At 44.5% G+C, this 72089-nt stretch overlaps 1 protein-coding gene and 1 non-coding gene across 2 annotated transcripts; one reads left to right on the top strand and one right to left on the bottom strand.

The window, feature by feature from the left end:
- Nucleotides 1-19242: 19242 nt before the first annotated feature.
- Nucleotides 19243-57871, bottom strand: b3gnt2b (UDP-GlcNAc:betaGal beta-1,3-N-acetylglucosaminyltransferase 2b). Its single transcript, XM_041884881.2, has 6 exons — nucleotides 57537-57871; nucleotides 37229-37366; nucleotides 31725-31871; nucleotides 28994-29545; nucleotides 24650-25359; nucleotides 19243-19579 (listed from the first exon to the last, which is right to left on the bottom strand). The coding sequence occupies exons 3-5, from the start codon at nucleotides 31836-31838 to the stop codon at nucleotides 24793-24795; spliced, it is 1233 nt and encodes a 410-aa protein (XP_041740815.1). The 5' UTR covers nucleotides 31839-31871; nucleotides 37229-37366; nucleotides 57537-57871; the 3' UTR covers nucleotides 19243-19579; nucleotides 24650-24792.
- Nucleotides 57872-71470: 13599 nt separating this feature from the next.
- On the top strand, nucleotides 71471-71548 carry trnai-uau. The gene has a single exon. It is a non-coding gene; the product is annotated as a tRNA-Ile (tRNA).
- The last annotated feature ends 541 nt before the right edge of the window (nucleotides 71549-72089 follow it).

Here is a 72089-nt window from a genome sequence, read left to right as displayed (position 1 = left end):
TTATCAGGGGGAAAGAAAGAAAGAAAGAAAGAAAGAAAGAAAGAAAGAAAGAAAGAAAGAAAGAAAGAAAGAAAGAAAGAAAGAAAGAAAGAAAGAAAGAAAGAAAGAAAGAAAGAAAGAAAGAAAGAAAGAAAGAAAGAAAGAAAGAAGGTAGGAGAAGGATGATGGGAGGAGAAGGATGAGGGGAGGCAAAGGATGATGGGAGGAGAAGGACGAGGGGAGGAGAAGGATGAGGGGAGGAGAAGGGTGATGGGAGGAGAAGGATGAGTGGAGGAGAAGGATGATGGGAGGAGAAGGATGATAGGAGGAGAAGGATGATGGGAGGAGAAGGATGATGGGAGGAGAAGGATGAGAAGGATGATGGGAGGAGAAGGATGAGTGGAGGAGAAGGATGATGGGAGCAGAAGGATGATGGGAGGAGAGGGATGATGGGAGGAGAAGGATGATGGGAGAAGAAGGATGATGGGAGGAGAAGGATGATAGGAGGAGAAGGATGATGGGAGGAGAAGGATGATGGGAGGAGAAGGATGATAGGAGGAGAAGGATGAGGGGATGAGAAGGATGATGGGAGGAGAAGGATGAGGGGAGGAGAAGGATGAGTGGAGGAGAAGGATGATGGGAGGGGCAGGATGATGGGAGGAGAAGGATGATGGGAGGAGAAGGATGATGGGAGGAGAAGGATGATGGGAGGAGAAGGATGATGGGAGGAGAAGGATGAGTGGAGGAGAAGGATGATGGGAGCAGAAGGATGATGGGAGGAGAGGGATGATGGGAGGAGAAGGATGATGGGAGAAGAAGGATGATGGGAGGAGAAGGATGAGAAGGATGATGGGAGGAGAAGGATGAGAAGGATGATGGGAGGAGAAGGATGAGAAGGATGATGGGAGGAGAAGGATGGTGGGAGGAGAAGGATGATGGTAGGAGAAGGATGATGGTAGGAGAAGGATGATGGGAGGAGAAGGATGATGGTAGGAGAAGGATGATGGGAGGAGAAGGATGATGAGGGGAAGGATGAGGGGAGGAGAAGGATGATGGTAGGAGAAGGATGATGGTAGGAGAAGGATGATGTGAGGAGTAAGAAACAGAGGAACCAACAAGACAGTAAAGAAAAGGGGTAACACAAGAGAGAAAGAGAATAAAAGAGAATAGAAAGAGATGGGGGAAGCCATGTCTAACATTCCCCTTAGTGGATCTCGCCAGTGGACGCTTGCTCTCTCATTCCTTTCAGGTGTAATAACATGGACTGATTCAGTGGGGGGTGGCGAGGGGATTACTGCGCTTCACAGAATGGATGTTTCAACACCCATCCCCCCTTGTGGCAGATCTCCACACCCAGGGGACGTTACCTGTAGTAACCTAGCAAAAACACCACTTTGCCATACAGTAAATATTGGTTTTTATTTTGGTGTTTTTTAATCTATTCAATATATTGGAATGGCTAGGGTTAGTATTAAATGTGAGCAGGAGTCAGCCCTGCTTTGAGTGTCTATAGGACTTTAGAACTCTTTAAAAGCTAAAAACCTTTTGTTGACAAGACAGAAGCTCTATTCTAGCCTACTGGAATCTGTACTAACGCTCCACTCAGTCTTATCTGTAGAACTCTCAGTATGAAATTATTTCAAATATTATTTGAACCCAGGTATGAAGAGCACACCGGTCACTAGCCAGAGGGAACAAGAAGCATCAAGAGCATTCTCTCCCCACTCTCTTTGTGTGTGTGTGTGTATGGTTATGTGTGTGTGTGTGTGTGTGTGTGTGTGTGTGTGGTTATGTGTGTGTGTGTGTGTGGTTATGTGTGTGTGTGTGGTTATGTGTGTGTGTGTGTGTGTGTGTGTCTGTGTGGTTATGTGTGTGTGTGTGTGTGGTTATGTGTGTGTGTGTGGTTATGTGTGTGTGTGTGTGTGTGTGTGTGTGTGTGTGTGTGTGTGTGTGTGTGTGTGTGTGTGTGTGTGTGGTTATGTGTGTGTGTGTGTGTGTGGTTATGTGTGTGTGTGTGGTTATGTGTGTGTGTGTGTGTGTGTGTGTGTGTGTGTGTGGTTATGTGTGTGTGTGTGTGTGTGGTTATGTGTGTGTGTGTGTGGTTATGTGTGTGTGTGTGGTTATGTGTGTGTGTGTGTGTGTGTGTGTGTGTGTGTGTGTGTGTGTGTGTGTGTGTGTGTGTGTGTGTGTGTGTGTGTGGTTATGTGTGTGTGTGTGGTTATGTGTGTGTGTGTGTGGTTATGTGTGTGTGTGTGTGTGTGGTTATGTGTGTGTGTGTGGTTATGTGTGTGTGTGTGTGTGTGTGTGTGGTTATGTGTGTGTGTGTGTGTGTGTGTGTGTGTGGTTATGTGTGTGTGTGTGTGTGTGTGTGTGTGTGTGTGTGTGTGTGTGTGTGTGTGTGTGTGTGTGTGTGTGTGTGTGGTTATGTGTGTGTGTGTGTGTGTGTGTGTGTGTGTGTGTGTGTGTGTGTGTGTGTGTGTGTGTGTGTGTGTGTGTGTAGGTGTGTGTGTGTGTCTGTGTCTGTGTCTGTGCTGTGTGGAGAATTCATAGCCAGGGGCATTGTCTTACGTCAGATAGTGCAATGACTCCGCCTGCACTGATCTGTCTCGTATCTCACAAAGAGTAATGGGATAGATCAAGTAGTCCGGCTACTATGTGCTGCATAACATTCTAAAATATTACCTTGGTGACATCGTCATCGTCTGCTGAACCTCATTTCTGCCTCAAAACTGTCTGAATTAATCTAAAGCTAAAACAATACACCTGTCAATAATGTTGATGTGATTTTTTGATAACAGTCCCTCCTGATTTTGGGGCTGAATGTCTACAACTTCAGGGTAATTTAAGCTTTTTATGTCAGTAAAGGCAGAGCTAGCTAACTAACGACAGTGCCTTCAGTATTCAGTATTCACACCCCTTGACTTTTTCCACATTTTGTTGTGTTACAGCCTGAATTTAAGATGGATTAAATTGAGATTTGTTTTGTCACTTGCCTACACACACTATACCCCATAAATGGGATTATGCTTTTAGAAATGTTTACAAATTAATAAGAAATGAAAATCTGAAATGTCTTGAGTCAATAAGAATTCAACCACTTTGTTATGGCAAGCCTAAATAAGTTCAGGAGTAAAAATGTGCTCAACAAGTCACATAATAAGTTGCATAGACTCTTTTTTTTGTGTGTACTTTTGACCCCTTTTTCTCCCCAATTTCGTGATATCCAATTGGTTGTTACAGTCCCTGTCCCATCGCAGCAACTCCCGTACGGACTCGGAAGAGGCGAAGGTCGAGAGCCATGCATCCTCCGAAACACGACCCCGCCAAGCCGCACTGCTTCTAGACACACTGCTCCCTGAACCCGGAAGCCAGCCGCACCGATGTCATAGGAAACACCGTACAGCTGGTGACCGTAGTCAGCGTGCACTGCACCCCGCCCGCCACAAGGAGTCGCTAGAGCGCAATGGGACAAGGACATCCCGGCCGGCCAAACCCTACCCTAACCCGGACGACGCTGAGCCAATTGTGCGCTGCCTCATGGGTCTCCCGGTCACAGCCGGCTGCGACACACCCTGGGATCGAACCAGGGTCTGTAGTGACGCCTTAGACCGCTGCGCCACTCGGGAGGCTTTAACATTATTTTTTTTATGACTATCTCATCTCTGTACCCCACACATACAATTATCTGCAAGGTCCCTCAGACGAGCAGTGAATTTCAAACACAAAATAAAAAAAGCAGACATTGAATATATCCCTTTGAGCATGGTGAAGTTATTAATTACACTTTGGATGGTGTATCAATACACCCAGTCACTACAATGACACAGGCTTCCTTCCTAACAGTTGCCGGAGTGGAAGGAAACCGCTCAGGGATTTCACCATGAGGCCAATGGTGACTTTAAAACAGTTACAGAGTTTAATGGCTATGATTGGAGAAAACTGAGGATGAATCAACAACATTGTAGTTACTCCACAATACTAACCTAAATGACAGAGTGAAAAGAAGGAAGCCTGTACAGAATACAAATATTCCCGAAACACGCATCCTGTTTGCAACAAGGCACTAAAGTAATGCTGCAAAAAAACGTGGCAAAGCAATTAACTTTTTGTAAAAAAAAGTGTTATGTTTGGGGCAAATCCAATACAACACATTACTGAGTACCACTCTCCATATTTTCAAGCATAGTGGTGGCTGCATCATGTTATGGGTATGCTTGTAATTGGACGGAGGAGCAAAACCTGGTTCAGTCTGCTTTCCAACAGACACCGGGAGATTAATTCACCTTTCAACAGGACAATAACCTAAAACACAAAGCCAAATCTACACTGGAGTTGCTTACCAAGAAGACAGTGAATGTTCCTGAGTGGCTGAGTTACAGTTTGGACTTAAATCGACTTTAAAGTCTATGGCAAGACCCGAAAAATGGTTGTCTAGCAACGATCAACAACCAATTCGGCAGAGCTTGAAGAATGTTGAAAAAAATGAATGGGCAAATATTGCACAATCCAGGTGTGGAAAGCTGTTAGAGACTTACCCAGAAAGACTCACAGCTATAATCACTAACAAAGGTGCTTCTACAAAATATTGACTGAGGGGTGTGAATATTTTTGTAAATAGGATATTTCTGTATTTCATTTTCAACAATTGGCAAAAGTTTCTAAAAACATGTTTTCAATTAGTCATTATGGTGTATAGTGTGTAGATGGGTGAGAAAATATATTTTTGTAATCGATTTTGAATTCAGGCTATCACAACAAAATGTGTAGGAAGTCAAGGGAGTGTGAATACTTTCTGAAGGCACTGTATGTCAGTAAGTTAGCGAAGCAGCTAATCAAGTCAATGCACAGGTGAACGACGTCCTTGCACAGAATGTGTGCAGGACATAGCCACTACGTTTTACTATTAAATCACCGTCACAACGTTTTTAATGATTTAGCCTATTTCATGGAGAGTCATACGAGAGCAGTGATATCAAAATTAGGAACTATGTTTTCATTGTTGAATGGTGGATGCTCGGGAATATTACAATTTTGAATATGAGTTCCATGTCCTACAAGACAGGTTGGTTTAGTTTGGAAAAGTTTGGAAAATGAACCAGGGGTGATGTTGTTAACCGACATTACCGACGATATTATAACCGCGATCGATAATAGACAGTACTGTGCAGCCGTCTTCATCGACCTGGCCAAGGCTTTCGACTCTGTCAACCACCGCATTCTTATTGGCAGACTAAATAGCCTTGGTTTCTCAAATGACTGCCTAGCCTGGTTCACCAACTACTTCTCAGATAGAGTTCAATGTGTCAAATCGGAGGGCCTGTTGTCTGGACCTATGGCAGTCTCTATGGGGGTGCCACAGGGTTCAATTCTTGGGCCGACTCTTTTCTCCGTATATATCAATGATGTCACTCTTGCTGCTGGTGACTCTCAGATCCACCTCTACGCAGACGACACCATTTTGTATACATCTGGCCCTTCATTGGACACTGTGTTAACAAACCTCCAAAGAGTCAGAGACACGTGAGACACTCCATCACCCTCCAGGGGAGCTGAGAGAGAGTCAGAGACACGTGAGACACTCCATCACCCTCCAGGGGAGCTGAGAGAGAGTCAGAGACACGTGAGACACTCCATCACCCTCCAGGGGAGCTGAGAGAGAGTCAGAGACACGTGAGACACTCCATCACCCTCCAGGGGAGCTGAGAGAGAGTCAGAGACACGTGAGACACTCCATCACCCTCCAGGGGAGCTGAGAGAGAGGGAGAGAAGGATGGAGGGAAGGATGGAGGAGAGAGAAGGAAGGAGGATAGGGAGGGAGGAGGGACACCCGGCGGAAGAGAGAGGATGAATAGGTAGGAAGAGAGGGAGGAGACAGAGAGAGAGAGAGAGAGAGAGAGAGAGAGAGAGAGAGAGAGAGAGAGAGAGAGAGAGAGGAGCGCCTGCAGAAAGAAGCAGAGGGCCAGCTCATTAGCTAGCGTAGCTCTTCTCAACATCCTGCATTTCTATATTATTTTATTCCTCTGTGGATAACAAAAACCTGAGCTATAGCTCACCTGGGTCTTTCTCTCTCTCTCTCTATTGTCCTCTATCTCTGTGTCTCTCTTATCTTTTCTCTCACCATATCCTCAACTCATACCCAACACCTTAGCATACACATTGGTTCCCAGGTTTGTTAAACCTCTCTCTCGCTCTCTTTGTCTCTCTCTCTCTCTCTCTCTCTTGCTTTCTCTCCTCTCGAAGGAGACACTTTCAGCTTTATACACAGCTCCTTAGCGGTCACTGTAGCGTCCGGGTTCTTTAAAGCTGTGAGAGATCATCTATCATACCATTCTATTATACCTGTAGGACCCATACAGTTACCTATTTAAAGTGGAAAAACTGCTTCCAAAATGGCACCCTATTCCCTATGTAGTGCACTACTTTTGACCAGAGAAAGTTGTGCACTAAATTGGGAATTGGGTGCAATTTGGGACACAACCACTGTGTCCTAGTTTGCTATATCCTTTTCATGTTTGCAGTAACTTTGGACTTGACAGCGATGCTCCGGTCAAAGTACAATGTGCTGGAGAAATCAGTGACAATATTCAGTGTTTCTTTTGAAGTGCACAAAACTGAACTATCCCCTTTAGAAATGATGTCTTTGGGCTTTCGCTGGTTAATCATACCTAATACCTATTATCAGGAGCTCGTTAAGAGGCTGGTTTGGCTCATTGTGATTGCTCGTTAAGAGACGTGTTAGGCTCATTCTGAGTGCTCGTTAAGAGAACTCGTTATCACCGGCGGCTTGATGTGTCAGTGTGTTATCTCCTGATAAGCGATGCCACACACACACACACACACACACACACACACAGACAAACTTGCACAGTTAGACTGCAAGCTCATGAGGCACAAGACATTCACCAAATACACATGGGTCCTATTCCAATACTTTACATGCTGGTTATAGACTCTGTAGAGATATGGTATGTGGCTCAGTGGTTACATGCTGGTTATATACTCTGTAGAGATATGGTATGTGGTTCAGTGGTTACATGCTGGTTATAGACTCTGTAGAGATATGGTATGTGGTTCAGTGGTTACATGCTGGTTATAGCCTCTGTAGAGATATGGTATGTGGCTCAGTGGTTACATGCTGGTTATAGACTCTGTAGAGATATGGTATGTGGCTCAGTGGTTACATGCTGGTTATAGACTCTGTAGAGATATGGTATGTGGCTCAGTGGTTACATGCTGGTTATAGACTCTGTAGAGATATGGTATGTGGCTCAGTGGTTACATGCTGGTTATAGACTCTGTAGAGATATGGTATGTGGTTCAGTGGTTACATGCTGGTTATAGACTCTGTAGAGATATGGTATGTGGTTCAGTGGTTACATGCTGGTTATAGACTCTGTAGAGATATGGTATGTGGCTCAGTGGTTACATGCTGGTTATAGACTCTGTAGAGATATGGTATGTGGTTCAGTGGTTACATGCTGGTTATAGACTCTGTAGAGATATGGTATGTGGCTCAGTGGTTACATGCTGGTTATAGACTCTGTAGAGATATGGTATGTGGCTCAGTGGTTACATGCTGGTTATAGACTCTGTAGAGATATGGTATGTGGCTCAGTGGTTACATGCTGGTTATAGACTCTGTAGAGATATGGTATGTGGCTCAGTGGTTACATGCTGGTTATAGACCCTGTAGAGATATGGTATGTGGCTCAGTGGTTACATGCTGGTTATATACTCTGTAGAGATATGGTATGTGGCTCAGTGGTTACATGCTGGTTATATACTCTGTAGAGATATGGTATGTGGCTCAGTGGTTACATGCTGGTTATAGACTCTGTAGAGATATGGTATGTGGCTCAGTGGTTACATGCTGGTTATAGACTCTGTAGAGATATGGTATGTGGCTCAGTGGTTACATGCTGGTTATAGACTCTGTAGAGATATGGTATGTGGCTCAGTGGTTACATGCTGGTTATAGACTCTGTAGAGATATGGTATGTGGCTCAGTGGTTACATGCTGGTTATAGACTCTGTAGAGATATGGTATGTGGTTCAGTGGTTACATGCTGGTTATAGACTCTGTAGAGATATGGTATGTGGCTCAGTGGTTACATGCTGGTTATAGACTCTGTAGAGATATGGTATGTGGTTCAGTGGTTACATGCTGGTTATAGACTCTGTAGAGATATGGTATGTGGCTCAGTGGTTACATGCTGGTTATAGACTCTGTAGAGATATGGTATGTGGCTCAGTGGTTACATGCTGGTTATAGACTCTGTAGAGATATGGTATGTGGCTCAGTGGTTACATGCTGGTTATAGACTCTGTAGAGATATGGTATGTGGCTCAGTGGTTACATGCTGGTTATAGACCCTGTAGAGATATGGTATGTGGCTCAGTGGTTACATGCTGGTTATATACTCTGTAGAGATATGGTATGTGGCTCAGTGGTTACATGCTGGTTATAGACTCTGTAGAGATATGGTATGTGGCTCAGTGGTTACATGCTGGTTATAGACTCTGTAGAGATATGGTATGTGGCTCAGTGGTTACATGCTGGTTATAGACTCTGTAGAGATATGGTATGTGGCTCAGTGGTTACATGCTGGTTATAGACTCTGTAGAGATATGGTATGTGGTTCAGTGGTTACATGCTGGTTATAGACTCTGTAGAGATATGGTATGTGGTTCAGTGGTTACATGCTGGTTATAGACTCTGTAGAGATATGGTATGTGGCTCAGTGGTTACATGCTGGTTATAGACTCTGTAGAGATATGGTATGTGGTTCAGTGGTTACATGCTGGTTATAGACTCTGTAGAGATATGGTATGTGGCTCAGTGGTTACATGCTGGTTATAGACTCTGTAGAGATATGGTATGTGGCTCAGTGGTTACATGCTGGTTATAGACTCTGTAGAGATATGGTATGTGGCTCAGTGGTTACATGCTGGTTATAGACTCTGTAGAGATATGGTATGTGGCTCAGTGGTTACATGCTGGTTATAGACCCTGTAGAGATATGGTATGTGGCTCAGTGGTTACATGCTGGTTATATACTCTGTAGAGATATGGTATTTGGCTCAGTGGTTACATGCTGGTTATAGACTCTGTAGAGATATGGTATGTGGCTCAGTGGTTACATGCTGGTTATAGACTCTGTAGAGATATGGTATGTGGCTCAGTGGTTACATGCTGGTTATAGACTCTGTAGAGATATGGTATGTGGCTCAGTGGTTACATGCTGGTTATAGACTCTGTAGAGATATGGTATGTGGCTCAGTGGTTACATGCTGGTTATAGACTCTGTAGAGATATGGTATGTGGCTCAGTGGTTACATGCTGGTTATAGACTCTGTAGAGATATGGTATGTGGTTCAGTGGTTACATGCTGGTTATATACTCTGTAGAGATATGGTATGTGGCTCAGTGGTTACATGCTGGTTATAGACTGTAGAGATATGGTATGTGGCTCAGTGGTTACATGCTTGTTATAGACTCTGTAGAGATATGGTATGTGGTTCAGTGGTTACATGCTGGTTATAGACTCTGTAGAGATATGGTATGTGGTTCAGTGGTTACATGCTGGTTATAGACTCTGTAGAGATATGGTATGTGGCTCAGTGGTTACATGCTGGTTATAGACTCTGTAGAGATATGGTATGTGGTTCAGTGGTTACATGCTGGTTATAGACTCTGTAGAGATATGGTATGTGGCTCAGTGGTTACATGCTGGTTATAGACTCTGTAGAGATATGGTATGTGGCTCAGTGGTTACATGCTTGTTATAGACTCTGTAGAGATATGGTATGTGGTTCAGTGGTTACATGCTGGTTATAGACTCTGTAGAGATATGGTATGTGGCTCAGTGGTTACATGCTGGTTATAGACTCTGTAGAGATATGGTATGTGGCTCAGTGGTTACATGCTGGTTATAGACTCTGTAGAGATATGGTATGTGGCTCAGTGGTTACATGCTGGTTATAGACTCTGTAGAGATATGGTATGTGGCTCAGTGGTTACATGCTGGTTATAGACTCTGTAGAGATATGGTATGTGGTTCAGTGGTTACATGCTGGTTATAGACTCTGTAGAGATATGGTATGTGGCTCAGTGGTTACATGCTGGTTATAGACTCTGTAGAGATATGGTATGTGGTTCAGTGGTTACATGCTGGTTATAGACTCTGTAGAGATATGGTATGTGGCTCAGTGGTTACATGCTGGTTATAGACTCTGTAGAGATATGGTATGTGGCTCAGTGGTTACATGCTGGTTATAGACTCTGTAGAGATATGGTATGTGGCTCAGTGGTTACATGCTGGTTATAGACTCTGTAGAGATATGGTATGTGGCTCAGTGGTTACATGCTGGTTATAGACCCTGTAGAGATATGGTATGTGGCTCAGTGGTTACATGCTGGTTATATACTCTGTAGAGATATGGTATGTGGCTCAGTGGTTACATGCTGGTTATAGACTCTGTAGAGATATGGTATGTGGCTCAGTGGTTACATGCTGGTTATAGACTCTGTAGAGATATGGTATGTGGCTCAGTGGTTACATGCTGGTTATAGACTCTGTAGAGATATGGTATGTGGCTCAGTGGTTACATGCTGGTTATAGACTCTGTAGAGATATGGTATGTGGTTCAGTGGTTACATGCTGGTTATAGACTCTGTAGAGATATGGTATGTGGCTCAGTGGTTACATGCTGGTTATAGACTCTGTAGAGCTATGGTATGTGGTTCAGTGGTTACATGCTGGTTATAGACTCTGTAGAGATATGGTATGATGCTCAGTGGTTACATGCTGGTTATAGACTCTGTAGAGATATGGTATGTGGCTCAGTGGTTACATGCTGGTTATAGACTCTGTAGAGATATGGTATGTGGCTCAGTGGTTAGAGCATGATGCTAGCAACACCAGGTCATGACATGGTTCAATTCCAGCATTAATCAGAAACGGTATACATATTTAACATGTTGACTCAGTCACAGTGTAATTTCAGTTGTTTTGGATAAAAGCATCTAAGTGGCATATATGATCATATTTTCATTATATTATTATGGTATATTATTATGGTAAATAGTTTTTCCTGGTCAGGTCCGTGGTCCTTTTAGGAAAGTCTCCTGTTCCTATTATACATGTCACATCTCAACCCGTCTCACTCTGTGGCTCCATAGATTATATAGAACATTCTTCGGCCATTCCTTATGAGTAGGGCCTTGTGTTTTTAACAGTCATGTCACATGACCTGGATCACATCTGAGGAGGTGGTGGGGGACACCTTTTTCCTTGCTGTCAAAAGCACTTATTTTGTTCAGAATCAATTCACTTCTGCAGTCTCAGTGTTAGCTCTCTTTACCCCTTTGAACTTTGAACTTTACTCAACTTAACTGACCCTCAACTTAGCTGAACTGATCATTTATCAAGGAAGGTATTGGCCTAACTACATCAGCGGCTGGCATTACAGGATACAGTGTGATGTCAGATACCTTGTTAATGTCTTTCCATTACAGGATACAGTGTGATGTCAGATACCTTGTTAATGTCTTTTCATTACAGGATACAGTGTGATGTCAGATATCTTGTTAATGTCTTTCCATTACAGGATACAGTGTGATGTCAGATATCTTGTTAATGTCTTTTCATTACAGGATACAGTGTGATGTCAGATATCTTGTTAATGTCTTTTCATTACAGGATACAGTGTGATGTCAGATATCTTGTTAATGTCTTTCCATTACAGGATACAGTGTGATGTCAGATATCTTGTTAATGTCTTTCCATTACAGGATACAGTGTGATGTCAGATATCTTGTTAATGTCTTTCCATTACAGGATACAGTGTGATGTCAGATATCTTGTTAATGTCTTTCCATTACAGGATACAGTGTGATGTCAGATATCTTGTTAATGTCTTTCCATTACAGGATACAGTGTGATGTCAGATATCTTGTTAATGTCTTTCCATTACAGGATACAGTGTGATGTCAGATATCTTGTTAATGTCTTTCCATTACAGGATACAGTGTGATGTCAGATATCTTGTTAATGTCTTTCCATTACAGGATACAGTGTGATGTCAGATATCTTGTTAATGTCTTTCCATTACAGGATACAGTGTGATGTCAGATATCTTGTTAATGTCTTTCCATTACAGGATACAGTGTGATGTCAGATACCTTGTTAATGTCTTTCCATTACAGGATACAGTGTGATGTCAGATACCTTGTTAATGTCTTTCCATTACAGGATACAGTGTGATGTCAGATATCTTGTTAATGTCTTTTCATTACAGGATACAGTGTGATGTCAGATACCTTGTTAATGTCTTTCCATTACAGGATCCAGTGTGATGTCAGATACCTTGTCGTTCTACTAGACGTAATTTGTTGCAGCTTGTTTTAGGTCAAGGCAGAGGGCTGAGAGGCTTGCTGTATAGGTGGCTCTTGTCAGACAGGGAGAGGTACTTGGATGAGGAGGAGGAATGGCTACTGCTGCTCTCTAGTCCCTGGGAGATTACATTCCCTCTGTGGATGGATGAGCTACTCCCTTTCCTCTCAGGACTCGGAGTGGTGCGTGTGTGTGTCACAGTGTGTGTGAAGGAGAGAGAGAGAGAGAGAGAGAGAAGATAGGGACATAAACTGTGTGTGTGTGGGTATGAGAGAGGAAGAACTCTTCACAGACTCCTTTTTATCTAAAGTCTACTATAAGTTACTCATGGCATTTCTCTGCCAGCCTGCATGACATCACACTAATGATGTCATCAGGATGGCTCAGCTCCGCAACAAGGTAAACTGCTTTATGCAACCCAGTAGATTAATGGCCCTGTCACTCAAAAGTTCAGTCCCAAATGGTAACCTATTCCCTATCTAGTGCACTACTTTTGACCTGGTCATTGGGTGCCATTTGGGACAGAACCAAAACACAGCAGGAAGTGGAAACATCTTTAGAGGGTGTAAGGAATGTCTTGACATGGTTGTTTGTCCTTTCTACCAGCTCTGTAGTTATCCTACACTTAGGAAAAAGGATTCCAAAAGGGTTATTTGCCTGTCCCCATACGGGAACCCTTTTTGGTTCCAGGTAGAACCCTTTTTGGTTTTAAGTAGAACCCTCTGTGGAAATGGTTCTACATGGAACCCAAAAGGGTTCTACCCGGAAACAAAAAGGGTTCTTCTATGGGGACAGCCGAAGACCCCTTTTAGGTTCTAAGAGTGTTTCATGGACCTTTTATTCTAAGAGTGTATCATGGAAGGAAGAACAAGAGCGAGAGAGGAGAGAGTGCAAGAGAGAGAGAGAGAAGGAGAGAGATAGAAAGTCCCAATGAAGCATCAGGATCAGCATCTCATTTCCTGTGTATATAACTTGACCTCCTTTCATAGCCACACACACACACACACAAATAGAATAGTTTAAAGGGGAGGAACAGAGAGAGTGCAAAGAAATAGAGGAAGAGGGAGAAGGAGAGAAAGAGAGAAAGAGAGGGACAGAGACCCTCCGCCAAAACTACATTCCAAGCCTTCGCCAAGTTAAATATGAAAGTAAAAAAATAATAAGACAAGGCTGTTGGAAAGGACAGTGGAATCACTCTGTGATCCCTCCCATTCTCTACAAGTACAGGGGCCAGCAGGCAGGTTGGTATCCTAGACAGTTGTGAGAATAGTGTGTGTGTGATGTGTGTGTGTGTGTGTTTGTGTGTGTGTGTGTACACAGGCTGTAGGCCTAGTAGTGAAAACAAAGACATGGTTATGGCGCGTTGGATTGAGTTCCAGCCACATCAACTTCCAAGAAAAGAAGGAGAAAATGATGCTCTGAGAGGATCTAAGAAGCCTGGATCAACGAGAACAACGCAGCTTCTAATGTTCTTCTTGTATTTGTGTTTCTCCCCATCTCTGTCTTTCTCTCAGACATACGTTGTCCATGTCTAGAATGTTCCTTATTCATTTCTTATCTCATCCTCTAGCTGTTTAGACATTCCAGGGGGAGAGAGAGAGAGAGAGAGAGAGAGAGAGAGAGAGAGAGAGAGAGAGAGAGAGAGAGAGAGAGAGAGTGAGAGAGAGAGAGAGAGGCTCTGGGGCTCGTTCATCTGAACCAGGGTGAATTAGCGGTGTCCTCAGAGACTCTGTGGTCATGGCAACCACCTCCCTCCTCACAAAAATGATGTGATGAGGGTGAGGTTGACGACGCGGTGTGTGTGTGTTTAAGAGTGTATTTTCTTGAACTACGGTGTGTTAGGAAGGTGTATGAAGGACTTAGATGTGTCTGTGTGTGTAGTAGCAGGGGGGGGGTTGAGTGTGAGCTGAGGTGGTCGTGCCACAACAATCCTCCTTGACTTCTGACATCGGGAGATACGTTTCTAGCCTCCAGCCTCCCCAAGGGAGCAATGTGCTGTGTGTGTGTGTGTGTGTATATATATATATATATATATGTGAGTAATTGCCAGGAAAGGTAACTGTAGCTCTACTCTCAGAGGAAATCACCCTCTTGTTATGTGGTAATGTTATAAGCTGACATCATGGTGCTATCAAAGTGAGATGAACTAATGGAGCAGGATGAGATTGGTATTGCTGTGGATGTTAGGGAAATATCAAAACCACCGGTTTTGGGGACATCTGAGAAATCCTTTGGTTGGTGTGTTTGTTCCTCTGTAGTCTGTTGATGTGAATAACATCCACTTTCATATAACTTCTGCCCCCTGGTGGTGGGAACAGTCCAGTGTAAACAGTTTGGAACCAATTTCTTATTTATATTATAATTGTTTTAATATAAACACATGTAAAGTGTTGGTCCCATGTTTCATGAGCTGAAATAAAAGATACCAGACAAGTTCCACATTCACAAAATGCTTATTTCACTAAAATGTTGTGCACATCCCTGTTACCTTCTCCGCTATGCAATCCGGTTTCCGAGCTGGTCACGGGTGCACCTCAGCCACGCTCAAGGTCCTAAACGATATTATAACCGCGATTGATAATAGACAGTACTGTGCAGCCGTCTTCATCGACCTGGCCAAGGCTTTCGACTCTGTCAACCACCGCATTCTTATTGGCAGACTAAATAGCCTTGGTTTCTCAAATGACTGCCTAGCCTGGTTCACCAACTACTTCTCAGATAGAGTTCAATGTGTCAAATCGGAGGGCCTGTTGTCTGGACCTATGGCAGTCTCTATGGGGGTGCCACAGGGTTCAATTCTTGGGCCGACACTTTTCTCCGTGTATATCAATGATGTCGCTCTTGCTGCTGGTGACTCTCAGATCCACCTCTACGCAGACGACACCATTTTGTATACATCTGGCCCTTCATTGGACACTGTGTTAACAAACCTCCAAACGAGCTTCAATGCCATACAACAATCCTTCAGTAGCCTCCAACTGCTCTTAAACACTAGTAAAACTAAATGCATGCTTTTCAATCGAACGCTGCTGGCACCCGCCCACCCGACTAGAATCACCACTCTCGACGGGTCTGACCTAGAGTATGTGGACAACTACAAATACCTAGGTGTCTGGTTAGACTGTAAACTCAACTTCCAGACTCACATAAAGAATCTCCAATCCAAAGTTAAATCTAGAATCGGCTTCCTATTTCGCAATAAAGCCTCCTTCACTCATGCTGCCAAACATGCCCTCGTAAAACTGACTATCCTACCGATCCTTGACTTCGGCGATGTAATTTACAAAATAGCCTCCAACACTCTACTCAGCAAATTGGATGTAGTCTATCACAGTGCCATCCGTTTTGTCTCCAAAGCCCCATACACTACCCACCACTGTGACCTGTACGCTCTTGTTGGCTGGTCCTCACTACATGTTCGTCGTCAAACCCACTGGCTCCAGGCCATCTATAAATCACTGCTAGGCAAATCCCCGCCTTATCTTAGCTCATTGGTCACCATAGCAGCACCCACCCGTAGTCTGCGCTCCAGCAGGTATATCTCACTGGTCATTCCCAAAGCCAACACCTCCTTTGGCCGCCATTCCTTCCAGTTCTCTGCTGCCAATGACTGGAACGAATTGCAAAAATCTCTGAAGCTGGAGACTCTTATCTCCCTCAATAACTTTAAGCATCAGTTGTCAGAGCACCTTACCGATCACTGCACCTGTACACAGCCCATCCGAAATTAGCCCACCCAACTACCTCATCCCTATATTGTTATTTATTTTGCTCTTTTGCACCCCAGTATCTCTATTTGCACATAATCTCTTGCACATCTAGCATTCCAGTGTTAATACTATTGTAATTATTCTGCACTATAGCCTATTTATTGCCTTACCTCCATAACTTGCTACATTTGCACACACTGTATATATATTTTCTGTTGTATTTCTGACTTTTTTTTTTTTTTTACCCCATATGTAACTGTGTTGTTTTTATTGCACTACTTTGCTTTATCTTGGCCAGGTCGCAGTTGTAAATGAGAACCTGTTCTCAACTGGCTTACCTGGTTAAATAAAGGTGAAATAAAAAAAAAAAAAAAAAGAGCATTTCTCTTTTGGCAAGATAATCCATCCACCTGACAGGTGTGGCATATCAAGAAGCTGTTTAAACAGCATGATCATTACACAGGTGCACCTTGTGCTGGGGGACAATAAAAGGCCACTAAAATGGGAAGTTTTGTCAAAACACAATGCCAGAGATGTCTCAAGTTATGAGGGAGTGTGCAATTGGCATGCAGACTGCAGGAATATCCACCAGAGCTGTTGCCAGAGAATTTGATGTTCATTTCTCTACCACAAGCTGCCTCCAACATCATTTGAGAGAATTTGGCAAATGTCCAACCATCCTCACCACCGCAGACCCCGTGTATGGCATTTTGTGGGTCAGCGGTTTGCTGATGTCAACGTTGTGAATAGAGTGCCCCATGGTGGCAGTGGGTTATTGTATGGGCAGGCATAAGCTACGGACAACTAACACAATAGCATTTTATTGATGGCAATTTGAATGCACAGAGATACCGTGACAAGATCCTGAGCCCCATTGTCGTGCCATTCATCCGCCGCCATCACCTCATGTTTCAGCATGATAATGCACGGCCCCATGTCGCAAGGCTCTGTACACAATTCCTGGAAGCTACAAAAGTCCCTGTTCTTCCATGGCCTGCATACTCACCAGACATGTCATTCATTGAGCATGTTTGGGATACTCTGGATCGACAGAGTGTTCCAGTTCCCACCAATATACAGCAACTTCGCACAGCCATTGAAGAGGAGTGGGACAACATTCCACAGGCCACAATCAACAGCCTGATCAATTCTACAGTGGGGTAAAAAAATATTTAGTCAGCCACAAATTGTGCAAGTTCTCCCACTTAAAAAGTTGAGAGAGGCCTGTAATTTTCATCATAGGTACACGTCAGCTATGACAGACAAAATGAGGGGGAAAAAAAATAATCAAGAAAATCACATTGTAGGATTTTTTATGAATTTATTTGCAAATTATGGTGGAAAATAAATATTTGGTCAATAACAAAAGTTTCTCAATACTTTGTTATATACCCTTTGTTGGCAATGACACAGGTCAAAGGTTTTCTGTAATTCTTCACAAGGTTTTCACACACTGTTGCTGGTATTTTGGCCCATTCCTCCATGCAGATCTCCTCTAGAGCAGTGATGTTTTGGGGCTGTCGCTGGGCAACACAGACTTTCAACTCCCTCCAAAGATTTTCTATGGGGTTGAGATCTGGAGACTGGCTAGGCCACTCCAGGACCTTGAAATGCTTCTTACGAAGCCACTCCTTCGTTGTCCGGGCGGTGTGTTTGGGATCATTGTCATGCTGAAAGACCCAGCCACGTTTCATCTTCAATGCCCTTGCTGACGGAAGGAGGTTTTCACTCAAAATCTCACGATACATGGCCCCATTAATTCTTTCCTTTCCCCCTGTGTGGTTCTGGGATTTTTGCTCACCGTTCTTGTGATCATTTTGACCCCACGGGGTGAGATCTTGCGTGGAGCCCCAGATCGAGGGAGATTATCAGTGGTCTTGTATGTCTTCCATTTCCTAATAATTGCTCCCACAGTTGATTTCTTCAAACCAAGCTGCTTACCTATTGCAGATTCAGTCTTCCCAGCCTGGTGCAGGTCTACAATTTTGTTTCTGGTGTCCTTTGACAGCTCTTTGGTCTTGGCCATAGTGGAGTTTGGAGTGTGACTGTTTGAGGTTGTGGACAGGTGTCTTTTATACTGATAACAAGTTCAAACAGGTGCCATTAATACAGTTAACGAGTGGAGGACAGAGGAGCCTCTTAAAGAAGAAGTTACAGGTCTGTGAGAGCCAGAAATCTTGCTTGTTTGTAGGTGACCAAATACTTATTTTCCACCATAATTTGCAAATAAATTCATTAAAAATCCTACAATGTGATTTTCTGGAGAAAAAAAATCTCAATTTGTCTGTCATAGTTGACGTGTACCTATGATGAAAATTACAGGCCTCTCTCATCTTTTTAAGTGGGAGAACTTGCACAATTGGTGGCCGACTAAATTATTTTTTACTCCACTGTATGCAAAAGGAGATGTGTCGCACTGCATGAGGCAAATGGTGGTCACACCAGATACTGACTGGTTTTCGGATCCACGCCCCTACCTTCTTTTTTAAGGTTCCCAGTCATGTGAAATCCATAGATTAGGGCCTAATTAATATTTAAATTGACTGATTTCCTTATATGAACTAACTTTTGAAAATTGTTCCATGTTGCGTTCATTTTTGTTCAGTATGTGTGTGTGTGTATATATATATATATATATATTTTTTTTAAAGGGCTCTCTTTGGAACTAAAACTCCAAATACACTACCACGTCTTTCCAACAGAGGTCACTCCAAATCCACTACCATCTCTTTCCAAGAAGTCACACTAAATACACTACCACGTCCTTCCAACAGAGGTCGGAAGACCAACAACCACTGAACCTCATTTAAAAGTAAATCTATAATTTTAACCACTTTTGCAGTAAAATATTTTTACATCACCATCCATTTAATAAAATGAGACGGATGTGAGAAAAATAAAAAACATAAAAATTAAAAAAAACACTTGAGTTTTGTTCTACCTCGGGAAGGGGCATCGCCACTAGCCCAAAAGTCGTTTTCAAATATCACTCAGCTGATTCTTATCTTCTTCAATAGTTGAATATAGAATTAGAATAACCAGAAGTAGTTTAAAAAAACATACAAACACAGAAAATCTGGGCTATTATAAGTTTGCACAAATCTTCTAAAAACGGGGATAGCATTTCTTCTATAATAAAACAATTTTCCAACAGCATCTACAAAAACAGCAAAGTATTATTTATTGAAAAAAATCAAAAGTCATAGCAAAAGAACCACACACGGCATGGTTCTGAAAATAGCAGGTGAAACAAATCAAAGGAACCATATAATATTGACACAATTGGTAACAAGAAACAAAGGCACGTATTGGTTTATAATATATAGATATCTCTATTGTGCAGAATGCGTCCAAATCAAGTCTTATAGTGTGGCAAAAACCTGGTCACTTTCCCCATATTCCCAGGTTTTCCATGAATCCTGGTTGGAGGATGCTTTATTTCTTGCTTGTTCCTTCCTCAGTCTGGGAATCTTCCAACCTGGATTTCTGGAAAACCTGGGAATTTGGGAAAAGTTACTCGAATTTTGCGACACCAAGACATACACAATTCCAACAGATTACAGGAATGTTATGTTATGGTCGAGAGAGGACATAACCACAGATAAACATTAATGTGATTACAAAATCATCAATGGTTCATAACCAAGGGAAACATAAGGGTTTGGACCATGGAAATAGACACTGCTCTAGATATGTATATTGAACAAAAACATAAACGCAACATGTAAAGTATTGGTCCCATGTTTCATGAGCTGAAATAAAAGATCACAGAAATGTTCCATAACGCACAAAAAGCTTATTTCTCTCAAATTTCGTGAACAGATTTCTTTACATCCCTGTTAGTGAGTATTTATCTTTTGCCAAGATAATCCATCCACCTGACAGGTGAGGAATATCAAGAAGCTGATTAAACAGCATGATCATTACACAGGTGCACCTTGTGCTGGGGACAATAAAAGGCCACTAAAATGTGTGGTTTTGTTACACAACGCCACAGATGTCTCAAGTTATGAGGGAACGTGCAATTGGCATGCTGACTGCAGGAATGTCCATCAGAGCTGTTGCCCGAGAATTTAATGTTCATTTCTCTACCATAAGCCGCCTCTAACGTCATTTTTTGTGTGTGTCGCAATAGAGGAATATTTTACATTCAAAACAGAAATTAGGAGAATGAATTAATGTTTGACTTTCATCAAGTCCATGGAGAAACAGGACAAGTGATCAAATAGAGAGAGGCGAGAGGAGTGAGAGAGGCGAGAGGAGTGAGAGAGGGGAGAGGAGTGAGAGAGGCGAGAGGAGTGAGAGAGGGGAGAGGAGTGAGAGAGGCGAGAGGAGTGAGAGAGGCGAGACGCGAGGAGAAACAGAAGGTGGTGTAGAAAAAGAAGCGATATTAGATATAACAGAAGCGATATTAACATTAAGTCACCAAGTGCCTGAATTCAAGCCTCAGTCAGATAAATAACAATGTGATATACTGAAAGGCTTGTCTGCAATGCAGTAGCTGGAGACCATAGTGGCATAGCGGACTTTAAAATCAGGATTGTAAATAAAATACATTATGTATACATTTACAAATGTAAACATTCTCCACCCTACAGGCCATGTTATATTTTGGTTTGATACAGCATGCGCGGACGACATCCTGTTACCGTTTTTGGTTTGACCTTTGATGAGATACAGTAAGTCCCAATGAACGCCAGGGAAACAGGAAGTCACATGACGTAAGAAGTGAGAGCTGCTTGCGAATGTGTTTTTCCTAGGAGATTTTGGGGCAAGATACTATTTACTGCAGTCACAAAGTCAAAATTGTCTACATCGTAAAAATTCATGAAAACAAAAGTGTTATTTTTGGTCTTAATTTAAGGTTAGGAGTGTGGTTAAGGTTAGGTTTAAAAACACATTTTAAGAAGATAAATTGAAGAAGTGGGCAGGGTTTATGACTTTATGGCTGGGTTAACTAGAATCTCTCCCCAAAATCTCCTAGGAAATACTAATTTGCGAGCTTCTCGGCTTACACTTCTGGGTCCTGTTCATTAGGGTACACTATGGAAAATAGCTTTGAAAACTTTTGTAACGTAAAACGAAAATTAACGTTTGTTATTGGACCAGTACAGTTCCGATGGGAACACTCAGCAGCATTAGGCTGTACCAGGTCTTCAACCCTGTTATATATATATTTTCTTCAAATGCTTCTAGACCTTTCCTTCCCTTCCCTCCTTCCTCTGTTGATAATTGTTCTGATTTGACATGGTCTGTTGACAGATGTGATGGAGGGAAAACAACCACATCATGAAAGATCAGAGATAATCACCAAGAAAGGACTGAAGGTGATTGTATTTCAACAGGGTCTCTGTCTTCAGGGTGAATAGAGGAATACGGCCCTGTACTCTGACCCAGGCAAACAGGGGAGTCCTTTCATTGGTTCCTTCTCACCGGCAGAAAATGCGAGGTTGCAATGTATTGGGGAAAGATGCAAGCTGTGTACGTGAAGGGCCGAAACGATTCAGTGTTTTCAACAAAACAGCACCAACTCTTTTATTCAACACCTGTCCAGCAGGAGACTGACTTCCGCCCTCTTTGTAGCAGAGGCCACCGCAGCGCACATTGTTGTGGAATGTTCAGATATATTTTATGTAGAACAAACATGCCTCTCTAACCTGTAGGATCAGGAATCCTACAGCTCTATTAATGACATTTCTGTCTGCAACGTTCCGCAACGTTTGGTTTTGCAACTGAATGAGGCCCAGATGTGTATGTATATTAAAAACATTATTAAGATGGAGCCAATGACCTGTCTTCCTGGCACAACGCCCCTTTACGTACAGCCCTGCTTCCGGGCACAACGGCCCTCTACGTACAGCATATAGATATATTAATTGATGCAAGCCATTCCTGACCTGGGCACAGTGTAAATATGTAACGTATTCACCATCCATTTCTTTCAACAGTAAAATACACACCCAATAAGAAATTGTGCAGACAGTTGATTAAACCATTACAGTTGATAAATAAAACACCTTATAAACATACAACCATTTAGGCTAGATCGTCCTAGATGCAGATTACTGCTAGGACATAAAATATTAGTTACATCAACATTTGAATTACAAATGAGGGAAATTCTCTGACGTAAATTGAAGGAAATCTTCCACACCAGTCTTCCCCACATCTTTAAGGCAGCGGTGGAATAGAATATACTGGATTTGACCTTTGACATGGCTTTTGACCTTCTGACAAGAAGAGTAATTATTGTGGATAAATAAACAGTATTTCGCTCTGATCTATTTGCAAACAGGCAGTAACACCGTTGCAAAACAAAAGCTTAAAAACACGAATGACCCACTAGCCAATGGCCTCGGTCATGGTTCAAGCTTCATCTTTGTTATAGTTTGTGGGGGGGCATTGTGTTCGATATAAAAATAACATTGGTCTTTGTGAAAATATGCTACAACCAGCCATTTCAGCTTGACAGTTTCTTTGTTAATGAGGATGGCTGGCTTATAAGGAGGACCTGAAGCAAAGCTGAACAGGGTCATTCCACAAACGTTTCTTTCGCATCCCTTTGATATTTAAATAACAATAGTGCACCAATACTGAATTTTAAACTTTAAAAATGTTTACATAGCTTGCATTACTCAACTCATATGTATATACTGTATTCTATACTATTCTACTGTATCTTAGTCTATGCTGCTCTGACATTGTTCGTCCATATATTTATTTATATATTCTTACTTCCATTGCTTCACTTAGATTTGTCTGTATATGTTGAAAAATTGTTAGATATTACTTGTTAGATATTACTGCACTGTCGGAGCAAGAAACACAAGCATTTCGCTACACCCGCAATAACATCTGCTAAACAAGTGTATGTGACCAATAAAATGTGATTTGATTTGATTTAAAAGCCTTGTATATTAAAATAAGTGCCCTTTAATATAGAACACAAAATCTGATTTTTTTATATGAATAAAGACTTGCTAAAGTGCCATAAATTCAATATTTTGGCATTTCCCTCTGACTTCTAGGAAGATTTTAACCCACTATTGGTAGTAGAAACAATAAAGCAACTCCCCACCTGTTTTGGTAAAAAGCTGAGGGATGGGGCTGAAGAAATATAACCACGCTCAAATTCATAGACAGGGCTATGGATGCAAGGACTGATGGGGTATGACAGTTGAACTAACCTCATGAGGTATTTATCAGTTATATTCTTCAATAATCAAAAATGGATGTAGCAACTGCTGACTGCCCCTTTAACCCCAAAATGCCTCCAAGTTTCACCACCATTGGAAAGCCCTAGTTATTTTGTTGCTTTGACAAAGTCATTTCTAGAGATTAATACATTTCATGTGATTAGTGATTTATTTTAAGGTTAAAACAATTATAAATAAATAAACTGCCCCTAATTTTAAGGTCAACCCTGTTACGTGAACTGAACTCTTGTTGGTGAAACTATTCTTTCTTACATATTTTTTTCAAAAGGAACGTTGAACATCTAATAGTCAAATCAGTGTAAAAGCAGGTGAGCTGGTTCTACTCTTTCTGGTCATTTACTGGTGTTTTGTGGTGGAAAACTGAGTGGGTCGAGCATAACACGTCCACCATGCTACCCATAGTTATATATCTATATACATCTTTTTTTTAAGGCTGAATTCAATTGCCCCTCCCTGTTGCACACAACAAGCTTCCATTCTTCCTGTCACAAGGAGATTTTTGGCTGATTTAAGATGAACACGTCAACCCTGTTACGGTCAACCCTGTTACTGTATTTGGCACTTAATAGGCACTTACTATAGTCATTGTTTTACAGCATTTTAAAGGCTCTTTGTGCCACCAGACACAGTATTATCATAAAGGTCCATCAGTCAGACCTCTGCAGATGGGAAAACGTGTTTGTTTTTTCAAGTTGAACATGTGCTCTTTTTTTTTGTTTGTTTTTACCAAGTTACATTACCCAAAAGGGTCTCATTTCGTGGAACGACCAAACAGCTTTTTGGACATTTCTATCTAGCATGGCCCAGACCAGCTGAGCACTCACCCATTAACCTGGTCCCAGATCAGTTTGTGCCGTCTTGCCAACTCCTATGGTCGTTGGTACGGAAAACAACCAACAGATCTGGGATCAGGCTGCTCATACAACCTCCGTCTCCAACTCCTCATAATACAGCATGTCAGACACACTGTGTTAAATCATAAAGGTCCATCAATCAGACTTTATCAAAACACTATCTTGGCCATTTTGAAAGCGCAGAGACACGTTGGTCCGCCATTGTACCGCCATCACAATCACTCCCTCTTTATCTTGGGATTCAAAACTTGAAATGTTTATCAACAATCCCACTTTGAAGGTGGTTAACTAACATCAACGACCATGATAATAACAACATTAAAGCTGCCAATGTCCAACTGACCCTCCAAGAGTAATAATCCTGCCCCCCCCAAAAAAAAGTCTCAAAATGGTGGCCGACCTTTAGAATGTAACAACCCTACCAAGTGTCACAAAACAGTGGCCACTGACCTCTGACAGAGTTACTATAACAACCAACATAACAAAATAGCCACCTGTCGTGGTGTCTGGTCCAGGCAGTTACCGACAGTTCAAGTCACCTGTCTTCACTGGTTACCGACAGCTAAATCAAAATGGCCGCCGACCTGTTGTCCTCGGTTTCTGAAAGCTGAAGTCAAAATGGACACCGGCTGGGTAGTTACTGACAGGTCAAGTCGGGGTCATTGAGCCAGGCCCAGATCTGGATCATCTCCTGTGGTGTCCGGCTATGTACCAGCATCAGACCCTTATAGGCACACGGGTTACTCCTGTACTTCTCCTCAATGTCAAACGTCTTAAAGCCTTTATGTTTTTCTGGCCCCAGTCCCAGTTTCCTCAGACACATCCCTGTGTAAACGTCATCGATGGGATAGAGCGGTACGTGCTGCGAGGCCCCATGCAGCCGCCTGGCCAGGTCCCCGGAGTACAGATACCCCCCTCCGCCTGCATACGGCGGGTACGTGCCGACGAACAAACTCTCTGGGATGAAGTACTTGACCTTTTTGTCCCTGTGTGGCCCCGCGTTGGTGATCACATCCCCTACGAACAGGTCCCTTGCCCGGGGCCCAGAGAGGCCCTTGAGGAAGCCCAGGATCCTCAACGTATTGACAAAGACGTCATCGTCCCCTTTAAAGATGAACTGAGCACCGGGGCAGCTTGTGGTCATCCAGTCCAGGAAGAGCACCTCCTTGACGGTCAGGTTGAAGAACGAGTCCCGGTAGTCCCACTGGAGGTAGAGTTAGAACAATCAATTAAAGGGATATTTTACTCAAAAACGCTTTAGTATTTTGTTCATTATTCCACTGTTTATCCAATCCCATTTTTTTTATGTCAGCATACTTAAAAATAGTTTGAGTATCCCTGTGTCACTCCCCAATATTGCAACATTTGACAAGACGTATTACAGATTAGAACCAACATTGTGGACCACTCAGTGAGCGTTAAAAGACATAACAGACAGTCGTAATACATTGCCACACAAATCAGTCAGTATATATTAATAATCCCTAGAGTCAATTGATGCACCGGTGCGTCAATCTAAGTAACATAACCCCCATCAAAATGAGTCAGTTTAAGCTACAGATGCGTTTATTATTTTTTTTTACACGTGCTGCCACTCAATCTACCCTTCTGCATCTAGGGTGGAAGGTGTCCGAGCTACAGCGCTGTTAGTCAGACCATGAGACCACTATGGAAAGATGACTCTCACCAACACGATGGTGTTCTCCGTTTTGCTCTACAACCCCCACAAGTGTCACAGGACTCGTCTGAAGGTAACCAACAACATTATTTTATTTTTTATGAATGGAAGTATGGAGGTAGTTTTGTGCTTACTTAAAGAAAGGGGGGTTAAATAGTGTCTTTTATTTTTATAAAAACATTTCCTGATCTTTCTTATAGCTCCTACATATAGGACAGACACTTCAAAACATTATTCCTTATCATTTATTTGTTGACCGTCTTTTCTGAATGTGTTATTCAACGCATTTCTACGGGAGTTGGTATTTACGGACAAATTCAATATTTTATCAAATCATTAAAAAATATCTATTTTAAATAAATAGTGCTGTATTTGAACATTTTACACCCAAGGTAGGCTACCTTTATCCTTTAAGAGCTAGAATAGATTTTGCACACTATGTTGTGATTCTCACCAAATATGCTGTCTTCTCACACTATTCAAACCCCACAATCAATAAACAGCTTATGAAGCTCTCTTAGCCTATAGATCACATATTGCAAACAAATAATCTGAACTAAACACTTCACACATTTTGGAATTTCTGTGCGTCCTTGACAATCGTTAATCAATATCCAAAATCTGCACACATTTTTTTCCGTGAACCTGCACATCATCCTCTCTCTTTTGTGGCACCAATGTGAGGGGTTATGTCAGGGGAAACGGTGTTGCAGTAGTCTAGTGTGTGGTGCGGGAATAATGACAAGTGAACCTGGGGAGCTTCGCGTTCACATTGCCCTAAAAAAGGGAACCGGACCACAGAATTAAAGCGACCCAAACTCAGACCACCTCTCGAGATGGTCTCAGGTTCAGTTCGCTTCGGGGGTTCTTTTGGAGGGGTCGGAGTTCCTTTGGCGTATTCACACCACACCCACAAACAAAATAAGCAGAAACTGGCTGAAAGGGACCTAGCATGAAAACACCCCTAGACTCTAGAGATCTGATTGGAGGATTCCGGAATCAGGAGGGGATAAGCAGGAAATCCGGAAATCCTCCAACCAGGATCTCTGGAAAATCTGTGGAAAAGTTAACGTTAACAGAATTATTTTAATCCTAATTAGGCGCTTATAAGGAATAAGGAAACGTCTATGTTGCCATAGGCATTTACATGATTGTTACCTGAAGGAAGAAACATTTACATTGGCAGAGGCAGTTACTTACTATGACTGTGATATGTGGTTCTCTTACCTAGCTAACTTAAGATGAATGCTACATTACATCTGGAGAAGAGGGGCTCCTAAATCAGTGGTTTTTCTCCAGCGGGACCCCCAGACGTTCTCCAACCTCTCCTCGGGGACCCCCAGACGTTCTCCAACATCTCCTCAGGGACCCCCAGACGTTCTCCAACCTCTCCTCGGGGACCCCCAGACATTTCACCATGTAGTTGTAGCCCTGAACTAACTCACCTGATTCACCTATTCAAGGGCTTGATGATTAGTTGACAAGGTGAATGAGGTGTGCTAGTTGTGGAATAGTTAAATACATGGAATGTCTGGGGGTCCCAGAGGGGAGGTTTGAAAACCCATACCCTAAATGTTAACATGTATATTATTGTTACCTGGAGGATGTTAACATGTACAGTACCAGTCAAAAGTTTGGACACACCTACTCATTCAAGAGATTTTCTTTATTTTTACTATTTTCTACATTGTAGAATAATAGTGAAGACATCAAAACTATGAAATACTGGCGCCGAAGAAGATGGTGGCCTCGCGACTAGCTCTTAGAAAACGTTGCGTTCAAAACATTATTTTTTTTTTATAACATTATTTCATCGCGCAGACAGAAATAAATATCTCTCCGGGAAGCAGAAGGGCGGAGGTGTGTTTCATGATTAACGACTCATGGTGTAATTGTAGTAACATACAGGAACTCAAGTCCTTTTGTTCACCCGACCTAGAATACCTCAATCAAATGCCGACCGTATTCTCCCAAGATAAGTTTCTTCGGTTATAGTCACGGCCGTGTATATCCCCCCTCAAGCCGATACCACGACGGCCCTCAAAAGAACTTCACTGGACTTTATGCAAACTGGAAACCACATATCCTGAAGCTGCATTTATTGTAGCCGGGGATTTTAACAAAGCAAATTTGAGGACTAGGCTGCCGAAGTTCTATCAACATATCGACTGATGTACTCGAGCTGCAAAAATTCGACCATTGCTATTCAAACTTCCGGGATGGTTATAAGACCCTCCCCCGCCTTCCTTTCGGCAAATCTGACCACGACTCCATTTTGCTCCTCCCTTCCTATTGGCAGAAACTCAAACAGAGAGTACCAGTGCTAAGGACTATTCAACGCTGGCCTGACCAATCGGAATCCACGCTTCAAGATTGTTTTGATCACGCGGACTGGGATATGTCCTGGGTAGCATGCAAAAATTATTTAGACGAATACACTGAAACGGTGACTGAGTTTATCAGGAAGTGTATAGGAGATGTTGTGCCCACTGTGACTATTAAAACCTACCTTAACCAGAAACCGTGGATAGATGGCAGCATTCGTGCAAAACTGAAAGCGCGAAACACCGCATTCAACCATGGCAAGGTGACTGGGAATATGGCAGAATACAAACAGTGTAGCTACTCACTCCGCAAAGGAATTAAACTGGCAAAACATCAGTATAGAGACAAAGTGGAGTCGCAATTCAACAGCTCAGACACGAGACGTATGTGGCAGGGACTACAGAAATCACGGACTACAAAAGGAAATCCAGCCACGTCGTCGACACCGACGTCTCGCATCCGGACAAGCTAAACACCTTCTTCGCCCGCTTTGAGGATAACACAGTGCCACCGACGCAGCCCACTACCAAGGACTCTACTTCTCCGTGGCTGACGTGAGTAAGACATTTAAGCATGTTAACCCCCGCAAGGCTTCCGGCCCAGACGGCATCCCTAGCCGCGTCCTCAGAGCATGCGCAGACCAGCTGGCTGGTGTGTTTACGGACATATTCAATCTCTCCCTATTTCTAAAAACCTGTTTTTGCTTTGTCATTATGGGGTATTGTGTGTAGATAGATGTGGGGAAAAAACTATTCAAATCAATTTTAGAATAAGGCTGTAACCTAACAAAATGTGGAAAAGGTTGAGGGGTCTGAATACTTTATATTATAGATACCTGGAGGATGTCGCGGTGGCGAGCGTTCTCATAGCGCATCATCTCCGACAGGTCTGGGTTGTGGTCCACGGCTGTGGTGTTGCCGAGCAGGAACACCGTGACAACCGTCCGGTTGGCGAGGACGCCGGCTCGACCCCACGACTGGCGGATGGCCTGGCGGCGGTCAAAGTGCGGAACAAGGGATTTGATGGCCAGTAGGAGGAAGGGCGGCTCCCCTCCCTGGGTCTTTTGGCAGATGTGAGGCTGGTCCACCACTAGAGGGTACGACCGACAGCGCATGTAGAGAAGGAAGTCTTTAAAACGGGGAGGTAGGGAGTTGTAGTCTTTCACGTGAGTGGTGACTCTGTAGTCCGGTTGGCAGGGGTCAGGGTTCAGCCCTGTGTCGTTGAGCCAGTCAGGGACAGGTCTGATGACATCATCATCGCTAGTGTTGTTGTTATTAGCGGAGGCGAGGACAGGGTTGTGTTGGAGGTCCAGTCTCTGTTGCTGGCGGTTCCAGTAGGCCTGACTAGGAGCCAGTTTGGACCAGAAGCGCTTGGAGGGGACACGGACCTTGAATGGAGGAAGGAAGGAGGAAATGTATTACATTTATTTTACAAATTAAAACAATACAGAGTTGTCTAAACCAAGAAAAACAATACATACAGTACCAGTCAAAAGTTTGGACACTCATTCCAGGGTTTTTCTTTTTTTTTTTTTTACTACTTTCTACATTGTAGAATAATAGTGAAGACATCAAAACTATGAAATAACACATATGGAATCATGTAGTAACCAAAAAAGAGTTACACAAATCAATTTTTTTATTTATTTTAGCTTCTTCAAAGTAGCCACCCTTTGCCTTGATGACAGCTTTGCACACACTTTGTCCTGTCACCACCCCCCCACACTTTGTCCTGTCACCCCCCCCACACTTTGTCCTGTCACCACCCCCCCCACACTTTGTCCTGTCACCCCCCCACACTTTGTCCTGTCACCACCCCCCACACTTTGTCCTGTCACCACCCCCCACACTTTGTCCTGTCACCACCCCCCCCACACTTTGTCCTGTCACCACCCCCCCCACACTTTGTCCTGTCACCACCCCCCCCACACTTTGTCCTGTCACCACCCCCACACTTTGTCCTGTCACCCCCCCCACACTTTGTCCTGTCACCACCCCCCCCACACTTTGTCCTGTCACCACCCCCACACTTTGTCCTGTCACCACCCCCCCCACACTTTGTCCTGTCACCACCCCCCACACTTTGTCCTGTCACCACCCCCCACACTTTGTCCTGTCACCACCCCCCCACACTTTGTCCTGTCACCACCCCCCCACACTTTGTCCTGTCCCCCCCCACACTTTGTCCTGTCACCCCCCCCACACTTTGTCCTGTCACCCCCCCACACTTTGTCCTGTCACCCCCCCACACTTTGTCCTGTCACCCCCCCACACTTTGTCCTGTCACCCCCCCACACTTTGTCCTGTCACCCCCCCCACACTTTGTCCTGTCACCACCCCCCCACACTTTGTCCTGTCACCCCCCCCACACTTTGTCCTGTCACCCCCCCACACTTTGTCCTGTCACCCCCCCACACTTTGTCCTGTCACCACCCCCCCACACTTTGTCCTGTCACCCCCCCCACACTTTGTCCTGTCACCCCCCCCACACTTTGTCCTGTCACCCCCCACACTTTGTCCTGTCACCCCCCCCACACTTTGTCCTGTCACCCCCCACACTTTGTCCTGTCACCCCCCCACACTTTGTCCTGTCACCACCCCCCCACACTTTGTCCTGTCACCCCCCCCACACTTTGTCCTGTCACCCCCCCACACTTTGTCCTGTCACCCCCCCCACACTTTGTCCTGTCACCACCCCCCACACTTTGTCCTGTCACCCCCCCCACACTTTGTCCTGTCACCCCCCCACACTTTGTCCTGTCACCACCCCCCCCACACTTTGTCCTGTCACCCCCCCACACTTTGTCCTGTCACCCCCCCCACACTTTGTCCTGTCACCACCCCCCACACTTTGTCCTGTCACCACCCCCCACACTTTGTCCTGTCACCACCCCCCCCACACTTTGTCCTGTCACCCCCCCACACTTTGTCCTGTCACCCCCCCCACCCTTTGTCCTGTCACCACCCCCCCCACACTTTGTCCTGTCACCCCCCCCCCCCACACTTTGTCCTGTCACCCCCCCCACACTTTGTCCTGTCACCCCCCCCACACTTTGTCCTGTCACCCCCCCCACACTTTGTCCTGTCACCACCCCCACACTTTGTCCTGTCACCCCCCCACACTTTGTCCTGTCACCCCCCCCCACACTTTGTCCTGTCACCCCCCCCACACTTTGTCCTGTCACCCCCCCCACACTTTGTCCTGTCACCCCCCCCACACTTTGTCCTGTCACCCCCCCCACACTTTGTCCTGTCACCCCCCCCACACTTTGTCCTGTCACCACCCCCCCACACTTTGTCCTGTCACCACCCCCCCACACTTTGTCCTGTCACCACCCCCCCCACACTTTGTCCTGTCACCACCCCCCCACACTTTGTCCTGTCACCACCCCCCCCACACTTTGTCCTGTCACCACCCCCCCACACTTTGTCCTGTCACCCCCCCCCACACTTTGTCCTGTCACCACCCCCCCACACTTTGTCCTGTCACCACCCCCCCCCACACTTTGTCCTGTCACCACCCCCCACACTTTGTCCTGTCACCACCCCCCCACACTTTGTCCTCACCTTGTTGTGTCCGCTCTTGTCCTGTCCTCTGCTGTGGGACACTAGGATGAAAATGAAGAGATTGACCATCATCAGCGTCACCACAAACTTCAGCTTCCTCCTCAGGCCCGCCATGACCCCTAGCTACGACCTCTGACCTCTAGCCACCTAGAGAGAGGAGAGGGGGAGAGAGAGAGATGAGGGAGAGAGAGAGAGAGAGAGAGATGAGGGAGGGGGAGAGAGAGATGAGGGAGGGGGAGAGAGAGAGAGAGAGAGAGATGAGGGAGGGAGGGAGAGAGAGAGAGAGATGAGGGAGGGGGGAGAGAGAGAGAGATGAGGGAGGGGGGAGAGAGAGAGAGATGAGGGAGGGGGGAGAGAGAGAGAGATGAGGGAGGGGAGAGAGAGAGAGATGAGGGAGGGGGAGAGAGAGATGAGGGAGGGGGAGAGAGAGAGATGAGGGAGGGGGGAGAGAGAGAGATGAGGGAGGGGGGAGAGAGAGAGATGAGGGAGGGGGGGAGAGAGAGAGAGATGAGGAACACATTCAAGTTTGTTTATTTGTCATGTACACAATGCAACAAAATGCTTAAATGCTTTGCACACACACGCAGACTAGAATTAGTGGTCAAATCGTCTCTTCATTAAAACATTTAATAGGATGGAAATCTCCCCTCAGTTAAAATGGCCAGTTAGTGTAAAAACACATGACTACAAACTGCCCACATTTCTTTCTACTCTAAGGCCTCAGGGGGAAATGAATAATGTAACGCTTCAAGTGAACACGGGTTTCTAAGAATCAATGCCTTTAACCATTTTCACAGAATTCAGGAGCAATTTGAGCTGAATGGTAGTCAGACTGCAAATCCACAATTTATTCAAACTCTGTTTGACTCTACGGTTGAGACGTTTTGGGGCAGTTTGAACATATTAAATAACTATTTTGAAATTGCCAGAAAGTATTTCAGGACAGTTGGAATGGTTATTTAGGGAAATTCAATGTTTTTAGGCAGCGAATAATTGATCATGTGCTTCTCACTCCAGAGAGCCTCATGCTCCCAATCTGAGGTCCAGGTCTGACCGATAACAACAACCTAGGAGAGATACTGGCTGTGCAGGTTTGGATTCCAACTCACTAACTGTAAGTCGCTCTGGATAAGAGCGTCTGCTAAATGACTAAAATGTAAATGTAACCCTACAAGATCACAGCTGATACAGCCAACCAAGGTGAAATCATAACCACAAGGATGTGGGTGTGGGGGCACACACACATACACTCCCCCTCCACCTAAACACACACACCTCCCCCTCCACCTAAACACACACACACTCCCCCTCCACCTAAACACACACACACTCCCCCTCCACCTAAACACACACACTCCCCCTCCACCTAAACACACACACTCCCCCTCCACCTAAACACACACACACACACCCTCCCTCCACCTAAACACACACACACTCCCCCTCCACCTAAACACACACACTCCCCCTCCACCTACACACACACACTCCCCCTCCACCTAAACACACACACACACCCCCTCCACCTACACACACACACACTCCCCTCCACCTAAACACACACACTCCCCCTCCACCTAAACACACACACACTCCCCTCCACCTAAACACACACACACTCCCCTCCACCTAAACACACACACACACCTCCCCCTCCACCTAAACACACACACACTCCCCCTCCACCTAAACACACACACACTCCCCCTCCACCTAAACACACACACACACTCCCCCTCCACCTAAACACACACACACTCCCCCTCCACCTAAACACACACACACCCCCTCCACCTAAACACACACACACACACTCCCCCTCCACCTAAACACACACACACATCCCCCTCCACCTAAACACACACACACTCCCCCTCCACCTAAACACACACACCTCCCCCTCCACCTAAACACACACACTCCCCCTCCACCTAAACACACACACACTCCCCTCCACCTACACACACACACACACTCCCCCTCCACCTAAACACACACACTCCCCCTCCACCTAAACACACACACTCCCCCTCCACCTAAACACACACACACACCCCCTCCACCTAACACACACACACACACACTCCCCCTCCACCTAAACACACACACACTCCCCCTCCACCTAAACACACACACACACTCCCCCTCCACCTAAACACACACACACTCCCCTCCACCTAAACACACACACACTCCCCCTCCACCTAAACACACACACACACACTCCCCCTCCACCTAAACACACACACACACACACACTCCCCCTCCACCTAAACACACACACACACTCCCCCTCCACCTAAACACACACACACACTCCCCCTCCACCTAAACACACACACACTCCCCCTCCACCTAAACACACACACTCCCCCCTCCACCTAAACACACACACTCCCCCTCCACCTAAACACACACACTCCCCCCTCCACCTAACACACACACTCCCCTTACACACACTAATTTGAACCTCGTCTCGGAGTGACTCAACAGGTTGAATAAGAGAGGATGGGATCCTGGAGATTTGGGTCTATAAAATCCTTATACAACTATCCCCTTTTTATTGGGTTCCTTCATTTACTTGAGTTATCGTCTGTACTGACACGTGAAATGCAAAAATGGGTGAATCATTTGCATTGATTTTCATGACAAGAACATAGTGTGTTGCATTGAACTGCTGCTATGACCTGGCCACCACCTGATCGGTATCCTAAAAAATGACAGGATTCCTGTTCTGACAAATCAAATATTTACGTTCTTCTTTTGTTATTCTCCAGTTGGAATGAGCCGAACAACCCACCTGAGCAAGGCTGAAGAAAAGCAGGCCAAATCCCTCTCCCCTCCCCCCAACCCTTTTCAGAGGCCTCCAATCATTCAAACACAATGATCTCCCACTTTACCAAAACCCTCCCTCCATTCTCTCCTTTGCCAACCCCTCCATTTCTGATTTCTTCCCCTCACTACTTCCAGGTGTCCTTTATCTGGCTTCCTCAGCTCTCCCTCATTCTACCCTTTCGCTGTCTCCCTCTCTCTTCCATCTCCATCTACCCTTTGTCTCCCTCTCTCTTCCATCTCCATCTACCCTTTCTCTGTCTCCCTCTCTCTTCCATCTCCATCTCCCTTCCATCTCCATCTACCCTTTCTCTGTCTCCCTCTCTCTTCCATCTCCATCTACCCTTTCTCTGTCTCCCTCTCTCTTCCATCTCCATCTACCCTTTCTCTGTCTCCCTCTCTCTTCCATCTCCATCTACCCTTTCTCTGTCTCCCTCTCTCTTCCATCTCCATCTACCCTTTCTCTGTCTCCCTCTCTCTTCCATCTCCATCTACCCTTTCTCTGTCTCCCTCTCTCTTCCATCTCCATCTACCCTTTCTCTGTCTCCCTCTCTCTTCCATCTCCATCTCCCTTCCATCTCCATCTACCCTTTCTCTGTCTCCCTCTCTCTCTCCATCTCCATCTACCCTTTCTCTGTCTCCCTCTCTCTTCCATCTCCATCTACCCTTTCTCTGTCTCCCTCTCTCTTCCATCTCCATCTACCCTTTCTCTGTCTCCCTCTCTCTTCCATCTCCATCTACCCTTTCTCTGTCTGTCTCCCTCTCTCTTCCATCTCCATCTACCCTTTCTCTGTCTCTCATCTCCATCTACCCTTTCTCTGTCTCCCTCTCTCTTCCATCTCCATCTACCCTTTCTCCATCTCCCTTCCATCTCCCCTTTCTCTGTCTCCCTCTCTCTTCCATCTCCATCTACCCTTTCTCTGTCTCCCTCTCTCTTCCATCTCCATCTACCCTTTCTCTGTCTCCCTCTCTCTTCCATCTCCATCTACCCTTTCTCTGTCTCCCTCTCTCTTCCATCTCCATCTACCCTTTCTCTGTCTCCCTCTCTCTTCCATCTCCATCTACCCTTTCTCTGTCTCCCTCTCTCTTCCATCTCCATCTACCCTTTCTCTGTCTCCCATCTCCATCTCCCTTCCATCTCCCCTTTCTCTGTCTCCCTCTCTCTTCCATCTCCATCTACCCTTTCTCTGTCTCCCTCTCTCTTCCATCTCCATCTACCCTTTCTCTGTCTCCCTCTCTCTTCCATCTCCATCTACCCTTTCTCTGTCTCCCTCTCTCTTCCATCTCCATCTACCCTTTCTCTGTCTCCCTCTCTCTTCCATCTCCATCTACCCTTTCTCTGTCTCCCTCTCTTCCATCTCCATCTACCCTTTCTCTGTCTCCCTCTCTCTTCCATCTCCATCTACCCTTTCTCTGTCTCCCTCTCTCTTCCATCTCCATCTACCCTTTCTCTGTCTCCCTCTCTCTTCCATCTCCATCTACCCTTTCTCTGTCTCCCTCTCTCTTCCATCTCCATCTCCCTTCCATCTCCATCTACCCTTTCTCTGTCTCCCTCTCTCTTCCATCTCCATCTACCCTTTCTCTGTCTCCCTCTCTCTTCCATCTCCATCTACCCTTTCTCTGTCTCCCTCTCTCTTCCATCTCCATCTACCCTTTCTCTGTCTCCCTCTCTCTTCCATCTCCATCTACCCTTTCTCTGTCTCTGTTAGATTAATTTGGATTTGAAGAATAATGACTAAAGAATTTCACCCCAAACACAGTATAAATGTTAGAATTATCATGTAGTGTCAACCCACTAACAGAGGGGGCGTTACTAACCATTCAAGGGGGAAGGCGGGAACTGCTTAAGAAAGGTGGGAGGAGCATAGTGTCTTTGTTTGTCAAGGAGTATAAAAACAGGATATTTGTGTTTTTGAGCAGAGCTCTCCATGAATAAATTTACTGATAATTACTTGTGGATTGTGGACCTTGAATCATTGATGATTAAAACCAGAGCTTTACAACCTCTGGTAATGATTCAAGCTTAGGTCGAATTAGAGATAGAAATTCACATGACAGTCTCCCTCTCTCTTCCATCTCCATCTACCCTTTCTCTGTCTCCCTCTCTCTTCCATCTCCATCTACCCTTTCGCTGTCTCCATCTCTCTTCCATCTCCATCTACCCTTTCGCTGTCTCCCTCTCTCATCTCCATCTACCCTTTCTCTGTCTCCCTCTCTCTTCCATCTCCATCTACCCTTTCTCTGTCTCCCTCTCTCTTCCATCTCCATCTACCCTTCCGCTGTCTCCCTCTCTCTTCCATCTCCATTTTCGCTGTCTCCCTCTCTCTTCCATCTCTCTGTATTGTTTTAGTTCCGCTGCCTCCTAGCAACACTTCTGCACCAGTGTCTTCAGGCCCCCTGTGTCCTCTCATCTATCCTCTCTTCCATCTATCCTCTCTTCCATCTATCCTCTCCTCCATCTCCATCTCTCTCAATCTGTGTCTATCCCCCCTCCGCCATCCTCCACTCACAGCTATAGAACACAAGCAAGCTTTAATGCATTGACTGCCTACTGTTATTTTACCTGTGTAGGTGGAGTGTTTCAGGCATTATGTGGTGTGTGTGTGTGCGCATAACAGTTGGTTTTACCTGTGCGGCCGGTTAAGTGTGTGTGTAAAGGCTGTTGGTCTTACCTGTGAGGCGGGCGGAGGGTGTGTCAGGCTTCACTGTCTTCTCAGTCTGGCCTCACAGCTCTAAACCCATACTGAGCTCCGCCCCCTGGGGAACAGCAGCCAATGGGATGGAGAGGGGGGGAGGGGTGTGGCAGCAACCTGTAGGCAAGAAAGACCAACTGTGTCAACACCTCACAAAACTGTGTCTCAACACCTCACTATAGAGATGGCCAGGAAAACAGTATGAGACACACTGTGTTCAGAACTAAGCTGTTCTCACACACACACACAGACAAAGAGAGAGAGAGAGAGAGAGAGAGAGAGTGACCGAGAGAGGCATAAATATTATTCCCAGCCAAGGCCATCATGTCAAGATGGCGTAGCAGTGCGGTCGTGTTTTTTTTCTGTGTCCTTGTGTAAATAGCAAGTTTTTTAGTTTTTTGTCTATTTTGTATAGATTTCTCAATTTTACTTTTCATTCCTTAACTAAATATACTTTCCTGCAACCCGCCTCACCCATATGGAAAGGATTATATTATTTCTTTATAACTTTTATCAAGAACCTTAAGCTGAAACTAGTCTAGCTGCAACCGAATGGCTACTTGCTATTAGCCACCGTTAGCATCTTCACCATTGTCCGTGGCACTACCCACCAGCCAGCTCTAGCTCTAGCCTGGACAATTTGTCGGCCAGTCTGCACAGCGTGCTATCGACCCAGAGCATATCGGATTTTCTGCCAGAATCACTGGACCCTAGCGCCGGATCATCGCAACCAGCTAGCTGCAACCAAATGGCTGTTGTCGTTGGCTAATTACCATTGCCCCTTAGCAAGCACCAGTTAGCCTTGAGCTAGCCTCGAGCAAGGCCCATCTCCCAGCTATCTACCTCTCTGTCAACCGGACGGGACCTCCTAGTGTTGACACGGAGCCCCACCGATCCAACACGACTGGTTTGCCGACAAAATCGTCTGATGTGGTTTCAACAGGCTTCCCGTTACTACGTCGACCACGAAGATCCATCTGCTAGCCCCGGCCCGCTAGCACACGCAAGCCGGGCCTCTTGCTCGCCAGTGCTGTAGCAGCCCCCGAACTACCTCCGAACTGCTGTTCACCGGACCTTATGATAACTCAGCTATACAGCTGATGCCTGCTGGACTGTTCCTTTATACGGTACCGCATCCTGTTTATGTTTAGCCTCAGCCCAAACTTTGTCGCCATTACCAGCTGTTGTCTTAGCTCTTTTGAATAACACCTGTGATTGCTTTATGCCTCTCTCCCATGTCAATATGCCTTGCTTATTGCTGTTTTGGTTATTTCTTATTGTACTATTTCACTGTAGAGCCCCCAGCCCAGCTCAACCTGCCTTAGACAGCTCCTTTGTCCCACCCCCCCCATACATGCGGAGACCGACTCAATCGGTGCCTCCAGTGATGCTCTCTTTCATCGTTACCCAACGCTTAGGTTTACCTCCACTGTACTCATATCCTTCCATATCCTTGTCTGTACATAATGCCCTGAATCTATTCTACAACGCCTGGAAATCTGCCCCCTTTACTCTCTGTACCCAACGCACTAGAAGACCAGTACTTAAAGCCTTTAGCCGTATCCTTATTCTACTCCTCCTCTGTTCCTCTGGTGATGTAGAGGTTAACCCAGGCCCTGTAGCCCCCAGTATCACTCCTACTCCCCAGGCATAATCATTTGTTGACTTCTGTAACCGTAAAAGCCTTGTTTTTTTGCACGTTAACATCTGAAGCCTCCTCCCTAAGTTTTAGTTATTCACTGCGTCAGCACATTCCGCCAACCCTGACGTTCTAGCAGTGTCTGAATCCTGGCTTAGGAAGGTCACCAAAAAAATTCAGACATTTCCATCCAACTACAACATTTTCCGTCTCGATAGAACTGCCAAAGGGGGTGGGTTTGCAATCTACTGTAGAGATAGCCTGCAGAGCTCTATCATACTATCCAGGTCTGTGCCCAAACAGTTTGAGCGTCTACTTCTAAAAATCCACCTTTCCAGAAATAAGTCTCTCACTGTTGCCGCTTTCTACAGCCCGAGCTGTGCCCTGGACACCATATGTGAACTGATTGCCCCCCATCTATCCTCAGATTTCGTACTGCTTGGTGATCTAAACTGGGATATGCTTAACACCCCGGCCAACCTACAATCTAAACTAGATGCCCTCAATCTCACACAAATTATCAACGAATCTACCAGGTACAACCCAAAATCTGTAAACATGGGCACCCTCATAGATATCATGCTGACAAATTTACCCTCTAAATACACCTCCGCTGTCTTCAACCAGGTTCTCAGCGATCACTGCCTTATTGTCTGCGTTCGTAATGGGTCCGCGGTCAAACGACCACCCCTCATCACTGTCAAACGCTCCCTAAAACACTTTAGCGAGCAGGCCTTTCTAATTGACCTGTCCCGGGTATCCTGGATGGATATTGACCTCATTCCGTCAGTAGAGGATGCCTGGTTGTTCTTTAAAAGTGCTTTCCTCTCCATCTTAAATAAGCATGCCCCATTAAAGAAAATCAGAACTAAGAACAGATATAGCCCCTGGTTCTCCTCAGACTTGACTGCCCTTGACCAGCACAAAAACATCCTGTGGCGTACTGCATTAGCATCGAACAGCCCCCGCGACATGCAACTTTTCAGGGAAGTCAGGAACCAATATACACAATCAGTTAGGAAAGCAAAGGCTAGCTTTTTCAAACAGAAATGTGCATCCTGTAGCACTAACTCCAAAAAGTTTTGGGACACTAAAGTCCATGGAGAATAAGAGCACCTCCTCCCAGCTGCCCACTGCACTGAGGCTAGGAAACACTGTCACCACCGATAAATCTACAATAATTGAGAATTTCAACAAGCATTTTGCTACGGCTGGCCATGCTTTCCACTTGGCTACCCCTACCCCGGCCACCAGCTCTGCACCCTGCGCTGCAACTTGCCCATGCCCCCCACTTCTCCTTTACACAAATTCAGACAGCTTATGTTCTGATAGAGCTGAAAAATCTGGACCCCTACAAATCAGCTGGGCTAGACAATATGGACCCTTTCTTTCTAAAATTAGCCGCCAAAATTGTCGCAACCCCTATTACTAGCCTGTTCAACCTCTCTTTCAAAACGTCTGAGATCCCCAGAGATTGGAAAGCAGCCGCGGTCATCCCCCTCTCCAAACTGTTACAGACCTATATCCATCCTGCCCTGCCTTTCGAACGTTTTTGAAAACCCAGTTAACAAACAGATCACCGACCATTTCGAAACCCACCGTACCTTCTCCGCTATGCAATCCGGTTTCCGAGCTGGTCATGGGTGCACCTCAGCCACGCTCAAGGTCCTAAACGATATTATAACCGTGATCGATAATAGACAGTACTGTGCAGCCGTCTTCATCGACCTGGCCAAGGCTTTCGACTCTTGTCAACCACCGCTTTCTTATTGGCAGACTAAATAGCCTTGGTTTCTCAAATGACTGCCTCGTCTGGTTCACCAACTACTTCTCAGATAGAGTTCAAAGTGTCAAATCTGAGGGCCTGTTGTCTGGACCTCTGGCAGTCTATGGGGGTGCCACAGGGTTCAATTCTCGGGCCGACTCTATTCTCTGTGTATATCAATGATGTTGCTCTTGCTGCTGGTGACGCTCGGATCCACCTCTATGCGGACGACACAATTTTGTATACATCTGGCCCTTCATTGGACACTGTGTTAACAAACCTCCAAACGAGCTTCAACGCCATACAACACTCCTTCCGTAGCCTCCAACTGCTCTTAAACATTAGTAAAACTAAAATGCATGCTCTTCAACCGAATGCTGCTTGCACCCGCCCACCCGACTAGAATCACTACTCTCGGCGGGTCTGACCGCCGTATGTGGACAACTACAAATACCTAGGTGTCTGGTTAGACTGTAAACTCTCCTTCCAGACTCACATTAAGCATCTCCAATCCAAAGTTAAATCCAGAATCGGCTTCCTATTTTGCAACAAAGCCTCCTTCACTCATGCTGCCAAACATGCCCTCGTAAAACTGACTATCCTACCGAGCCTTGACTTCGGCGATGTCATTTACAAAATAGCCTCCAACACTCTACTCAGCAAATTGGATGTAGTCTATCACAGTGCCATCTGTTTTGTCACCAAACCCCATATACTACCCACCATTGTGACCTGTACGCTCTTGTTGGCTGGCCCTCACTACATATTTGTTGCCAAACCCACTGGCTCCAGGTCATCTATAAATCACTGCTTGGCAAATCCCTGTCTTATCTTAGCTCACTGGTCACCATAGCAACACCCACCCGTAGTCTGCGCTCCAGCAGGTATATCTCGCTGGTCATCCCTAAAGCCAACACCTCCTTTGGCCGCCATTCCTTCCAGTTCTCTGCTGCCAATGACTGGAAGGAACTGCAAAAATCTCTGAAGCTGGAGACTCTTATCTCCCTCACTAACTTTAGGCGTCAGTTGTCAGAGCAGCTTACCGATCACTGCACCTATACACAGCCCATTGTAATTAGCCCATCGAATTACCTCATCCCCATATTGTTATTTATTTTGCTAATTTGCACCCCAGTATCTCTATTTGCACATCTATCATTCCAGTGTTAATACGAAATTGTAACTATTTTGCACTATGGCCTATTTATTGCCTTACCTCAATAACTTTGCTACATTTGCACACTCTGTATATATATTTTCTGTTGTATTTTTGACTTTGTTTTGTTTTACCCCATATGTAACTGTGTTGTTGTTTTTAATTGCACTGCTTTGCTTTATCTTGGCCAGGTCGCAGTTGTAAATTAGAACTTGTTCTCAACTGACTTACCTGGTTAAATAAAGGTGAAATAAAAGAACAAAAATGACGAGTCTAAATTCTTGCCTTGTGGATTTGTTGCGTCATTTCTTTAATTCTACCTCTGCTGAGGGCTTCTGTTATTTCCAATCAAATCAGACATTCTGTGGACTCTCTCATTCAGTTCCACCTAGACGTGTTGTCCATTGATGGTCCTGTTCTCATGGACTAAAGCAGGACACTGAGTACTAATGGTGGTAATCATTCACTTATTGGCTTTCTGAGCAAACAAGAGGGGTCAGCAACAAGAAAGAGCAGGCAGCAGCTCACACACTGTGGGACACACACACACCATCCCCCCACCCACTCTCTGGAACTTTGATATGCCCATACAGTTTATTATGTTCAACAACATATTGAAAAATGAGTCTAAAGAGTCACAACAAAAGCTAAAAGAGGCACGTTTCCTGTAGGGTTTCCTGTAGGGTTTATTAATGGCATTCGGGTCGTGTGTGCAGTCCAGAAGTATCCGTGTGCTTTGAATTTGTGTGTGAAATATATGTGTGAAACTGTGTGAGATAAATACGTGTGAAACTGTGAGATAAATACGTGTGAAACTGTGAGATAAATACGTGTGAAACAAATATGTGTGAAACTGTGTGAAATAAATATGTGTGAAATAAATGTGTGTGAAACTGTGTGAAATAAATACGTGTGAAATCAATACGCTAGGCTAAAGGCTTCCATGCGACAACCTTTATGGATAATGTGCCATTATATTATTTTTTGCTAATCTGCTGCTGTGCATGTTGTGTATTTTGTGGAATTGCATTAGAGCGACATTGGGGGAAAATTTCCCGGGTCTTGTCATTGTATTTTTTCGGGAAATGTGAAAAGTGTTCCCAGGACAGTCCCGGGATCCTGGTTACCCATGTTAATGCCTTCTAGGTTTGGGCGGTATCCAGATGGTCATACCTTCATACCGACCTTGTGCCATACTGGGATATTTGGTAATACCGGCACTGAATCCAAAGGTTAGCAATGCTAACAAGTACATGTAAAATCCCAAAGAGAATGCTAACTAAATGCTAACGAGCGCATTGCGAAAAGATTGCTACTCACAGATTGCTGCACACACACAAAACAAATATATTAGTTATAAGATATCTAGCTGGCAAACAGTTGTTAATTCCATACTGTAACTAGATCACCTGGCGCGTGCTGCACAACAGTGAGTGACTCACAAGGCTCCGGTCTCTCGTTGTTGTGTGCTTGTAAACAAACACCATGTGACTGGGGACTACCGGTAAGCTTCATAATGAAAAATTGTGACAGGTGAAATTAAGAACAATCTCCTAACGTATTTTACAAGTTGACTGCAGGTATTTACTCAAAAAGTATTCACGTTTATAAAACAAACTTCAAAAAAGAAATAGTTTCAACAGTATTGACAGCATTGGAAAACCATCCAGTGGCCATTTCCAAATACCCCGGTATACTGCCCAAGCCTAAACCCTACTATGCATGTGTATATGTATGGTGTGAAGAGATGAGCAAGGTCCACAAATGATGAAGGGTGATCGAGAGACGTGGGCCGCAGTTTAGGTTTGTGTCAGCACACCAGAATGTGTAGAGTGGACAACACTATTCACACTGTGGCAGGAGACCAGTCTGACTCAGTGCCATCAGCCTGTCACACACACACACACACACACACACACACCTTCTCTGAGACGTTTCTTGAATATGGGCCAAGACCTATTTCCATTGTAGTCCTCACCTAGTTGTGCCCCCATCACTTCCATTGATTGTTAGCTAGCGGTGGCTAAAGATAGCTGAAGTTTGTAATGGCTGTTTAAAGAAAACTGAACCATGGATTACAGTTTATCCTGGTCCATAATACTACTTTCAGGGTGAGGAACCATCTAACATCAAGTTGTAAAACAGTGAACTAGTCCTTTCAGGAGATTCGAGAGACATTCCTTTAATGTAAACTCACCCCACTCAGGGCAGGACAGCGTAAACAGAATTGTCTCATGGGGCCCAAAACTCCTACAGTAAAAATCTTAAATAGCAGAGTAATGTTTTTGAAACATCTGAAATGTATAGATATTTTCCTTATACGTGACTTGTTTTAATCGATATTAACTGAAATTGCAGTAACAGCCTGTTACATTCTGAAATTGTCGCAGTAGCTTAAAAACAAAAAGTTTTAAAAAAAAACAGTGCTTTGGCTGGCTGCACTGAGCCACGTAAAACAGCTGATGTCAACTCGCGGTGAAATACCCACGTTTTCAGTCGCGGTTTGCTTCTACCATATTTAATGATTCGCATGATATTGATTAAAAATGATGCCTGGTATGTTCTAATGTTGTAAGGTAGGCCTACTGGCCTTCATATTGGTATGAGAGGGGTAGCTAATCACTGATTTTTTTTATAGGCTAACGTTATAGGCTAACGCTTTTGTCTTGAAGCGAAAAAGTAAATGATTGTAACGTTACGGACGAGAATATAAACTCATAAATAAAGAAAGTATATAAACCCTTTCATTGTTTGCACATGTTTGTGAATTGTTGCGTTATTCAAGAGCGTAATATGGTTAAGATGAAAAGTTGCTTGCATAGTTGAATAGTTTGTTGTAAGCGTGCTTAGCAACTGGCTAGTTACTGGGATATTTACGGTAGATTTTAAGCTGCAGTGCAAGAATGTCCGTTGCCAAGCCCCCGAACTCTCTCTCGGCACATGACAGTCCGTTGCTAATGTAAATTGAAAAGTTTGTGTACATATTATACATTCACATTTAAGTCATTTAGCAGACGCTCTTATCCAGAGTGACTTACAGTTAGTCAGTGCATACATTATTTTATTTTTCATACTGGCCCCCCGTGGGAATTGAACCCACAACCCTGGCGTTGCAAACGCCATGCTCTACCAACTGAGCTACATCCCTGCCGGATATTCCCTCCCCCACCCTGGACGACGCAGGGCCAATTATGCGCCACCCCATGGGTCTACCCGGTCGCGGCCGGCTACGACAGAGCCTGGATTCGAACCAGGATCTCTAGTGGCACAGCTAGCACTGCGATGCAGTGCCTTAGACCACTGCGCCACTCGGGAGATGTGTACATTATGTACATTTGAATCTCGTCACGGTGCCTCTGCTAGAACGCTTCAATTTGAATACGCCCTAAAATCAGTCTCTGAAGACTGGAGCGCAGCCAAAGACCTCATTAAACAATTATACAAGATAACAGCAGGAAGGAAGTCTAACTATCTCATTACCTCTGACCATAATACTGCTCTGACTGTTGGCTGATGAAGAATATCAATAAAATGGAGTAGTTATTTTTCGTAGTGTGCAATGCAAGTGGACTCTCTAAGCAGAATGATGTCATGCTGAATGAAGCTTGTTACGAGAGTTGTCCAGCCAGACAATGGGAGAATCTCAATTGCATACTCCTCGTGTCCTCTCTCCTCCTCAAAAACCCATTGGATGAGAAAGCCAGAGGTCCCTCCCCTCTGACCTTCTCCTCCAATTGGTTTTGAGAAGGAAGCGAGGAGAGAGTATGAGAGGACGCGAGGAGTCTAAAGTGGCTTTATCTCTTCTCCATCTGACTTATTGGAAATCATGGTGACAGGTCTAAGCAATATGGTGGATGTATCCTGGAAGTTAATCATGTGACAGGTCTAAGCAATATGGTGGACGTATCCTGGAAGTTAATCATGTGACAGGTCTAAGCAATATGGTGGACGTATCCTGGAAGTTAATCATGTGACAGGTCTAAGCAATATGGTGGACGTATCCTGGAAGTTAATCATGTGACAGGTCTAAGCAATATGGTGGACATATCCTGGAAGTTAATCATGTGACAGGTCTAAGCAATATGGTGGACATATCCTGGAAGTTAATCATGTGACAGGTCTAAGCAATATGGTGGACATATCCTGGAAGTTAATCATGTGACAGGTCTAAGCAATATGGTGGACATATCCTGGAAGTTAAACATGTGACAGGTCTAAGAAATATGGTGGACGTATTAGTGCTTTTTGAGGTCGGTTCAGTTTTGGTTCGATTCTTAAAAAATAATCACGTTTTTTTACTTCGGTTTAGATCAGATTTTTTTTTTACATGAATGTATAATGAAATAATGATGTTAATGATTTGAGCTTTTTAATGGAAATTTCAAAGCCAAAAATAGTGAATATTCAAATTGCCAAAACATTGAAAATATTGCATTGTCTGTCAGGTCCACATTGGGTATACATCAGTAGAAGAGTAAATCACTATGAAATAATAAAATATTCAGTTGTGTATGTTACTTAGTTTTATTTGATGACTTTATTATTTTTCATTCCTTAAAGTCATCATCTCATCTCTGCTCAGGCTGTAGCAGCCAGACAGCATTATGTCTGTGCTCCCCATACTGCACTGTCTTTAGTCATCCTACTTAGCTAGCTGCAGAGCTGTATGCTGCAGAGCTGTCTGATAAAATCATTTGACTACTTCTTCAAAGTAGATGAGGTATACTTTCACCAACTGTCTCTGTTTGGAATTCAAGTAATTGAACCGATGTCAGTCAATTAGTTGTATAATAAACTCCTCCCCCAATGTTGGTTAATCACTCAGCACTACTGGACTAACTTCCCAATAAACAACAAACATGTGTTGGCTGACATGGCTAATTGCATTACATGCATCCACTCGCATTGGTTTGTTCTATAAAATGCTAAACAAAACCAGAGCATGGATTGCTGACTTAACTTGTCCATCGACTGCTTACAGGGTAAGGAATCCATTATAATTTGGGTGAACTACCCCTTTAAGCCTACTTTTGGAGGTATGAAAACATCTGACCAACATTCCATTTGAGTGTAATGCCCCTTTAGGGGTTTTGTAAAAGATGCAGTAGTCTAATAAACTGGACAATCGGATTAATCTAAACTTCTTGTTATCTTGGCAGATAAACGTCTTGGCAGATAAACGTCTTGGCAGATAAGGAAAGAAAAAGGGCTGCATCAAGACGGCGTGGAGCTGGGGTGGATTTGTGGATGGGAGGGGAGGGCTGATTGGGATTTGTACTTGTGGGAGGGGAAGGGGTTCATATGGTCAACAATTACAGTCATGGCCAAAATTGTTGGCACCCCTGAAATTTTTCCAGAAAATGAAGTATTTCTCACAGAAAAGTATTGAAATTACACATGTTTTGCTATGCACATGTTTATTTCCTTTGTGTGTATTGGAATAACACAAAAAAAAACAGGAAAAAAGCAAATTTGACATAATTTCACACAAAACTAAAAAAATGGGCCGGACAAAGTTATTGGCACCCTTTCAAAATTGTGGATAAATAAGTTTGTTCCAAGCATGTGATGCTCCTTTAAACTCACCTGGGGCAAGTAACAGGTGTGGGCAATCTAAAAATCACACCTGAAAGCAGATAAAAAGGAGAGAAGTTGACTCAGTCTTTGCATTGTGTTTCTGTGTGTGCCACACTAAGCATGGAGAACAGAAAGAGGAAAAGAGAACTGTCTGAGGACTTGAGAACCAAAATTGTGGAAAAATATCAACAATCTCAAGGTTACAAGTCCATCTCCAGAGATCTAGATGTTCCTTTGTCCACAGTGCGCAACATGATCAAGAAGTTTGCAACCCATGGCACTGTAGCTAATCTCCCTGGACGTGGACGGAAGAGAAAAATTGATGAAAGGTTGCAACGCAGGATAGTCCGGATGGTGGATAAGCAGCCCCAAACAAGTTCCAAAGAAATTCAAGCTGTCCTGCAGGCTCAGGGTGCATCAGTGTCAGCGCGAACTATACGTCGAAATTTGAATGAAATGAAACGCTATGGCAGGAGACCCAGGAGGACCCCACTGCTGACACAGAGACATAAAAAAGCAAGACTACAGTTTGCCAAAATGTACATGAGTAAGCCAAATTCCTTCTGGGAGAACGTCTTATGGACAGATGAGACCAAGATAGAGCTTTTTGGTAAAGCACATCGTTCTACTGTTTACCGAAAATGTAATGAAGCCTTCAAAGAAAAGAACACAGTACCTACAGTCAAATATGGTGGAGGTTCAAAGATGTTTTGGGGTTGTTTTGCTGCCTCTGGCACTGGGTGCCTTGACTGTGTGCAAGGCATCATGAAATCTGAGGATTACCAAAGGATTTTGGGTCGCAATGTAGGGCCCAGTGTCAGAAAGCTGGGTTTGCGTCCGAGATCATGGGTCTTCCAGCAGGACAATGACCCCAAACATACTTCAAAAAGCACCCAGAAATGGATGGCAACAAAGCGCTGGAGAGTTCTGAAGTGGCCAGCAATGAGTCCAGATCTTAATCCCATTGAACACCTGTGGAGAGATCTTAAAATTGCTGTTGGGAAAAGGCACCCATCCAATATGAGAGACCTGGAGCAGTTTGCAAAAGAAGAGTGGTCCAAAATTCCGGGTGAGAGGTGTAAGAAGCTTATTGATGGTTATAGGAAGCGACTGATTTCAGTTATTTTTTCCAAAGGGTGTGCAACTAAATATTAAGTTAAGGGTGCCAATCATTTTGTCCGGCCCATTTTTTGAGTTTTGTGTGAAATTATGTCAAATTGGCTTTTTTCCTGTTTTTTTTGTGTTATTCCAATACACACAAAGGAAATAAACATGTGCATAGCAAAACATGTGTAATTTCAATACTTTTCTGTGAGAAATACTTCATTTTCTGGAAAAATTTCAGGGGTGCCAACAATTTTGGCCATGACTGTATATTTTTTCACTCTTGATGAAATAATGGGGGGTATGAAGGACTGGGGGGGGGTTGGGGGGGGTAATTATTATTTTGTTCTTGATGCTTCATTTGGTTAATATGGTTAAAAATATATATTTTTTGCTCGATGAAGTACTGTTTGCTCATTACCGTAATGCGGTCTCATCTACCGTAACATGGACCTCATTACTGAAATGCATCAATTATCAAATATTCCTCTAATAATATTACAGAATTCCAAATATTTGAGCTATATTTGTGTACTTTCTTTATATGAATAATAGTTTAAAACATAAATAATGTTAAAAGTCCAGGTTATGAACATGCCACATGTTTTGGTAATGAGATAACTCTTTATGATAATTTTTTTTTATTCATGGTCTTGGAAAATGAAAAAAAAAAAAACCAACATTACATCTGAACAGTTAAGATGATTAATATCTACAATAATTTGAGATGGTATTTTATCCATTCCAAAAGAAAAAAAGGTTTGTCTTTTAAAAATGTACCAAGAGTAATACCCCCCCTCTCCACCCACACAGGAAACCATAATATGGACATGGCCCAACAGTATTCCAAGAAGCACAGACCATAACAAGCAGTCATACACTCCTGGAATGTGCTAGAAAACCTTGGAATTCTGCCCATCAGCTCCGGGAAAGAGAGCGGGTGATATTCGAGAAATTATTTAATGTTAAATACTTATTAGGTAGTAAAGATGTAGTATACAATACAATTAAAAAAAGACATATAAGGCTGAAGTTCCCTGACCATGTCACCTGACCATGTCACCTGACCGCGTAACCTGACCAGGAAAACCTCAAACAGTCAACACATCCCAAGATAGCTATGGGGTGCCGTGCAAGTTGATGCAACATTGATCTCTAGGAGGCTATACACTGAGTGTACAAATCATTAGGAACACCTGCTCTTTCCATGACAGACTGACCAGGTGAATCCAGGTGAAAGCTATGATCCCTTATTGATGTCATCTGTTAAATCCACTTCAATCAGTGTAGATGAAGGGGAGGAGACTGGTTAAAGAAGGATATTTAAGCCTTGAGACAATTGAGACATGGATTGTGTATGTGTGCCATTCAGAGGTTGAATGGGCAAGACAATATATTTAAGTGCCTTTGAACGGGGTATGGTCGTAGGTACCAGGCGCACCCGTTTGTGTCAAGAACTGCAACGCTGCTGGGTTTTTCATGCTCAACAGTTTCCTGTGTGTCTCAAGAATGGGCCACCACCCAAAGGACATCCAGCCAACTTGACACAACTGTGGGAAACATTGGAGTCAACATGGGCCAGCATCCCTGTGGAACGCTTGACACCTTGTAGAGTCCATGCCCCGACGAATTGAGGCTGTTTTGAGGGCAAAAGGGGGGGGGTTCAACTCAATAATAGGAAGATATTAATGTGTTGAACACTCAGTGCATGTGTTCTAGGGAACAGGGCGCTAGAGCCCTTGTCAAACGTAGTGCACTATTTAGGGAATAGGACACCATTTGGGACGAAGCCTGGGATACACACAATGCATCTATCACACTTCAGAAATAGCTGACACTGTCTCCGCTCCAAAAGTGTGGGTGGCCTGATCTGCCAAATGTGTGTGTGTGTATGCCATGGTTCGTGCAACTTCCATGCATGTCTGGCCATTTTCAAGGGTGTGTGGACTGAGTTCTCCACTTGCTCATGTGTTTGTCTTTTCCCAGCACTTAGTGCACTCCCTCCCAAACACACTCCCTCCCTCCCTCCCAAACACACTCCCTCCCAAAGCCCAATATCCTGCTGCCTCAACCCAGCCCCAGAGGCAGTCAGGCAGTGAGTTATCCTGCTGGCTAAACCAGCCCCAGAAGCAGTCAGGCAGTGAGTTATCCTGCTGGCTAAACCAGCCCCAGAGGCAGTCAGGCAGTGAGTTATCCTGCTGGCTAACCCAGCCCCAGAGGCAGTCAGGTAGAGTGAGTTATCCTGCTGGCTAAACCAGCCCCAGAGGATGTCAGGCAGTGAGTTATCCTGCTGGCTAAACCAGCCCCAGAAGCAGTCAGGCAGTGAGTTATCCTGCTGGCTAAACCAGCCCCAGAGGCAGTCAGGCAGTGAGTTATCCTGCTGGCTAAACCAGCCCCAGAGGATGTCAGGCAGTGAGTTATCCTGCTGGCTAAACCAGCCCCAGAGGCAGTCAGGCAGTGAGTTATCCTGCTGGCTAAACCAGCCCCAGAGGCAGTCAGGCAGTGAGTTATCCTGCTGGCTAAACCAGCCCCAGAGGATGTCAGGCAGTGAGTTATCCTGCTGGCTAAACCAGCCCCAGAGGATGTCAGGCAGTGAGTTATCCTGCTGGCTAAACCAGCCCCAGAGGCAGTCAGGCAGTGAGTTATCCTGCTGGCTAAACCAGCCCCAGAGGCAGTCAGGCAGTGAGTTATCCTGCTGGCTAAACCAGCCCCAGAGGCAGTCAGGCAGTGAGTTATCCTGCTGGCTAAACCAGCCCCAGAGGACGTCAGGCAGTGAGTTATCCTGCTGGCTAAACCAGCCCCAGAGGCAGTCAGGCAGTGAGTTATCCTGCTGGCTAAACCAGCCCCAGAGGCAGTCAGGCAGTGAGTTATCCTGCTGGCTAAACCAGCCCCAGAGGCAGTCAGGTAGAGTGAGTTATCCTGCTGGCTAAACCAGCCCCAGAGGCAGTCAGGCAGTGAGTTATCCTGCTGGCTAAACCAGCCCCAGAGGCAGTGAGTTATCCTGCTGGCTAAACCAGCCCCAGAGGCAGTCAGGCAGTGAGTTATCCTGCTGGCTAAACCAGCCCCAGAGGCAGTCAGGTAGAGTGAGTTATCCTGCTGGCTAAACCAGCCCCAGAGGCAGTCAGGCAGTGAGTTATCCTGCTGGCTAAACCAGCCCCAGAGGCAGTGAGTTATCCTGCTGGCTAAACCAGCCCCAGAGGATGTCAGGCAGTGAATTATCCTGCTGGCTAAACCAGCCCCAGAGGCAGTCAGGCAGTGAGTTATCCTGCTGGCTAAACCAGCCCCAGAGGATGTCAGGCAGTGAATTATCCTGCTGGCTAAACCAGCCCCAGAGGCAGTCAGGCAGTGAGTTATCCTGCTGGCTAAACCAGCCCCAGAGGCAGTGAGTTATCCTGCTGGCTAAACCAGCCCCAGAGGATGTCAGGCAGTGAGTTATCCTGCTGGCTAAACCAGCCCCAGAGGCAGTCAGGTAGAGTGAGTTATCCTGCTGGCTAAACCAGCCCCAGAGGCAGTCAGGCAGTGAGTTATCCTGCTGGCTAAACCAGCCCCAGAGGCAGTCAGGTAGAGTGAGTTATCCTGCTGGCTAAACCAGCCCCAGAGGCAGTCAGGCAGTGAGTTATCCTGCTGGCTAAACCAGCCCCAGAGGCAGAGAGTTATCCTGCTGGCTAAACCAGCCCCAGAGGCAGTCAGGCAGTGAGTTATCCTGCTGGCTAAACCAGCCCCAGAGGCAGTCAGGCAGTGAGTTATCCTGCTGGCTAAACCAGCCCCAGAGGCAGTCAGGCAGTGAGTTATCCTGCTGGCTAAACCAGCCCCAGAGGCAGTCAGGCAGTGAGTTATCCTGCTGGCTAAACCAGCCCCAGAGGCAGAGAGTTATCCTGCTGGCTAAACCAGCCCCAGAGGCAGTCAGGCAGAGTGAGTTATCCTGCTGGCTAAACCAGCCCCAGAGGCAGTCAGGCAGTGAGTTATCCTGCTGGCTAAACCAGCCCCAGAGGCAGAGAGTTATCCTGCTGGCTAAACCAGCCCCAGAGGCAGTCAGGCAGAGTGAGTTATCCTGCTGGCTAAACCAGCCCCAGAGGCAGTCAGGCAGTGAGTTATCCTGCTGGCTAAACCAGCCCCAGAGGCAGTCAGGCAGTGAGTTATCCTGCTGGCTAAACCAGCCCCAGAGGCAGTCAGGCAGAGTGAGTGAGTAGAAAGCCAGTCAAACAGGACACTGAACAGCCACTGGCTAAAACCAGTTAGTAGAAGGACGGTCAAACAGGACACTGAACAGCCACTGGCTAAAACCAGTTAGTAGAAGGACGGTCAAACAGGACACTGAACAGCCACTGGCTAAAACCAGTTAGTAGAAGGACGGTCAAACAGGACACTGAACAGCCACTGGCTAAAACCAGTTAGTAGAAGGACGGTCAAACAGGACACTGAACAGCCACTGGCTAAAACCAGTTAGTAGAAGGACGGTCAAACAGGACACTGAACAGCCACTGGCTAAAACCAGTTAGTAGAAGGACGGTCAAACAGGACACTGAACAGCCACTGGCTAAAACCAGTTAGTAGAAGGACGGTCAAACAAGACACTGAACAGCCACTGGCTAAAACCAGTTAGTAGAAGGACGGTCAAACAAGACACTGAACAGCCACTGGCTAAAACCAGTTAGTAGAAGGACGGTCAAACAAGACACTGAACAGCCACTGGCTAAAACCAGTTAGTAGAAGGACGGTCAAACAGGACACTGAACAGCCACTGGCTAAAACCAGTTAGTAGAAGGGACGGTCAAACAGGACACTGAACAGCCACTGGCTAAAACCTGTTAGTAGAAGGACGGTCAAACAGGACACTGAACAGCCACTGGCTAAAACCAGTTAGTAGAAGGACGGTCAAACAGGACACTGAACAGCCACTGGCTAAAACCAGTTAGTAGAAGGACGGTCAAACAGGACACTGAACAGCCACTGGCTAAAACCAGTTAGTAGAAGGACGGTCAAACAGGACACTGAACAGCCACTGGCTAAAACCAGTTAGTAGAAGGACGGTCAAACAAGACACTGAACAGCCACTGGCTAAAACCAGTTAGTAGAAGGACGGTCAAACAGGACACTGAACAGCCACTGGCTAAAACCAGTTAGTAGAAGGACGGTCAAACAGGACACTGAACAGCCACTGGCTAAAACCAGTTAGTAGAAGGACGGTCAAACAGGACACTGAACAGCCACTGGCTAAAACCAGTTAGTAGAAGGACGGTCAAACAAGACACTGAACAGCCACTGGCTAAAAACAGTTAGTAGAAGGACGGTCAAACAAGACACTGAACAGCCACTGGCTAAAACCAGTTAGTAGAAGGACGGTCAAACAGGACACTGAACAGCCACTGGCTAAAACCAGTTAGTAGAAAGCCGGTCAAACAGGACACTGAACAGCCACTGGCTAAAACCTGTCAGTAGAAGGTGGTGGGACTAATGCAAATCACCTTTCAAATTAACATTTACAAGACATGTTACTAAAGGTTACTCTCCCACAATCCCCATTCCCTCACACACTCTACTCTCTACCAGAACACACTGAAGCAGTATTTCCTACCATCATCTCTCTCGTCACAAGTGTCTGTTTCATGAATCTAGAGGAGACAGATAGCTCATATATTTCATCTCTAAATGAATCTAGAGACAGATAGATCATATATTTCATCTCTAAGAACTATAAGATGGTTGCCTCTAGTAGTACGGCTACATCCTGTTCCTACTTCCTGTGTGTGTATATAAAGAGGAACGGCGTAGGGCCATGATGATGATGATGATGGTGACCAGGCGTTTTAACGTTCCCTTTGTCTGTTGTAATGTAACTCACAGGGGTCACACTGTTCCTCAACGTTCTTCATTAGGATACTCTGCCTGACTGATGCAAAAATCCAGTTTGATCCAGCTAGTATCCATCACAATCTAGTGCAGTATAACCACATTCCTGTATGGATGGCAGTCAGATAGGAGCACATATTGGTGGTTAGGGCTTGGCGATATATTCAAATGTAATAAAAATTGTATTTGTCACGTGGCGAATACAATGGGTGTAGAATTTACCGTGAAATGCTTCCTTACGAGCCCTTCCCAGCAACGCAGCATTAAAATATATTTTTAAAAATAATAACACAAGGAATAAAATACACAAGAATGAAGCTACATACAGGGAGTACCATATATCGTGAATCCCAGTATACCGGTATGGATCTACAGATTTGTACAATACCCTCTATAAAAATATATTTTTATACAGTGCTAAATAACTGAAAAGTTCAACTAATTGGACTACTTAACTGTCAGTTTGGTCCCAGCTTGGTTGAGTAGAACAGCATCAGCATGGATAAAGCCCATTTAAAGCACTTCCAATTCATTTGTTCCTGTTCTAGGGTCATGCACTACTCATAAAACAAATGTAGAACTTATTCAGAAACATATTACACTGTAAAATACTGCCAAAAAATAAGAGAAATATAGTGATATGATATTTGGGCCATCATCGCCCAGCCCTACTGGTGGTGTTCATGTGGTTCTGTGTGGCGCTAGCAGACAAAGGTCAAGGGTTCAATCCCCTCAGTGATCACATACACATGATAAAAATGGATTCACTCACTACTGTCTTTTGAAGTATGTTTGGATTAAAAACGTCTGACCAAAGTACTACTGTTGTGTTTCACACAGGTACCTGCATAAGAGCAACTTCTGCTGGACAACATTTCAGACTCTACATCAGAAGTCTCTACAGAGGGTGTGTGTGTGTGTTGGTTCTTCCACTATAGAGAGTGTGTGTGTGTGTGTGTGTGTGTGTTGGTTCTTCCACTATAGAGAGTGTGTGTGTGTGTGTGTGTGTGTGTGTTGGTTCTTCCACTATAGAGTGTGTGTGTGTGTTGTGTGTGTGTGTGTTGGGTTCTTCTATCCTGGTGGGGACCTAAAATCCCCCAAAGTCTCCACAAGGATAGTAAAACAAGGACAATTCTCCCTCGTGGGGACATTTCCCACGTCCCCCTGAGGACAAAGGCTATTTTAAGCTTAGGGGTTAGGGTTAGGGTTTAGTGGTTAGGGTTAGAATTAGGGTAAGCTTTAGGAGTTAGGTTTACGGGTTAAGGTTATGGTAAGGGTTGGGGAAAATAGGATTTTGAATGGAAATGTATTTGAGGTCCCCACGAGGACAGAAGAACATAACGCGTGTGTATGTGTGTGAACCCTGACAATATTTTCTCTGTAACGTGTTAATTGCCTTTGCGTCATCATGTTAAATTCCTGAATTTGAGTCAGTTGACCATGGAAGTGCAGCCAGCTGCCCTGCCCTAAAAGGACCTGGTCTAGCTGCATGAGGACACAAGGGCTGTTGGAACTACCTGCCCCTTTCTACTCTCAGCCCATCACTGACTAAATGAGTTCAACAAACTAAAAAGGATGAACTGAATATGAGTAACAGCAGTTCATTTTAAAAACACACCGTCAGCCCTAAACACACCAGACTAGTACATCCCTCCTACATGTATCTGGGTCTGCCTTTGTAAAGGAGATAACATGCTGTAAGCCCACTCCACAGCTAACTTGAAATGTTGCTAACGGAACTATCAAATTGGATCCTTTTCTATAGCATAACAGGTTAATACGCTGTGAAGGAGGACGGTCAGAGGACCACTGGTTTGAGCCCAGTAAGGGGATAGGGACAGTGGAGGAAGCGAAGCTGGCTCCTCCCTCGGTCTACCTCTTTCTGTATCAGATCAGTCTTCCTCTCTCTCCGTCTGTCTCCTTCTACTTGTCTCTGTCTCCCTCTACCAGTATACACAGTTCCCTTCCTGCAGCACATTCACTCTAGTGGAGGTGTACTCTCTCGGTTTGGAACTAGGTACATATGTGTCAAGTCTATTCCAACCGGGATACTCAGGCATTTCCAGTTGTAACGGTTGACTCAAAAGTTAAAAAATGACCTTGGTGTTAAAAAATGTCACCAAAAGACAACCCTTGCAAGGTTTATTTAAAGTGAGTCTAGAATAGACAACTATATTAACTCAAAAAGGGGCATTCCCCATTGAAACTTGTACAGAACATGAAAAACAGACCATTTGGGTCTTAAACTGTGGCAATAGGGTTGCACATTTTAGGAGCTGATATGTATAGAAATGTAACGTATATAACTGTGTTTATACTAAAGAATATATATATCTCAGAGTTCTGCACTCACTGCACTTCAAAGACACTCATTAGCCTCATCATTTCATTATACTGAACTCTCCAAACTGTTGCTTATTCTGTGGGGTGCAGTATTCAGAAGATAGAAAACTACTGTACAGAACACCTCAGGGCTGCATTTTCTATCTGAGCGTTCTGCACTCACTGCGCTCAACCAAATACACTCATTAGTCTACTACAGTAACGTCATTTCATTACACTGAACTCTCGAAACTACTGCTTATTCTGTGTGGGATGAAACATTCTGAAGATAGAAATGTAGCCTATAGAGCGGTATGTCTGGTCTCCCCATTTGCTTAGGTATAGAGCTGTTCTCATCTGTTCTGCTTGTTGATTTTATATCTGAACGTTCTGTATCCTACTCGCTGCCCTCTGAACTGTCCATCTGGTGAGTCAAGTTGGGTGAATGTGACAGTCGATAATCCATTTACTCCACTGCCGGTTTTCACAGTATTTTAGAAGCATAGCCTACTTATTGTAGGGAAGGAATTCTACTACGGGTTTCATTATGCTCCTCCTCTTTATCACACTTATTAAAATAAACTTGCAATATGCCCATGAAGACGACTTCTGCGTAATGACTTCGGAAAATATTTGACCACATGACTGAATTCCCCTGATAGCAATTGCTTGCGTTACAACCACCACCACAAGCAAACTCCGTTACGGGGTATTTTCAAGAGAAATGGACAGAGGGAGCAAAGACGTGCGTAATACGTTTTACAAAAACTAAATATTCATACTGGATATTGAAGAATCTAGATTAGTAAACTCTCAATATCGCTGATAATCACATTAATAAACGTAAACAAACCATAAACAAAAGCATAGGTACCTTGTCTTTGAATCCTAAACCAAGGTTCGTTCTCTCATGGTAAAGTAAATTGTCTCCAAGTCGCCCAAAAAACCCTGAAAACACTCCTTACTTCTTCGTCTTCCGAAAACCTGTCGCGCGGGGAGTTGGCGCATCTGACGCCCGTGTTGTAAAGGTAGTGTTCAAACTTCCCGTAGACTTATCGTCCGATGATTAATAGGCTACAAGCCCGCCGTTGATTACTTCGCTTTTTAGCGAAACTTTCACTAATACCTTGAGGACAAACAAGGGTTATTCCAATTTAGAGTTTAGATTCTGTCATCGCAGTTCCTTCGCCCTCCCCTCGCACACTGGTGACACAGCTCTGATGATTGAAGGTTGGAAAATCAGACTCCTCCTAAAAAGGTATGACGTCGCATTTGTTAGGCCTATTTACCGACAAAAATAGCGCCAATTCTAAAACCATCTCAGGAGTGAAAGAAAAGTGTTTTTCTTATTCAAAGGGCAGTAAAACAAAAATGATTAAGTGAGTTTTAGTAAAAATACCTTGATGTAACAATTTGTTATAGGGGTAACACAGGTTATTGTCATAAACTACATTTTACATACACCTTGATCATTGCGCAGTGTCATTCGATAAATCCAACCTATGCACCACACAGAACGCACTATAACTGCCTCTGCAACGCAATACGCAGCGTTCCATTGGAAATGAATGTACTTCTGGTGTACCAAAACGCAATAACCCAGTCGGTGTGCTCGAAGCGTTGGTCTTCACACTCCATGCCCCGCGTCACAACAAAAATAATCAAGCTACACATTAGCAACTTCTTCTGTGGTTTACTACTTGTTCCTCACGGCAAAGTAATGCACAAGTAGAAAAAAATCCAACACACTGCAACCTAGTCCTGCAAATGAGTCGCAACTGTGCAGATCGCCTCCTAATGAAATTAATGGACTTCTGCCAGAACGCATACAGTTTGATTAGGTGTAACTATCTCTGCTGATCTATGTTGTTAAAACTTGATGACCTATGAATTGCGTGCTGGGCTATAGTGCAGAGAGTAAGTATAATAGAGTGATTTCTCTCGGTCTCTGAACAGGGACATGTTGAAATTCACAGAGCTGTGCTAAGCTGACTATCTCTGCCATGATAAGGTGGTGGTGGGGAACACGTGGTTCGTGTGCTGCTTCTCAAATGGCAGTGGACTCCCTATATAGTGCACTACTTTAACCAGGGCACATAGGGCTCTGGTCAAAAGTAGTGCACTATATAGGGAATAGGGTGCCATTTGAGACGTAGTCCTAACCCGTTGGTGTAGGGCTGTTTGAAAAGTAAGCAGGTGTTATTTTCAGTTAGACAACATCTCTGAAAAACCACACTGAATGGAAGTGGAGAAATTCAAGGCCATATCTCTATTAGACAGTTTCTCTTCAAAGTAGTTGTTTGCCCTCTGAATGTGTCTATAAAAAAATATAATGACTTTATTATCCCCGTGGGGAAATGTTGGTTGTGGCTCTGTGCATATGTACATACATACACATCATCTAACATATACAAGGACATACAGACGATAAATAGAGGTAGACAATGTGCAGTTTTGTGTGTGTGTGTGTTTTATTTGAGGACCTCTAGGTCTATTGTGCATCGGCAATAGCCTAATGATTTACAGTGATACTAAGCTCAATGACATGCTCATTGCTCATCCGTCATGCAAATGTCCTGATTAGTTCCGCGCCTCATTAACATCGAACAACAGTTTCAAGTCATTTTAAAAAGACAAAATGTAAATGTGTCTATTGTAATGGATTTTTTTTAATACTTCCTATAGACTGGTTTGCTGAGAACGTCACGGAAAAGGACACGCTACAATGGGGCAGAAGGCCTTGTGTTGTTGTGATTCTAGATGGCCAGATCGCTAGCAACAATGACAATAAACTGGCATGTGGGGAATCGTAAGTGGCTCGATTCAGCTGGTTCTATCTTGTCCTTAATACCATGTCTTGTTTTGAGGTGTTTTGACTTATGACTCAAATTTGCTAGCTAGCTAACCAACAATGTATTTGAGCGACAACAAGTGCTCATTGTGCAACTTTATTTTCGTTTCAATAAACATTGGAGACTAAATATAGTTTTCATGTTGTCAACAGTCTAAGCCAACCCTGTCTGTTTTGGCCCAAAGTTTTGCACGCGGCGGTTTTGTTGCTAAACAACCAACCTGTCTATGTGTGCGTGTTTGTTTTGTGTTTTCACAGTAGGCCTACTCTAAGTACTCTTTACTGTGTGTGTGTGTGTGTGTGTGTGTGTGTGTGTGTGTGTGTGTGTGTGTGTGTGTGTGTGTGCGCGCATGCATGTCTGTGTTTGTGTGTTTTGAGGGAGTATCTCCTGAGGCAGATGGGTTTCTCCTTGAGGCAGATGGGTCTCTCTCGCTCATTCATCATCTAGTCCCAGAAGTCTTGAGGGGGTGTTCGTGGTAGCGGGCAGCTCCACAGCAGGGGGGGCATCCCCGCTCTGCTTCCCCAACCAGAGAGCATCTTGTGGGGGAAGAAGTCTGTGCTGAGGGCGTACCCCCTTCTGGGTCACTGAGCCACAGCTGCACAACACGAGGGCAACAACAGACCTTTATTGAGAATTTTCATTCATGACTACTGTCTTTCATTTCAGAGACAGATCACTCTCCAAGGATTTCACGCTTTTCAATTTCAGTTGAGTTTTTAAGCACCGTATTTGCAAGATCTCCTATTCAATTTCAGTTGAGTTTTTAAGCACCATTTTTTTCAAGATCTCCTATTCAATTTCAGTTGAGTTTTTAAGCACAGTTTTTTTCAAGATATCCTTTTCAATTTCTCAAGGCCTTCTATTTAAGCAATAAGGCCTGAGGAGGTGTGGTAAATGGCCAATATACCACGGCTAAGGGCTATTCTTATGCATGACACAACGCGGAGTACCTGGACACAGCCCTTAGCTGTGGTATATTGGCCATATATCACAAACCCCGAGGTGTCTTTTTGCTATTATAAACTGTTTTCCAACATAATTAGAGCTGTAAAAATACATGTTTTGTCATACCCGTGGTATACCACAGCTTCCAGCCAATCAGCATTCAGGGCTCAAACTACCCTGTTTATAATAAACAATATATTTCGACAATATGCACAAACTCTAATTGGCTATTTAGTTATTTACTGCAAGACTGCTGAAAGAACTGTTGAACTATTTTCTCAACCGATGTTATTTTATCACAACAAAAACAAAACCAGTTGCAAAATAAAAAGCTAATACTTTGGATAAAGCTCCAGACCACTCACGGTAAGGTCTGCCCCTGGCCCTGCTTTCTGTCAGCCAATCCAAAGTTTCTGTAGAAAGTAATCAATATGAACAATGCTCTGGATATGATGCATGCATATGGTAGCTTATATAGACCACCCCCTATGGTGCATTCATTATAGAGCCCCACAGTGGAGGTGTCATACAGCGCATTCAGAAACTATTCAGACCCCTTGACTTTTTCCACATTTTGTTACGTTACAGCCTTATTCTAAATTTTTTTTTTATTTTTTTTTCCCTTATCAATCTACACACAATACCGCATAATGACAAAGCAAAAACACGTTTTTAGAAATGTTTGCACTCCTGCGTTGTCTTGGCTGTGTGCTTTGGGTCGTTCTCCTGTTGGAAGGTGAAACTTCGCCCCAGTCCTGAGTGTTCTGGAGCAGGTTTTCATCAAGGATCTCTCTGTACTTTGCTCCGTTAATCTTTCCCTCGATCCTGTCTAGTTTCCCAGTCCCTACCGCAGAAAAACATCCCCACAGCATGATGCTGCCACCACCATGCTTCACCGTAGGGAGAGTGCCAGGTTTCCTCCGGATGTGACGCCTGGCATTCAGGCCAAAGAGTTAAATCTTGGTTTCATCAGACCAGAGAATCCTGTTTCCCATGGTCTTGTTTCTCTTAGATGCCTTTTGGCAAACTCCAAGCGGGCTGTCATGTGCCTTTTACTGAGGAGTGGCTTCCATCTGGCCACCCTACTATAAAGGCCTGATTGGTGGAGTGCTGCAGAGATGGTTGTCCTTCTGGAAGGTTCTCCCATCTCCACAGAGGAACTCTGGAGCTCTGTCAGAGTGACCATTGGGTTCTTGGTCACCTCCCTGACCAAGGCCCTTCTCCCCCGATTGCTCAGTTTGGCCAGGTGGCCAGCTCTAGGAAGAGTCTTGGTGGTTCCAAACTTCTTCCATTTAAGAATGATGGCGGCCACTGTGTTCTTGGGGACCTTCAATGCTGCAGACATTTTTTGGTACCCTTCCCCAGATCTGTGCCTCGACACAATCCTGTCTCGGAGCTCTACAGACAATTCCTTCGACTTCATGGCTTGGTTTTTGCTCTGACATGCACCGTCAACTGTGGGACCTTATATAGACAGGTGTGTGCCTTTCCAAATCATGTCCAATCAATTGAATTTACCACAGGTGGACTCCAATAAAGTTGCAGAAACATCTCAAGGATGATCAATGGAAACAGGATGCGCCTGAGCTCAATTTCGAGTCTCATAGCAAAGGGTCTGAATACTTATGTAGATAAGGTATTTCTTTTATTTTCTAAAAATCATAAAAACATGTTTTCGATTTGTCATTATGGGGTATTGTGTGTAGATTAATATATATTTTTTAATCCATTTTAGAATAAGGCTGTAACGTAACAAAATGTGGAAAAAGTTAAGGGGTCTGAATACTTTCCGAATGCACTGGACATAGGGCAGCGGTTTCTAGGGTAGAGTGTCTGAGGTCCAGGGCGGAGTCCAGGGCGGAGTCCAGGGCGGAGTCCAGGGCGGAGACTGTTTAACCTGATGGCCTGGAGATAGAAGCTGTTTCTCAGTCTCTCTGTCCCAGCATTGATGCACCTGTACGGTCTCCGCCTTCTAGATGGTAGGGGGGTTAGTAGGCCGTGGCTCAGGTGGCTAAGGTCCTTGATGATCTTCTTGGCCTTCCTGTGACACCGAGTGCTGTAGATGTGATACGCCATCCCATCGGGTTTGGGCTTAGTGGGACTATCATTTGTTTTTTCAACAGGACAATGACCCAACACACCTCCAGGCTGTGTAAGGGCTATTTTACCAAGAAGGAGAGTGATGGAGTGCTGCATCAGATGACCTGGCCTCCACAATCCCCCGACTTCAACCAAATTGAGATGGTTTGGGATGAGTCGGACCGCAGAGTGAAGGAAAAGCAGCCAATAAGTGCTCAGCATATGTGGGAACTCCTTCAAGACTGTTGGAAAAGCATTCCAGGTGAAGCTGGCAAGAGTGTGCAAAGCTGTCATCAAGGCAAAGGGTGGCTATTTGAAGAATCTCAAATATAAAATATATTTAGATTTGATTAACACTTTTTGGGTTACTACATGATTCCATGTGTGTTATTTCATAGTTTTGATCTTCACTATTATTCAACAATGTAGAAAATAGTAAAAATAAAGAACAACCTTTGAATGAGTAGGTGTTCTAAAACTTTTGACCGGTAGTGTAGGTGGACACATAACCTTCTAAAAAGTTGATATAACCTGTTGTAACATGGACATTGCCATAGAGGGCTTCCACCATTTTTAAGTAGTCAACTGGGTGGGGATTCCTGAGTTGGGAGCCATCAGCCAATGAAGAAAATGTACTACTTTATATTGGAAACAGCCTCAAATTGCGCTGCCCATGCTGTCAGATGCTATAATGACACAGATACAAAGATGAATCCGCCATCTCTATGGCCTGCTCACATGCACATCTGCCCTCAAATTGGCTAGAATGGCCCCACCTCCTCCCGCCTTTGAGGACATGCATTTCCATTGTTAGAGCGGTCACTTGACCATCTTGTCAATATAATAAACAATCTTTGGGAACAATGACAAGAGGTTCAACACAGAAGCACGGCTTAAACCAAGCTACGGTGGCATATTTATCCAAATAAAAGGGTTCACAAAAAGGATTATCAAAAACTGTCAATCAAAACACTCCCACACACCAGGGATAAACTTAACATAGGCTGCAACTTAACTTAGAAGACTAAATAGCTGGGCTGCTATCCAGCCAATTGTCCTTTCCAGCTTTTCTGCAGTCATAAGTCCATGTCCGTGGGCTTCCACCAAATGTCAGGCAAGCTCAGTGTCCAGCAAGGAGCTTTTCCTGTGCTGAACTGAAACATCACCTTATAAGCCCCAGGTGTGTTGCAGCCTAACACGGCTGAGTGGCTTCAGGTGCGGGGCGTGGCGCTGCAGCCTAGCTTGCTGCAGCCTAAATATGCTGGTTATGGGGCGTGGCTGATGCATCAAACAGCCTAAATATGCTGGTTATGGGGCGTGGCTGATGCATCAAACAGTGTCATTTCCCGGCCACACCACCGGGGTGCACCACACTAGGGTTCCTATAGTCCAGGTGGGAGAGGGCAGTCTGCAGTGCAATGGCGATTGCGTCGTCCGTAGATCTGTTGGTGGGGTATGCAAATTGTAGTCAGTCTAGGGTCTTCGGGTAAGGTGGATGTGATATGATCTTTAACTAGCCTCTCAAAGCACTTCATGATAACAGAAGTGAGTGCTACGGGGCGATAGTCATCTATGGGGCGATAGTCATTTAGTTCAGTTACCTTCGTTTTCTTGGGTACAGGAACGATGGTGGACATTTTGAAGTAAGTGGGGGCATCAGACATCGCCTAATGTTCCTCCTTCAGTCCCACACACACACACACACACACACACACACACACACACACACACACACACTCACACACACACACTACCCCCCCTAGCGTGCACCAGTCAGACCCATATCCTGAGCGCTTACAGTACTAATCCTAATTTGTATTTTGTATTTGTATTTATTATTGGTCCCCATTAGTTCCTGCCAAGGCAGCAGCTACTCTTCCTGGGGTTTATTATGGATCCCCATTAGTTCCTGCCAAGGCAGCGGCTACTCTTCCTGGGGTTTATTATGGATCCCCATTAGTTCATGCCAAGGCAGCAGCTACTCTTCATGGGGTTTATTATAGATCCCCACTAGTTCCTGCCAAGGCAGCAGCTACTCTTCCTGGGGTTTATTATGGATCCCCATTAGTTCATGCCAAGGCAGCAGCTACTCTTCCTGGGGTTTATTATGGATCCCCATTAGTTCCTGCCAAGGCAGCAGCTACTCTTCCTGGGGTTTATTATGGATCCCCATTAGTTCCTGCCAAGGCAGCAGCTACTCTTCCTGGGGTTTATTATGGATCCCCATTAGTTCCTGCCAAGGCAGCAGCTACTCTTCATGGGGTTTATTATAGATCCCCACTAGTTCCTGCCAAGGCAGCAGCTACTCTTCCTGGGGTTTATTATGGATCCCCATTAGTTCCTGCCAAGGCAGAAGCTACTTTTCCTGGGGTCCAGCAACATTAAGGCAGTTATATACAATTTAAAACATGACATGATATATTTCCTAACACTTTTCACAATACAAAATCCATGTGTACGTGTGTGTATAGTGCATGTCTTATCATGTGTATGTGTAAGCGTGTGTCTGTGCCTGTGTGTGTGTCTCTTCACAGTCCCGCTGTTCCATAAGGTGTATTTGTATCTGTTTTTAAAAATCTGATTCTACTGCTTACATAAATTACCTTATGTGGAATAGAGTTCCATGTAGCCATGGCTCTATGTAGTACTGTGCGCCTCGCATAGTCTGTTCTTGACATGGGGATTGTGAAGAGACCTCTGGTGGCATGTCTTGTGGGGTATACATGGGTGTCTGAGCTGTATGCTAGTTGTTTAAACACACAGCTCAGACTACCCTGGTAACTACCCTGGTAGGTTGACTGATAACCTGAACCAGGATGCAGGCACTGGTTACAGTTTGAAGCTTTTTCTTGAGTGGGCAGCTTGATGAAAACCACTCAATATTTAAATCCCCCAGAAAATATACCTCTCTGTTGATATCACGTACATTATCAAGCATTTCACACGGTCACACCCTGATCTGTTTCACCTGTCTTTGTGATTGTCTCCACCCCCCTCCAGGTGTCACCCATCTTCCCAATTATCCCCAGTTTATGTGTTCTCTGTTTGTCTGTTGCATGTTTGTTTTGTTTCGTCAAGCCTACCAGCGGTTTTCCCCCCTTACTCCTGTCTTTCTCAAGTACCTGTTTTCTAGTTTTCCCGGTTTTGACCATTCTACGTGCCCTGAGCCACCACCTTGGATTATTGACCTCTGCCTGCCCTGACCCTGAGACTGCCTGCCGTTCTGTACCTTTTGGACTCTGATCTGGATTACTTACCTCTGCCTGCCCCCTGTCGTTTGCCTGCCCCCTGTTTTTGTAATAAACTTTTGTTACTTCAACACTGTCTGCATCTGGGTCTTCTCCTGAAACGTGATACACACATGTTATCCAGATACTGACTGTTTGCAGTTGGTGGTCTATAGCTTCCCACCAGAATGGGCTTTAGGTGAGGTAGGTGAACCTGTAGCCAAATTACTTCAACAGTATTTAACATGAGATCCTCTCTAAGTTTTACAGGAATGTGGTTCTGAATATAAACAGCAACACCTCCACCATTGGGATTTCTGTCTTTTCTGTAGATGTTATAACCATGTATTGCTACCACTGTATCATCAAAGGTATTAATCTAAGTGAGTTTCAGAGATTGTCAGAATATGCATGTCATCTGTTACTAGCAAGGTATTGATTTCATGAACCTTGTTTCTTAAGCGACATATGTTAACGTGGGCTATTTTTAGCACTTATCTGGGATTCTTGATTGTTTTCATTGCTTTACTGGGAAGCTTAGCAGAAGTGGACATGCTCATGCTATTTGCAGGGTGAGCTGCACACAATGGACTTCCTACTAGGGCACACCGCCTCAGTGCTAACAGTATAACTCTGGTTCATAAGCACATGACTACTGCATACAATAGCTGTAGGATCAGCAGAGGCATTCAGGGCAATTAGAGGGACATAAATTAGGTTACTTACATTGGGTCTACCAACGCCCCTGGGATAATGTACATTTGCTGAAGCATTATGAGAACTCAGCGACACAATTGTAGGGTTTAACTGAGCTGGGCTGGGGTCATTGATAATTAATTGTCTCAACGCAGCCTTATAATGCTGTGAAAGGATCCAGGAACCCAAATTATTCGGGTGGATCCCATCCTCCTTGTAAAATGTGTTTTGTTTCCAAAAGGTATCGAAATTGTCAACAAAAGTTACACCCATAGAGCTGCAATAATCATGTAGCCAGTTGTGAAGAGAAAGAATCCTGCTAAAGCGTTCAATGCCACGATTCAGAGAGGGCACAGGGCCAGATATGATGGGTCTATTATTAGTGTCTAGCAGAGAATCAATCAGCTCTTTAAAATCCAGTTTCAACTGTTCAGAGCTGCCCTTCATAATGTCATTAAAACCCACATGGACTACGATAGAATCGATTTCCATGTCCTGGAGTAGAACATTCGGGAGCAGCTTAGTAATGTAATTTACTCGAGCTCCGGGAGAGGACAGTGTTTTTGCACCAGGAACAGTGACATTTTTTTTACCATGGAGCTGCCCAAAATCATGGCTGGCGAGAAGGACAGGGAAATCCGCCCACTCCCACTCTTCACATGATTCGGAGAACCCTTTAAGGACGGGCTAGAGGCAGGATAACTTGAGCCCGTAGCTCCTGGCGCCTGGTGCAGGCCTCCGACAGATGGAGAAGCCCCGCTAGATCCAGAGCAGGGACGGAAGGTTGCCGACGTCGACTTTGAAATCGTAGGGGAAGGAGTAGGAGTAGGCACAGCGGCCGCAGACACAGGTACCCCCAGCAACGAAGGTGCAGGAAGATCAGGCTCCAGGGCGGCGAAACTATTTGTTGTTTGTATCTGGGCCTCTCGTTGGGAGTGTAGCCTGCTTTGCGTGAGGTCGCTGTATTCGGGTTCCACGGCTTGTGACATGTGACCGTCGTTGATTAGCATACTCCTCTTGCTGTGCTCCTTTGACTCCGCAATCAGATGGTGGAGGAGAGGCAGGAGATGGCTCCCCTTGCGAACGAACTCCAGGCAACACCGGCCAGTTGGACAATGACAAGAGGCAAGGTGGAGATGCATCGAACGCCATCCAGCCACCGGCGTAGAAAAGGTAAACTTTTCACTCCGTATTTTCCCCAGTTTCTTACGTAGACGGGCGACCTGCTTGATCAAGGAAGCCACTTCAATCCTATAATCCTCTGCAAGCAAACAATTACCGCATTGGAACTCCGAGTGATCCAGCTTGTCCCGAAACAAAGCGTAGTAGATACAACTCCTACAGCGCTGGAACCGTTCATTTACTTCTCCAGACAAAGAGGACTCCATTGGAAAACTCATCTGGGACTAACTTCGTTAGCTTGATTGCTAGCAGCTTAGCTAGCAGCGGTTCTGTCAAGCAGGCTTAAACCTGTCTGTTAAGTGGGATTCTGGGGCAAAAAATAGCGGTCCTAACTGTTAAAAGCTAACCGCGTTGCGAAATCCATGCAAAAACAAGTTCAGTATTTATATCTAACGAAGATTGTTTATTTTTTGTCAAAAACACCAAACCAAGTGTTTCCAGCATACAGTGTTCAGCTCTCTGATGATGTGATCTCTGACGTGATCTCTACGTTTGTTTGGTTGAATGAAGCTAACAAGATGGGTCGGCGGGACAATGGGCCTCTTCCTGGGTGGACAGGGACAGACGGAGAGCCAGGACTCACGTGTGTGTGTATGTGTGTTTGTGTGTTTGTGTGTGTGTATGTGTGTGTGTGTGGACACAGGATACTGAGGGGTAAACCTAATTGTGGCTGTGTATACGTGGTCTGGAAGGGTGATATGTGAGCAGGGGCTGCTGATTGGCTAATAATGAGGATTGTGACTGTATATGTGTGTGTGTGTGTGTGTATGTGTGTGTGTGACACTGCATGTTGTTGGTGATTAGCTGACAGACAGAGAAAGAACCAGACACAGAGAGCAGCTGAGTATGAACCTACCAGCTGCAGCCCAGCACACCACACACACACACACACACACAGACACACCACACCCTTCTCCCATTGTCTGTGTCTGTTTACCCCACGAAAGCCACTTCATCACGTTATGGCTTCATAGGAAACCTTGATCCTGGGACATGGAACAGAACCACAGGGCCTGTATCAGCCTGACAGAAATTAGGTTTATACAGTCAATAACTTTGGATCAAGCACTTTCCAAATCTCTTAATGAATACTTTTAAGTAATCTGATATACATACAATTGTTTATCACTTTTGCAACGCCAGGATTGTGGGTTGGATTCCAGCTGGGACCACCCATATGGAAAATATATGCAGGCAAGTCGCTTTGGATAAAAGGGTCAGCTAAATTGTATATATTACACAATTTAGCATGCTTATGAAAAGCTTTTAAAAGGGTTGTTCCCACCCAAAATCAGATGTGATTAAATGAAGTGTGTTTTGTGTGTGTTTTGTGTGTGTTTGCAGAAGGGGATTGCTAGGAGAACCCACTCGTGTACAAAATAAGTCACTATTGTGGCAACACGTGATAACTTTCTTGTCATGGAGTTTTTAGCTTCTGGGAAAACCTTATAACTTCTTTCAGTTTCAGAGAGGCGCCCCTTACTACAAGGAAGTGACTCAGACATTTAGAATTCTGATGATCCTCTCTTCAATGGTAAACAGTAAGATCTTATGTGAACATTATAAATCACCTGATTGACTTCGATTGAAGAAGTGAGATAGAGTTTCTCTTTTTCCTATATTGTTTGGTAAATGAAACTTGTATTAGGGCTGTTGTTGTGACCAATCCAGCAGTCATGAGTCAAGACAGCGGTAGAATTCCACGTGACTGTTGAGTGAATGTAATCTCCTGTTATGCACTCTGGACATGCTTTGGTAGTACTCAACTTGCTAACGACTTTCAGGTCCTAATGGCCTGGTACTCAGGGCTCTATTGTCCTTCTAACCGCTCTGACATCAATGCAAATGCCATCGAAAATCACATCAAACACTCATCATCAAAAAAGTATCATGCTTTTAAAACTCACCTCACCGTGATGATCAGTTTGAAGAAAGAAGTTCAACAGCAGGTTGCAACTGAGTGGAAAACATGGTCATTGTGGACGTTGTTTCAAAGCCTAACACAGTGAAATGGACAGCGCTTTCTAAGGTGATGATTAATTCAAAACACTCATACGCATATTAGAGCTTATGCATATGCATAGGCTTATGAGCCCAAGACGGAAAAAAACCCTGTATTAGAATGATGATTGTGCCATCATACAATACATAGCCTACCACATATTATACATGGCAGAAAAACATTAATAACTGATTTAAGATGTCTTTGGTACATAACTGGTCTAGCCTATACTCCACAATTAAACAAATTCTAGTAATCGCCTTTGAGTGTGGACTGTATTATTATGCATACTGGATGGACTGGTTACCTTATGTTATGCTCCAAAATGTCTATCCATGAGTCTGGGAGAGAACGTATAGCCCTAGGCTCATTGATTGTGCAGGGCGATTTAAAATAGCATTTTTTATGTTTTCATAATTAATTGGGTGACATTACTTTTAGCTATACAGAATATCTCACTACCATGCGTTTCCTTCTCCTCTCTCTCCTTTATTCCTTTCTCGAGCGCGCAGAGGGGCTGAAATATGTTTCGTTGCGAAAACATGTTACTATCAATGTTCCCGAACAGATTTCGCTTGGTTCACTTGGGCTCCCGAGTGGCGCAGCGGTCTAAGGCACTGCATCTCAGTGCTAGAGGTGTCACTACAGACCCTGGTTCTATTCCAGGCTGTATCACAACCGGCCGTGATTGGGAGTAGGGCGGCGCACAATTGGCCCAGCGTCGTCCGGGTTTGGCTGGGGTAGGCCGTCATTGTAAATAAGAATCTGTTCTTAACTGACTTGCCTAGTTAAATAAAAAAAAGTTCCCCAAATTAAGCACTGGGTAGCAGCAGGAACACGGTTGGAGAGCCCATGGTATGCAAAGTTTGGGCGGAATATTTTACATTTTAGCAGACGCTCTTATCCAGAGCGACTTAAAAATTGGTGCATTCAACTGAGGATAGCCAGTGGGACAATATCACCTGTCCCGCATTAAGAGCATGCTCCTCAAACAGTGGTTGATGCATTACATTTTAGTCATTTAGCAGACGCTCTTATCCAGAGCAACTTACAGGAGCAATTAGGGTTAAGTGCCTTGCTCAAGGGCACATCGACAGATTTTTCACCTAGTCGGCTCGGGGATTAGAACCAGCGACCTTTCGGTTACTGGCACTACGCTCTTAACCACTAAGCTACCTGCCGCCATTGAGTGTGTTCTTATATTGCGTGGAAAGTGTTCTTATATTCATTTCTCAGATGCTCATATTAAGCACATGCTCCGCTATAAAACCAAAGCATCATTAAATAACGGACCGTTGGGAAAGGGCGTGGCCTCCATTCGCTATTCGAGTGGATACGGATGACATGTCTTTTTCCCCTGCCCCTGTTCCTGCCGATTTGATAAAGGGCCATTCTAAATCTAAACTAATTTTACATATTAGTGAAGACAATATTAAATTGAGAATAGTCTGATGGGTGAAAATATGATCACTTGATGAGAGAACAGCTGTGCAGCCTGAGGCAAGGAACAGAGCACGCTTTTTTTGCTACTTTCTCAAATCATCAATTATCTGTAGTCGCATCATGCAGCCCAGATATCACCATGCAGCCCAGATATCACCATGCAGCCCATATATCACCATGCAGCCCATATATCATCATGCAGCCCATATATCACCATGCAGCCCAGATATCACCATGCAGCCCATATATCACCATGCAGCCCAGATATCACCATGCAGCCCAGATATCACCATGCAGCCCAGATATCACCATGCAGCCCATATATCACCATGCAGCCCATATATCACCATGCAGCCCATATATCACCATGCAGCCCATATATGGTGGTCCTCTGTAGCTCAGCTGGTAGAGCACGGCGCTTATAACGCCAAGGTAGTGGGTTCGATCCCCACGACCACCCATACACAAAAAAAAAATTATGCACGCATGACTGTAAGTCGCTTTGGATAAAAGCGTCTGCTAAATGGCATATTAAAAAAATATAAAAAATTAAAATATATCACCATGCAGCCCAGATATCACCATGCAGCCCATATATCACCATGCAGCCCATATATCTTTTGATTTCTAAGACATTCTAAAGTTTGTATCATTCACAAGTAAAGTTGGCAAATAACTCTAAATCTACAGTGCATTCAGAAAGTTTTCAAACCCCTTGCCTTTTTCCACATTTTGTTACGTTATAGCCTTATTCTAAAATGGATTAAAACATTTTCCCCCCTCATCAATCTACACACAATATCCCATAATGACTAAGCAAAAACAGGTTTTTAGAAAATGTCTGCAAATGTATTAAAAATAAAAAACAGAAATATCACATTTACATAAGTATTCAGACCCTTTACTTAGTACTATGTTGAAGCACCTTTGGCAGCAATTATAGCCTCCAGTCTTCATAATGCTACAAGCTTGGCACACCTGTATTTGGCGAGTTTCTCTCA

This window comes from Coregonus clupeaformis, chromosome 1, assembly GCF_020615455.1.
Source record: "Coregonus clupeaformis isolate EN_2021a chromosome 1, ASM2061545v1, whole genome shotgun sequence".
Taxonomy (NCBI): Eukaryota; Metazoa; Chordata; class Actinopteri; order Salmoniformes; family Salmonidae; genus Coregonus; species Coregonus clupeaformis.
The sequence above is the reverse complement of the archived record's forward strand: the minus strand, read 5'-3'. Positions and strand labels throughout refer to the sequence as shown.

Excerpts from the sequence above, each read along its gene's own strand:
- b3gnt2b (XM_041884881.2), bottom strand. The coding sequence starts at position 31,838 with ATGGCGGGCCTGAGGAGGAAGCTGAAGTTTGTGGTGACGCTGATGATG. Across the intron at positions 29,546-31,724 it reads ACAAGAGCGGACACAACAAG|GTCCGTGTCCCCTCCAAGCG; the intron begins GTGAGGACAAAG and ends CCTCCATTCAAG. Across the intron at positions 25,360-28,993 it reads GCCACCGCGACATCCTCCAG|TGGGACTACCGGGACTCGTT; the intron begins GTATCTATAATA and ends CTCTACCTCCAG.